The sequence below is a fragment of the Euleptes europaea genome, chromosome 15, assembly GCF_029931775.1.
Source record: "Euleptes europaea isolate rEulEur1 chromosome 15, rEulEur1.hap1, whole genome shotgun sequence".
Taxonomy (NCBI): Eukaryota; Metazoa; Chordata; class Lepidosauria; order Squamata; family Sphaerodactylidae; genus Euleptes; species Euleptes europaea.
Window position 1 is genome coordinate 4247406 of NC_079326.1, and position 72089 is coordinate 4319494.

A 72089-nucleotide genomic window follows, 5' to 3' on the forward strand; every position below is an offset into this window, starting at 1 on the left:
AAACTCCGGGACCAGATGGTATAACTGCTTTATTTTACAGCATTTTTAAACCTCAATTGTTGAAACCTTTTTTGACGCTTTGTAATTCAATAACGGAGACGGGAATAGTACCAGAAACATGGTCAGATGCTTTTATTTCACTAATTCACAAATCTGGAAGATACCCTGAAAAAGTAACTAATTATAGACCTATTTCGTTACTTAATGTGGATTACAAAATCTATGCTTCAGTTTTATCATCCAGAATCAAAAAATTGATTAAGGAATTAATACACGAGGACCAAGCAGGTTTTGTCCCAGGAAGACAAATTTAGGATAATGTAAGGATACTTTTAGATGCTTTGGAGTATTATGAACAGAATCCTCAACAGAAAGCGACCTTTGTCTTCCTAGATGCGGAGAAAGCCTTTGATATGGTATCTTGGGACTATATGAAAAAGACTTTGAAAATGATGGACTTTGGAGAAAAATGTAGAAGAGCTATTGATGCCATATATACTAAACAGCAAGCGAAAATATTGGTTAATGAATCAATGCCAGGAGATTGCATAATACAAAAAGGGACGAGACAAGGATGTCCACTTTCACCTTTGTTGTTTATTTTGGTTTTGGAGTCCCTATGTTGTATGATTCGAGAATCCAAAGATGTAAATGGACTAAAAATAAGTAAACAGGAGTATGAATTGAGGGCGTTTGCTGATGACTTACTATTGATTTTGGATGACCCTAACCGATCTGTAATCAAATTGAAAGAGATATTGGACTCTTACAGTAGAGTTTCAGGATTTAAAATTAATCAGGAGAAAACACAGACGATTTTTAAGAATGTTTCTGGCTTAGAACAACAGCATTTTACTACCTTGACAAATTGGCAGAAAGCAGCTAAAGTGAAATACTTGGGAATATGGATTTCTACTAAAAATGTGGATATGATGTTTAACAATTATATTAAATTATGGGAAGAAATAAAGAGAGATAGGATGATTTGGACCAATAAGAATTTATCCTTACTAGGACGTATCTCGACAGTACAAATGAATATATTACCAAGACTATTGTTTTTGTTTCAGAATCTTCCTATTATATCCCAAGTAAAGTATTTTGATTCCAGGAAAAAGGACTTATTGAATTTTATCTGGCAAGGCAAGAAACCAAGGATTGCATATAAGTATTTGATTGACTCAAAAGAGAGAGGTGGACTTGCCCTTCCAAATTTTAAATTATATGCTGAAGCGGCTGCTTTAGTATGGCTGAAAGACTGGATGGATTTAAGAAATACTCGTTTATTGGATTTAGAAGGGTATGACAATAGAAGTGGATGGCATGGATATTTGTGGTATAATAAAGTTAAAATGCATGCATCATTTCAACAACATATGATTAAATCATCTCTTTATAGAAAATGGACCAGATATAAACAATTGTTAGAAGTAAAAACACCATTATGGATTTCATCACAAGAGATGTTAACTCTACGGCCATTACGACCTGCCCAGTTATTAACTTATCAGGATCTTTTGAAATGGGAAGGCACAACATGTTTACTTAAAGACTATGAAGAAGTTAAAGACTCATTATCTTGGTTCCAGTATTATCAAATACATTCGGTTTCTTTACAAGATTTGAAAACAGGATTTCTTAGAACTAAATCAACTTTACAAAAACTTTTACTGGATACAAATGATCATCTTATATCCGAGATGTATAAATTACTGCTGGAACTTTATTGTGAACAAGAACGGATAAAACCCACTATGATTAGTTGGGCGCAAATGCTGGGACATGATATAATGTTGCAGAAATGGGAAAGGTTATGGACAAAAGATCTGAAACTTATATCCTTGCAAACATTAAAGGAAAATGTATATAAAATCATGTACAAATGGTATCTAACACCGAAGAAATTAGCAAAATCATCTCCTTCAATGTCACCAAACTGTTGGAAATGTAATAAAGACATAGGCTCCTTTTATCATGTTTGGTGGGCCTGTGAAAAAGCTAAGAAGTTTTGGCAGATGATATATAATGAAATACGGAGGATTTTACAACAAAATATTTCTAAAACACCTGAAATGTTGCTATTAAGTATGATTCCAGACACTGTTTTTACTCACCGAACTTTTTTGTTATATGCCACTACAGCTGCACGTGTGATATATGCAGCTAAATGGAAGACTGACGAGTTGCCAACAAAAAATGACTGGATAAATAAGATGTTAGAATTGACAGAGATGGCGAAACTTACAGCTTTGATAAATCAGACTGATAATGCACAATTTTGGGGGGAATGGGAGGCGTTGAGAATTTATTGTGAAAATTATTTTTCAATGCGATCATTTAAAGGATACTTTGTTTTAATCTCTATTATAGATTTGGTAGAGTGATTATACCAAGTTTCAATATTATTATCTATAGTTAAGATAAGATAATCATACATTAATTACTATATTTTAGGGATTAAAATGTGTAATCAAAAGTACATACAAGTCATTATTGGATGGGAGAGAAGTAGGGGGAAGTCATTATATTTTTTTAATCATTACTTTCTTTTTCTCTTGTATTAAATGAAGAAAATAATAAAAAAAATATTCTTTAAAAAAAACTCCCGGCATTTGCCAAGGCCATACTGGAGACTCTAAGTACAGTGATGGCATCACTTTTTCTTGTTTGGCCTCTTATTTAGAAAGCCTGTTGCTTTGTGGACTCATTGCTAACACAAATCCTCCCCTCCTCAAGTCCCCCTCCTCTTTTAGCTACTCTAGATGTTTACTTCAGACATCTCTGCTTCCCTCCAGCCCCACAAAATTCAAACTTTTGTTTCTTTTATTCTTGACCCCTTTCATAAGAACTGTCTTTGACATTCTAATTCATGCTCAGCCTTGGAATCATGTCTGTATACTCCGAAAGGATTCTTCTTGCTTCCTCTCATTCCTATTCCATGTAGGTCAATGATCTTAAAGTCAATGTATGAAACTCTACATGGATTCCCACGTGGCACCCTTGCCAAGCAACCCCCACCCCCGGATGAACTCCTGATCTTCACTTGGGTGTAGAGCCAAGGTCCACTGAGATCTTTAGACCCTGGAATGCTATGTGCCACCGCAGACAACATTCCAGTGCAGAAAGGGATAAATAATGTTTTCTTCCAACTTCCTTAATAATAAATAATAAATAATGCTTTCTTCCAACTTCTTCCCCCGCCCTCCGACATTTTACTTTTTGAAGTTATTGCACAGTGTGTTTTGGTCAATGTGGGTAAGTATTGTATGAGTGCTGACACTGGGCACAGGTATCCATGCGCTCCTTGCCCTGTTTTTGTATTGAAAGTTACTTTGCAGAATTAAAGATACTCCCTCATACTAGGTTTACCATATTTTATTCAGAAATGAAGCTAGTGGAGCTTTTCTTGGAACAGAGAGAAGTGCTGAGAAAAGCTTCAGTAGCTAAATTTCTTTGTGTCAAGCTGCTAATAAAGGCACAGCCAGTTAAAAAAATGGCAACCTTCCAACACATCATATATTTTGTGATGGAAACATATTGGCTGATGCAAATAAAATAAAGATTCTCGTACAGTTTGGACAATGCTCAACTCTAACCCAGTTTGGACAATGTTCAACCCTAGTAGAGAGAGGGAGCAGGCACAGAGCTGGAGGAAGAAGCGTCTGGGGCAGGGGGGGAGGGAGGGAGGGAAGGGGTTTGCCATGCACACTGGAGCCAGGTGCTGGTGGCCCCAGGGGCCAGGAACAGAGCTGGGGGAAGGAGTGGAGAGAAATGTGCCAGGCAGGGTGCACAGCAGACACCCCAGAAGAAAAAAAGAGAGGGAGAGCAGCGGCCAGTACGAGCTGAGGGTGGGCGGGTGGCACGTGCACCAGCTGGGCTGTGGGTGTGCTGCCCCCCCTCTCCTTGCATCCGGGGATACTGCCCCCACCAGACCCCCCCCCAAGATCCGGCCCTAAGAGTGAGCATTCACTTTGCCTCCTCACCCAGTGTTCATTCCCTATTGCCAGCATTTTATGCCCCCTCCATATGAAGTTGCCTAATGTTCAAAGGAGATCAAACCCAGTATACACAGGCTCAATCTTCCTAGTAAAATCTGGGAATCTAGCATACAATCTAGCATACATTGGATTTAGCTATTTTTGAACAGTATTTCATGACATGAATGATGGTGGCATAAGAGCAGGACAGGTGCATTGGGTGAGAGGGGAGAAAGGGCTTGGGTGTCATCCAACACTCCTTTGTGTGCTGAATATTTACCAACAAAGATGTTGACATAGTTTTTCAGACATTATTGGGGACTCCTACATTTTTAAAAAAGATAAAAAAGGACAAGCTGGGAGGAAAAATGCGATCTTGGCTGGGAGCAGATAATTATGAAGCCAAGTCCAGCTCATCAGTTGCAAATTATTTTCTTATCGACATCACTTTGAAGTGTAATTATTTCTTCTCTGCTGGTGAGAGACCTCTTTGATCAAGATGGGCTAGCACACGTTATGGATAGGCAGGATTTTGTTTGATGGGTCACAAACTGTACGGGCGTGGATAGTTCTAAGGAAACCTCCTGTTTGTTTGCAGCATTTATTGACCTGAAAGCTGCATTTGATTCCATCTCTCACCCAAAACTGTGGGCTAAATTGGAGAATTCAACCATTGACAGAAGGCTCTACTTGCTTATTAGTGCCCTTCATGAAGGTACAACGCTCAGGGTTAGGTTTAACAGGAAGGGGCAGTTAACTGAGAACATCAATACCTTTAGAGGGGTCAGACAAGGTTGTTTATTAGCCCCAATATTGTTCATCTTCTACATAAATGATATGGTTGATGAATTAACGGACCTAAATTTTCATCCTCCCAAGATAGCACATCGACATGTCCCGATACTTTTATACGCAAATGATGTGGTTATTCTCTCGAGAACAGCAGTGGGACTCAGAAGGGCACTAGCAAGATTTGCGGCTTATTGTAAAAATCAAGATTTAACTATTAATTATCAGAAAATGAAAATTATGTCATTTGGCAGGGGAAAGGTATCCAGGAAATGGTCAATCAACAGACAGGGCATAGAGCTGGTTAGAAACTTCAAGTACCTTGGCATGATATTACAATCAAACGAATCATGCCACACCCATAGCAATTATGCAGCCGAAGTTGGAAATAGATCAGCGTCAGGTATCTTGAAGTTTTATCGTACTAAGGGGGGATTTAATGTCCCTGCTGCTCTTTAAGTATACCAGGCAAAAACAGTAGCTCAGCTAATATATGGTTTCTTACTGGGGTCAGCCCCTTCTTGCTTTGTACTGCTAGAGCGTATGCAAACTAAATTCTTAAGGGCTCTTCTGCAGGTGCCCAACTGTGTCTCCAACTCCATGGTGAGATTGGAGACTGGACAAATAAGAATAGAGGCCAGGGTTGCTTTATCTTCACTATACTTATGGCTCAAAACGAACCTTATACCTTGTGGATTGCTCCCACTGACTTTAGAGGATACATTTTCGTCCAGGTGGCTTACTGCAGTCAGAAGTAAACTAAAAGTTCTTGGCTTTCTCCCTCATAACCTGCTGGCATTAGGTTACGTAACCTCTAGACAAGCAGTTAAACAAAGAATAATGGATATAGAAAGACAAATGGGTTTAGGGTGTGTGCCATTTTTTAGAGCACCGATTAATACTAGATATCAAGCTTGTCCTGCAGAATATCTTTCACAGTTAGAAGCTATTAACACCAGGAGAGCTTTCACCCTTGCGCGCTGTTCGGCTTTCCCCTCGGCCCTCCTGGAGGGGAAATATCTAAAAATCCCCTACTCACATAGGTATTGCCCATGTGCCTCTGCTGAACTGGAAACAGTGGAGCACGTTTTTTTTTAGGTGCAGTTTTTATAATGAGGAGTGTAGAAAGATATTGGGCCCTCTCTTAGAAAAAAGTACAGGTTTTACTGAGGCAGATAGGGTAAATTTTCTTCTTAATGACGCTTTCCCAGAGAAAACAAAACAAGTGGCCAGGGTTTGTAGACTGGTGTGTAATGCAAGGAAGGCCAAATCGAGTCATATTATATTACTCCAGTTCTCGATGGAGCCCCGTGGCGCAGAGGGTTAAGCTGCAGTACTGCAGTCAAAAGCTCTGCTCACGACCTGAGTTCGATCCCGACGGAAGTTGGTTTCAGGTAGCCGGCTCAAGGTTGACTCAGCCTTCCATCCTTCCGAGGTCGGTCAAATGAGTACCCAGCTTGCTGGGGGTAAAGGGAAGATGACTGGGGAAGGCACTGGCAAACCACCCCGCAAACAAAGTCTGCCTTGGAAACGTCGGGATGTGACGTCACCCCATGGGTCAGGAATGACCCGGTGCTTGCACAGGTGACCTTTACCTTTTCTCGATGGGGAATCATGAGCCTACCAGTTAGTGTATTAAGGATATCACTTGCACTTGTTTAATATTGTATGTGATTGAATTTTTAATCATTTTTATATGCTCTATGGGTTTGTATATTTGATGTGGAGATGCACGGTTGCTGTAGAGCCCTGAATTTTAAATTGGTTTTGGTCTATTGACAGCAAAAAAGGAATTGATTGAATTGATTGATTGATACGGGCGTGGAACAGAGAGGTGGGCAAGGTTGTTAACTTTTTATTGGCTCATTCCTGTATTCTGTTTCTACCCTGGGGATCCTGTACACAGGATGAAAGCACAGGACAGACATGTGCAGTGTAGTGGTTAAAGTGTTGGACTAAGATTTGGAGACCATGGTACAAATTCCTGCTTGCCATGAAACTCACTAATTGACTTGGAACTAGAGTTGTCAAGTCCAGATTGGGAAATTCCTGGAGATTCGGGGTTGCAGTCCAGGGAGGGCAGGGTTTGGGGAGGGAGGGAACCTCAGAGACATATCACCCTATATTGTCCACCTCCAAAGCAGCTATTTTCTCCAAAGGTACTGATATCTCAGTACCCTCAGTATCCAGATATCTCAGGCTCCTACGCATGAGAGGACTCAATCTTTAGGACTCAATTTAGGAAGAGGCGTGTTCTGATAATTGGGGATTCCCTACTGAGAGGGGTAGAGTCTAAAGTGTGCCGACTGGACTTGTTGTCTTGAGAGGTCTGCTGCCTATCAGGTGCATGCATCCAGGATGTGACAGAAAGGGTAGGAAGACTCAACAAGCCCACAGATTATTACCCCTTCTTTCTCATTCATCTGGGAACAAATGATATTGCCCAACACAGCCCAGAACGTATTAAAAGAGACTATGCGTGTCTCTTCAGTGTTACTACTCTGAAGATGCCTGCCACAGTTGCTGGTGAAACGTCAGGAAAGAAAATTCCAAGACCACGGTTACACAGCCCAGATAACCTACAAGAACCAATGAACTCTGACCGTGAAAGCCTTCGACAATATTATGCGGCTATGGTTAAGAAGGTGAAGGACCTGGGGTACAGGTTGAGTTTTCATCAGTTCTGCCTGTCAAAGGTCATGGTTTAGTAAGGGAAAGAAGAATACTACAAATTAATGACTAGCTGCGTAGATGGTGCCATCGATAAAGGTTTGGATTTTTGGACCATGGCTTACACTTTTGAGATGAAGCTCTTCTATCGGGAGATGGTTTGCACCTCACAAGGGTAGGAAAAAATTTGTTTGGTGAGAGCCTTGCCAACCTGATAAGGAGGGCTTTAAACTAAATCTAATGGGGAAGTGAGACAAGAACTTAAAGCCTAGCATGATGACAATAACTGGATATGGGAACAATAAAGATTTGCGGGGAGTGCCATGTATGCAAGGAAACATAAACTTGCGGGTAAGTTCAGAAACGAAAACCTCAGGGCTGTACACTAATGTGCAGAGTATGGGAAACAAGCAGGAAGAACTCGAAGCCCTAATACAGGAAGGGGATTTTGACCTAATAGGCATTACTGAAAATTAGTGGGATGTCACTCATGATTGGAATATAGAGATTGAGGGGTACAGCTTGTTTAGAAGGGATAAACAGATAAGGAAGGGGGAGAGTAGCATTATATGTCAAAGACGTGTACACTTGTGAACAAGTACATGAATCTGAGTATGGTAGTTCAGTTGAGAGTCTATGGGTAAAAATAAAAGGAGTAAGAAATAATCGTGATATTATGGTGGGGGTCTGCTAATCGACCACCAAACCAGGCAGAGGACTTGGATGAGACACTCCTAGACCAGACTACAAAGTTCTCAAAGAGACAGGACATGGTGGTCATGGCAGATTTTAATTACCCGGATATCTGTTGGAAGTCCAACGCTGATAAGAATGCAAGATCCAATAAATTCCTGACTTGTCTTGCTGACAACTTCCTATTCCAGAAAGTGGACAGGGAAACAAAGGGATCTGCATTTAGTTCTGCATTTAGGTAGGAAAAATGAAATGCATAATTATAGGATGGGGGAGACTTGTCTGAGCAGTAGTATGTGCGAAAAGGATCTTGGGGTCTTAGTAGACCAAACACTGAACATGAGTCAGCGGTGCGATGCAGTAGCTAAAAAGGCAAATGTGATCTTGGGCTGTATCAACAGAAGTATGGTGTCCAGATCACTCGAAGTGATGGTATTGGTTTTCTTTGCTCTGGTTAGACCTCACCTAGAGCAGTGATTCCCAAACTTTTCAGGCTACCGCCTCCTTGGTTCCTCAAACTCAACCCCAGCGCCCCCTTACCCTATCCTATAAAAAGCATTATTCAAAATAGGGGCTTGCATGACTCACTAACGAGGATAATAACAATAAAATTTCAAAACAGTAACAGTTAATTGCACATCTATTCAAAATCAAATTTAAACTTTTTAGTTGAAATTTATTCAACAAAACTGATGACCTTGATCCAGCGGCACCAGCTCTTCAAAGTCTGGAAAAAAGTGCTGATAGTTTCCACCCAATGTGCCAGCATGGTGCCATAGCTTGATCTATTGTAAATTAGTGAAGGGGCCCAACTCTAGCGGGTCCCCTGCTGCCCCCTTGCCTCTTAGTGCCCCCCCTAGGTAATCCCCCCCAGGGGGTGGTACTGTCCACTTTGGGAACCACTGACCTAGAGTATTGTGTTCAGTTTTGGGCACTACAATTTAAGAAAGATGTAGACAAACTGGAACGCGTCCAGAGGAGGGCAACAAAGATGGTGAGGGGTCTGGAGACCAAGTCCTATGAGGAAAGGTTGAAGGAGCTGGGTATGTTTAGCCTGAAAAGGAGAAGACTGAGCGCGGATATGATAACCATCTTCAAGTACTTGAAGGGCTGTCATGTAGAGGATGGTGCCGAGTTGTTTTCTGTTGCCCCAGAAGGTCGGACCAGAACCAATGGGTTGAAATTAAATCAAAAGAGTTTCCATCTAGACATTAGGAAGAATTTTCTAACAGTTAGAGCGGTTCCTCAGTGGAGCAGACTTCCTCGAGAGGTGGTAAGTGCTCCTTCCCTGAAGGTTTTTAAGAAGAGGCTAGATGGCCATCTGTCAGCAATGCTGATTCTATGACCTTAGGCAGTTCATGAGAGGGAGGGCATCTTGGCCATCTTCTCGGCATGGAGTAGGGTTCACTGGGGGTGTGGGGGAGGTAGTTGTGAATTTCCTGCATTGTGCAAGGGTTGGACTAGACCCTGGTGGTCCCTTCCAACTATGATTCTATGATTCTTCTATATCTATAGTCTGGAGATCAGTTGTAATTCCAGGAGGCTGGCAGAGTTGTCAGGAAACTAAAATAGAAGAGAGGCAAACCATGTATGCCACACTGAGCTCCTTAGAGGGCAGGTGGGACAAACAGATAATGAATAATGTAATAATAATAATAACAATGACTGAATTTACAATGAGTAAAAAGCCCTTGGCCATTCGGTGTCATCCTTCCAAAAAAATAAGTCTCTGGGGTCATTCTACTATTCAAGCAGCAATAGTACAAGAGAGAATTTAAGACATTAAAGTAGCCAGCATAAAGAGAGTTAATGAAAGGTAGAAAGGGGTTAAATTTTTCAAGCAGCTGGCCCAAAGACTTATCATAGATAAGGGTGCATTCTAGTGGCAAAAGCTATGCAATGCAGGCATATTCAAGACAGATGAAAGACCTGGGGTCCACGCTGAAGGGAAGGGGGAAGTCGCTCCTGGGGAATCTAGCTCAAAAGTGACAGATTGTGTTCAGTCCCCTCCCTTTTTGCTTGAAGGTAACACGGATTGCTTATTGGTTATTTGTGGAAGGAAGAATTTCAGAGTGCTGCAGTTCAAGATGTTCTTCTCTAGCTATGTTTGGGTTTTAGTGTCCTGGGAGGACTGCTGATCAAAGTGTATTCCTGTTTTCACCTATATGGTCAACCTCCCTTTAAAATATAATGTTGTGCAGCATGCAACTATATGTCCTTAACTTCCTAGGGAGGGGGGAAAATCTCCTTTCCAGAACTGGGAAGTTTTCAAATCCTGTTCCAGGTGTGGGTTTAGAAGAGCAATGAGAAGGGTGGCAGATGAAGAATGTTTGCAATTCACGAGGTGCGCTTTACATGACAAAAAGTCATCTTGAAACATAGCTGACTTGTTCTGTACAGTTCTGTTTGGACCCATCATGCCTTTTGGCTGAGTTTGTGCTTTGGATTTAAGCTGTTTGTGTTTGATAGGCAAGCTGCTTTTTGCTAACCGCACAGGCATCAAAGGACACCCTAACTGAACACATTGTATACCTGCGAAGCCATATGGACTATCACTCTGCAGTGACCTGATGTCATGTGTCAATGGGCACCCACCATGCCAGCTGCAGGTATGGTACATAAGGCATGGGGTCTCTAACCCTGCAAATAACTCTTTCCACTGCAGATGCACTAATAGAGCCCTTGCTAAATTGAAATCGAATGTTGCATATGTCTTTGATCCTGTAAACACTCTTTGGCAAAGAACAAACACTGGCAATAAGGTGACAGCAGGGACCCTGACCAGTTGCCAACTGACCAAGAATAATGTCCTGCCATGCTCTTATGCCTTTAACATCAGCATGATGTACAGAACTTAGCAAATGAAACTTTTCACTGCAAGGGGATAAGCATTTAGCACCTGCTAGTGCCCATTCAAGGCAGAGGAGCAAAGGTTGTTTTGTTTTTTTTAAAAAGTTGGCAACACGGCCTGTGCTTCATCCTCAGTATCCAATGAGGCCACCTCCCAAGTAAGCGTGAATAAAATGGTAGTCCCAAGCATTTTAAAAAGTTTTGAAATATTCCCTGCAGTTTACAGCGAGCAGAACTTGATGCCTTCTAATCTTGTCTAAAAGAGAAGAGGGATGCCTTGGGGGTGGCTTGTGTGTGTGTGTGTGTTCTTGTCCCCGCTACAATCATGCTGCTGATCCTTGCCAGGGCTTTGGAAGCCTAGAAGTCAGAGGCTGCGTCCCCCACCCCCACCCCCCACACACACACTGGGAGCGCGCAACGATCTTGCCCTGGCTACTGGCACCCATTCAGGCTGAGGTGTCACTGGGATCTCAGATTGCAGCGAGGGGCTGGCAGGCAGCCAGGGGCAGTCTATTTAAAAGACATGCCTGGCTCGGCATTATTCAGTCTCTTTAGAAACTTCTGCAGGGGGAAAGTGTTGGGAGATCTACGAGGTGGGATTCTTCCCCCCACCCTTTTTTTCTCCCCCTTCTCTCTCTCTCGCCGACTTTGTAAAAATCCTCCAACTTTTCAGGAAACCTCTTTGTCGCTCTTAGCGAATCTAGGAAGACGAGGGGGGCGGGGGGGGGGATCCAGCCAGTCCCGACTGCAGCTCAGCGGCCGCTCGACCAAGCCCAGCTCGACCTGTTGCCAGCCGGGCTCCTCTCGCCGGGTTTCCTTGGCTGCGGATCCTCTCCGGAGCGCCGCGAGAAGCGCCGGCCGCCCCTGCTCGGCGGGCCCTGCTGCTCCTGCAGACCTTGCTCGGCGGCGGGGCGGGGCGGGGGGGGGGGTCTTGTGCACGGCTTTGTGCGGCCTCACCCAAGCTTGTTCTTTTTGCACCCCCTCCCCCGCCTGTTGGGGCAGGGGGGGAAACCCTCCCTCCCACCGGAGGCAGATGCCATTTTTCCCCCCACTGCAGATTTTGACAGCCTGTTGTACATTTTTTTAATTCTTCAGAATCGTTTGGAGGTGGAAAAGCTCTTTTGTTTTGTTGTTGTTGTTGTTGTTTTGACTCTAAGGAAGGAGCAACTTTTCCCGCGCCCCCGTTGGCTTTCCCAAGCCTTGGCGGCCGGCGGCGGGCGCCTGCGAAGATGCTCCTGCGGCCGCTGCTGGCGCTGTGCGCGTGCCTGGGGCTTTCGCAGGGCCTGGGCTCCTGGGTGCACTGCGAGCCTTGCGACGAGAAGGCCCTCTCGCTGTGCCCCGCCAGCCCGGCGGGCTGCGAGCTGGTGAAGGAGCCCGGCTGCGGCTGCTGCCTGACCTGCGCCCTGGCGGAAGGGCGGCCGTGCGGCGTGTACACCGAGCGCTGCGCCCAGGGCCTGCGCTGCCTGCCCCGCCCGGGCGAGGAGAAGCCCTTGCACGCCCTGCTCCACGCCCGGGGCGCCTGCCGCAGCGAGAAGACCTACCGGGAGCAAGCCAAAAGCGGTGAGTCCTCGCCGGGGCCCGCCTGGCGGGCGAGCGGGGCGCGCTCGGGGGCGCCCGCTGTGGCCTGCCCGGCGCTCACCGCACTCGCCTGCTCGGTCCCGCTTTCCGTCCGGCCCCACCAGGCCCGCTGTGCGATCCTTCTTACGTGCAAGGCTTTCTTCCCCTTGCTGCTCGCTTTGCCTTCTCCTTCATTCACCCTGCTGTGCAAAACCCGTGTAACCTCCACAGACATTTTTGCCTTGCATCGGCCTTGCCCACCTTTGCTAGCCTGAGGTCGCTCTTTTCCTTCTCTCCTGTTTCATCATTTGTCCCGTCATTATCGCACACCTGGTTTCACGCTGGAATGAATTTTCCTCACCACCTGTTGGATCCTGACCAGGCTCATCCCTTGGCCTTCAGGAACCACCTCTCCTTCCAAGACACTTCCCTTCCGGTACACCTTCATCTAAATCCTCCCCTCCCACGGTGGTACTGTCACGGTTCCATAGCAAATCTATCTTCTTTGGATCTGGGAGTCAACACTGTGTGATTTGCAGCCATGTGGTCAAAGCCCAGGAGTCCCTCCATCCCCCCTCCACCACCCAGTCCCATGCACGCTAACCTCCAACCTGTGTTTGCAGCCCCACTAGCCCATCCCATTCTGCCCCAAATCCCAGAATGGGATTTTCTTGGGGTGCTATTGGGAGCTGTCATTGGCTAAGTCACTTTGGCAGATGCAACAGAAGAATTAAAAATAATATTGGGGAAAGAAAGAAAGAAAGAAAGAAAGAAAGAAAGAAAGAAAGAAAGAAAGAAAGAAAGAAAGAAAGAAAGAAAGAAAGACAGACCTGACACTGCTTCCCTTGTCCTTTATTCCAGCTGGACCATTTCTTCATCTTTATTCATACCTGGCCTCAAAAACCTAAACCCCCCCCCCAGCAATAATTTCTGTCCTCCCATCTTCATCATTTGCTTCCTGCCAAACTGCTCATTGCATCTATGCAGCAGAGATTTGCATCTACAGTTTCTCTTTCCCAACGCCAATAAATCTTCCTTTTTTTATTTCACCCCTCTTCTGCCGCTTACAGGCATTGGCTCCATTTGGTTGTCATTTCCTCTGGCAGAGGGAAAGCTCCTTTAAAAAACAAACACAAGTTTCAAAATGTCAGGTGCTGCCTTTGGAAGGGACTGAAGGCAAAGACCATTGCTTGGATGATTCTGTATGTGGGATCTATGTGAAGAGGAGGAGGAGGAGGAGGAGGAGGAGGAGATATGACTTGGTTTCCTGTCTCATAACCCAGTAAACTGTAACAATCTGCTTCCCCCAAAGTTCTGTGAAATCTCCCCCTTGCAGAACATCTACAGCATTTCTCCTCCCCTTCCACCAAGTCTGTGTGTGTGTGTGCACGCGCTCACGCGTGCGTGCAGAGAGAGCAAGAGAAAGTTCAGCAGTTTGTTCAGTAATATGAACAATATGACTAGATGCAAATACAGCAGTATGCAAAGGAGCACACTCCACTCCTCATCTGCAGTAACAACAGTGCCACTTACAGACGGATGAGGCCAGCAGCACTTTGACTGAGTCTGAACACGCCTGAACCTTTTCTCTTTTTTTCTCCCCTTCTCCTCCCTTACCCCTTCTGTCATGCTCCAGCTGTACAGCAGGTGCGCAGAGGAGGTCTCTCCGGTCAGGGACAGGCAAATGTTATGCTCATGGGGCCTCTATAGTCTTTAGGCAGCAGCCTTGGGTTGGACGTCTCTTTTGCTGCACAGATCAGCCCCCCCCCCTCACCCCATCTGGTCAGGCTCTGTCATAAAATCTCAGAGTAGCCATTGATGGTCATGTTTCCTACACAGTCTGAAGGATTATGTAGCAAAATGAGGAATCTCTCTTACACAAAAGTTTTGAAAACGATTTTCTTGTCTGTTATGTAAAATGGGGGGAGGAATTAACTGTGCCTTGACTTGAAATTTGGGGGACCTTTTGGAGGTCAGCAGGTGATTTCGCATCGTGGGTCAGATTCTGCTCATATAAGTGACCTTTCCCAATGACCTTCAGTGAAATTGGCTGTATGGTTGAACGGCTCTTCAGGGTTTTTTTTACTTGTGCACATGTATGTTCATTTGACGTCCTCTCAGTTGCACTCCCTCAAAAGAGGAAAGACATATAAATGGACATATGATTATCCCAGTAGATTGGCTATAAGCAGTTTGTGGGTTGCAGGGGCTCTGGAAGTTGTTGTACTGTTTGCCTAAGGCCTGCAAGTCTTGTGAGGACTTTTGGTTTAGAAGGCAAATGCTGAACAAAGACAGGCTCATCTTGATTATCATATTAAAATGACTTGTTGGCGTAATTTAGTCTCTCTCCTGATCTCTAGGGAGAGAAGTTTCAAACTTAATGAATGCTGTGAAAATCCAGCATCCCTTTGAAATATTTCAGACATTTCTGTCATGTTCCAAGGCGCTTTCATGTTCTGGGCAATCCTTCAGAACAAAGGACATCTGGCCAGTCTACTTGGCAGTGGCCCCTCTCACTTCCCAAAGTCTTGCAAGTGAATTTCTGGAAGCATCTTTGCTCCTCACAATAATATAAAAGTAGCTGATGCAAATAATACCTTTCCCTGAAAACAGAAGATGTCCTAAGTGTATTAGGAATAGATGACTCGGGCAGAACTCTATGGCTGCAAGGCTTTAAAAAAATCAGGAATTTCTGAGGGCAAGGCACAGGGAAAATGAAAGCTCTTGGCACCAGAACAGTTGAGTGTGAGAATGGAGAAGTATATTTTCATAGGCATGTTTCTAAGCAACTGCTGAAGGGGAAAAAATGAAGTTTGCCTTGAACTTGAAGGCTTCTGCCAGGTTGGCCAGAAATCCAAGGAATAAGTGCTCAAGGAGTCAGTCCCAGCTGTGATCTATCGATGACCAAAATGGGTCCAGAACAGGAAGCGCAGAGGTAGAGGATCAGTACTGTACAGGGTTGCCAACTGCCAGGTAGTAGCAGGAGATCTCCTGCTAATTCAACTGATCTCCAGCCGATAGAGATCAGATCACCTGGAGAAAAATGGCCTCTTTGGCAATTGAACTCTATGGCATTGAAGCCCCTCCCCTCACCAAACCCCGCCCTCCTCAAAGAGGGACCCGGCAACCCTAGTACTGTATGTATAATAAAGTAAGCATTGCTGGCGAGAGATGGTTATTTCTTCCTACTCTTGAAAATGTGTTTGACCTTACTGAGTTGTAAGAAAGGCCTCCCTCTGGTTTCTAAACAGGATAGGTTACCATCGTTTGGGGCTGTGAATTGTAGATAAATGTTCTGTTTGACACAGGGGTTGGTTTCTTATGCCTCAATGTGTCTGTGCCCTAGGTGAATGTCTGGACTACCACACAGGCAGAATACAACATTTGACAAGTCTAAAATATTTAGTAGCCCCTGTTTGCCCTGCTAGAGTAGATGCTGAGCTCTTATCCAGTCCTGCTTCATCTGCTGCCCAAGGCATTTATTGTCTGTGCCTTCCAGCACCCAGTGACATGCTTAACTTCTGCATATTGCTAAGCAGAACCCACAGCTTCTTTCCACACTGGTGATGTGACTCCTTTAGGCCATTTCCCTGCACACCTTTCAGCCCCTTGCTTTATTTGCAAATACTCTGGTGGTCTGGCTCCACATCAGACTGCAAGTTTTCTTCTTGGGATGCAGACAATTCTTCTGGAAGTGTAGGATTGCAACACTTCCCTCCTGGGACTGAACCATCTCTGAATTGGGCTGGAGGTTATATGATAGAAAGCTTCTCCTTAAAAAAAAAAAGAAAAAAGAAAAAAGAAAAGCTAGAATCCTTCTCAAGGATAAGAGGTTTGACATGGGGAGCATGCAGTCATTTGATTCACTGGCGATACAGTCCCAGAAGAGTTTCCCCACATGATCTAACTGAATATGTTGCTATGTCAGACATTATCCACACCTTCATAACTCTTAACCTGAGAGGAGTGCTTTTTTTCTTAAAGATGTGCGGCAATGGCAGGAGCATCCTCTGGTGGTCACATGCTGTAACAGCAGTTGCAGTGAAGAAACCTTAACCATACTGTCCAGGCGATTTCCTCTGCAACCAAAAAGGCCAGAAACATTCCTGAGCTTATTTTTAATGAAGCACAACTCGTTGGGGAATAGATCCCAATAAATATCCTGCACACTCAGGAAGCTAAGATAGTTTCCAGCAGTATGTTTTGCATGCCTAGCTTGCAGAACTACTCCCAAGTAGTCAAGCACACATACAGCTTCCTGTCAAGTAGATGCACACACATGGCTGCAGTCCTAAGGGCCAAATGTGGGGTCTGGTAGACCGATCCCCATAACCATTCAAAGGAGAAAAATGTTCCTAGAAATCATTTTTTCCTACAAGTTTTCTTTGCCCCCCCCCACGCCCCCCTCTTTTTTTTTTTAAGACGAGACACTTAGCCAACAATAACTGTTGCTAGGAAGGAAGGAGTCTTGAATATAGCTTTAAAAAAATACCGTTTTTGCTGTATCAACTTTCACGAGACAGAAGAAGAAGAGTTGGTTTTCTCTACCACTTAAGGCAGAATCAAACCGGCTTACAATCGCCTTCCCTTCCCCTCCCCACACAGACACCCTGTGAGGTGGGGGAGGCTGAGAGAGCTGTGACTAGCCCAAGGTCACCCAGCTGGCTTCGTGTATAGGAATGGGGAAACAAATCTAGTTCACCAGATTAGCCTCCGCCGCTCATGTGGAGGAGTGGGGAATCAAACCCGGTTCTCCAGATTAGAGTCCACTGCTCCAAACCACTGCTCTTAACTACTGCACCACGGTGGGACTTGAGCTGAAGTTTCCTGCGGCTAGTCGTAGATTTAATATTTTATCATTCCTTTGACAGAGTGTTCCCCCTCGAACTCTGTGCTCAAATGAGTTTTTACGGGAGCCGGATCTAACAGGGCACCCAATAAACAGTTGCAATGGAGTGTCTGGGACTTGGGGGTGGTGGCAGGTGCACAGTGAGGAGTGGAGGCTCAGGGCGAACTGGGGTTAGTCTAGGGTGAGGGTTGGGGCAAGGGTCATGGGAGCAGCGAGCTGTGTGCCTTCTACATTTGCCAAGATGTGCTGGCTGTTCTCCTTGTAACTGGCTACCCTTTGTGCATGGTTCTCACTCCATGTGAAGCTGAGACAGCTTTGAAATTCTCTAGACGTTCAAGCCAAGGGCCAGTCGCTACAGGCCTGTGGCTCTCAGAAACAGGAAAAACTCTATTCTTTTTTTTATCTTACAAGATAAGGAGTGTGTCTGAGCAAGAAAGTTCTGAGCAAGAAAGTTGACTTTATGTCTGTGGGAAGACAGTGGGACTTCTGATGGGAAGGGATGGCACCTGGGTTTTGAAGGAGGAATGGGTTTAAGGAATTGATGTAAAGCAACCTGGTTTACCACAACTTGCTCTAAGGTGGAATTGAGAGAACATGTAAGAGCAACATTACCATGCTGAAGAGTGAAGGGGTGGCTGAAACATTTAACGGCATGGAGGAAAATATCATCACTGGGTAAATAACATCCCATTAAGCCTCTGTTAAAGGGACAGGACATTTTCCCCAAGGCCTGTTGGCAGCCCAAGGTGGTGCATGCCAGAAACTGCTTTTTATAGTGTGTGACAGTTTGTATGAGAAACTGTGGGTCACTTCTTCCACACGCATGTTCATTAAGAGTCTCTCATTACTGGCTTGCTGAACCTTTAACTAGCATCTGATTCCTTTAAAATGGTCAAATGGAAGTTCTTTCTGCAGTGTTTGTACTCATGGTTCAGTCACATAGACAAGCCATCATGTGAGAACTTGGAGGTGGGGCCGGGTATGTGAATCATAGAATCATAGAGTTGGAAGGGACCACCAGGGTCCCTTCCAATCTACTTGAACCTACTTGAAGATGGTTATCATATCCCCTCAGTCTTCTCCTCTTCAGGCTAAACATACCCAGCTCCTTCAACCTTTCCTCATAGGACTTGGTCTCAAGACCCCTCACCATCTTTGTTGCCCTTCTCTGGACACGTTCCAGCTTGTCTACATCTTTCTTAAATTGTGGTGCCCGAAACTGAACACAGTACTCTAGTTGAGGTCTAACCAGAGCGGAGTAAAGCGATACCATCACTTTGAGTGATCTGGACACTATACTTCTGTTGATGCAGCCCAAGACTGCATTTGCCTTTTTAGTTACTGCATCACACTACTGACTCATGTTCAGTGTTTGGTCTACTAGGACCCCAAGATCCTTTTCACACACACTACTGCTCAAACAAGTCTCCCCCATCCTATAATTATGCATTTGATTTTTCCTACATAAATGCAGAACTTTATATTTGTCTTTGTTGAAGTGCATTTTATTAGTTCTAGCCCATTTCTCCAGCCTGTCAAGATCATCCTGCATCTTGGCTCTGTCTTCTACCGTATTTGCTGCCCCTCCCAATTTAGTATCATCTGCAAATTTGATAAGCATCCCCTCTATTCCTTCATCCAAATCATTTATAAAGATGTTGAACAACACAGGGCCCAGCACAGATCCCTGAGGAACTCCACTAGTCACTTCTCTCCAATTGGTGAGGAACCATTAACTAGCACTCTTTGGGTACGATCTGTCAACCAGTTGCAGATCCATCTAACAATAATAGGATCTAACCCACATTTTCCCAATTTGTCAACTAGAATACTATGTGGAACCTTATCAAAAGCCTTACTTAAATCAAGATAAACTCTACAGCATTCCCCTGATCCAGTAACTTTCTCAAAAAAGGAGATGAGATTAGTCTGACATGACTTATTCTTGAGAAACCCATGCTGGCTCTTAGTGATCAGATCCATCCTTTCTAAATGCTCAAGGATGGACTGTTTGATGATTTGTTCGAACACTTTTCCTGGTATAGAAGTCAAGTGAGAGTGAGGACTTTTAATAACTTCATGATAAGGACATTTCAGCAGGCGAAGGTTTTTAGGCAGCATGCAGCTACATCAATCAAGAGAGCTTTACCTGCTGAATTTGTCTATTATGAAACTTTTAAAGGTACAGGAGTGTTGCCCCTTTCCCTAAAATGTAGCCTATCATTTCTACCCTAATCCAACACAAAACATTGAGGAAACCATTTTCTCTGCCCTTATCAGGCATATTCTACTCAGTTTACTGTCACACAGGTCTAAGTTGGCCAGTCTTTTCAACTAGCCACTATAGCTGTGTTTTTAACAGCAATTTCGCCAGCAAACAAGGTAATTCTATAGATTTCCATGCTGTAAGAAGGGACCACTAGCACATGAACAGAACAGGCCAGGCTTTATTTAAGGGTTTTGTTTCTTTTTGATTTAAGGACTAGGCAGACTTTCTCTTTCCTGTGCTTACCTGCCCACTTTTCTGATGGCGCTCTGCCTCCGTTCAATCTGGGAGTCACCTCCTCTCTGTGTGGCCTTGCCTGAGAGCCAGCGTGGCATAATAGTTAAGACAGGAGGACTTTGACTCCTGGGTTTGTTTCCCCACTCCTCCAAATGAAGCCTGCTGGGTGACCTTGGGCTAGTCATAGTTCTCTCTGAACTCTCTCAGCCACACCTACCTCACAAGGTGTCTGTTGTAGGGAGAGGAAGGGAAGGTGATTGTAAGTCATTTTGAGAGTCCTTAAAGGTAGAGAAAATTGCGGTATAAAAAACAACTGTTCTTCACTTGTTCCCTAACAAGCTGCCTGGGGGTTTCCATCATTCGTACTTCCATTACTATGCACTCCTCAGAGACCTTTTTTTCTTAATCTAGGGCATGGCTGTTTCCCCGCCAACTACTCTGGGGCTTTGCTTTGATTATGCTTGCATTTTCTGACTATCAGAAGTCACCTCGCTCTCCCCGCGTGTTTCCGCACGTCTTGGCCTCGTTTTCTGGATTCATGTTGAGCCAGGATCCAGAAAACGTGGGGGAAATGCGCGGGAACGCACATGGAGAGCGAGGTGACCTCTGATGATCAGAAAATGCGAGCGTAATCAAAGCAAAGCCCTAAAGTAGCCCAAGATCCCCCAGCAAGCTTCAGTGGCAGAGTACAGATTTGAACCCGGTTCTGCTGGAACCTGACACCCTAACCACTACATCATACTGGCTCTCAGAAAGCTTTACATCTGTTCACACTTATGCTGTTCCCTAGGATTTTTGTTAAGGGCTGAATTCACATGTGCCACTTAAAGCACTCCGCCCCTCACTTTGGAAGAAAAATGGAAGGTTAGTTTTACATGTGCTTGTGTCAACTTTCAGACGGCCACGCCAGAAGGCTGATTTATAATCCAATTTCAGCCTTTAACAATGCCTATGTGATTTCAGCTACAGTATTTAAACACGTTTGACAGTAGAATAGATTTGTAGGGCATTCATGTCTATGAAATGGATCTAATAGATGGTCCAATCATGGCATATTGACATAGACATTTATTGGCAGCTCAAGGCTAAAAGCTGGCTTGGCAGCTATAACTCTAACTACTATTCCTGTTTTATTTATTGCTAAACACAATATCCTAGGATTTGCATTTTCTCAGGCCATAGTTTCTGTTTACATGTGGCATGATATGTTTGGATGATCCATCTGAATTTGCTTAATTGAATTTACTACTCTTTGTAACCCCAGGACTGGGATTGCCAACAGCCAGGAGAACAGAAATATCATGCCTGATGTTTCTAAGCTCATGGGCTAAGGGGAGATTGTATTTGCTAGGAAAGTTTAAAAGAGCAAGGCAGGCAGAGAAGGCTTAATTCTGAGCCCCTCATATGCCTGTTTATTATGGTAACCTGGGGAGGTTCTGCAGGAGAATGAAGTTCTTGTCCCTGACCTCGCCAGTTTGCATTGTGTCCCTCTGGTTTGTGTACAGAGGCACTCTATAGGATCACATCCCTGCTAAATGCCCATCCTAGGGTTGCCAGGTCCCTCTTCGCCACTGGCAGGAGATTTTAGGGGTGGAGCCTGAGGAGGGCGGGGTTTGGGGAGGGGAGGGACTTCAGTGCCATAGAGTCCAATTGCGAAAGTGGCCATTTTCTCCAGGTGAACTGATCTCTATCTGCTGGAGATCAGTTGTAATAGCAGGAGAACTCCAGCTATTACCTGGAGGTTGGCAGCCCTAGCCCATCTTAAACTGTGTCCCGTACTATACCCTCCCAACTGTAGGTTTGCCAGCTTCCAGGTGGGGCCTGGAAAACTCCCAGAATTATAATGGATCACCAGACTAAAGAGATCAGTTTACCTGGAGGAAATGGTTGCTTTTGAGCAAGCATACTCCTCTGAGGTCCCTTCCTTTCCCAAACCACACCCTCCCTAGGCTCCACCCCAAATTTCTGGAGATTTACAAATTCCCAGAAATTTCCCAAGTTGGAGGTGGCCCAACCTGAGCTCTTGAACGCACAGGAGGGGCTTTAATGAGATGAGGTGTGGCATTTTTTTTAGCCACTGCTCCACCACCAAGAGATGAGCCAGGATCCAAATTCCATCTGAAGTTTACTTATTTATTTCATTTATTCCTCGCATTTCTCCCCAGTGGAAACCCAAACCGGCTTACATAATTTCCTCTCCTCCAATTAATTTCTTATATTGCTTTCATATATTGGAAGGTGCCTTGATTGAAAGGCGCAACATACATCTTTAAAATTAACATATCATGTTAATCTCCAGACTGCAGCATCCTTAGATGCCATCATACTGATGGTGCCTCCTGAAGGTTTGCATAGGATCTTCCTTCCTGGCCTTCTGTACATATTCAAAGGCAGAGGAGACAAGACAGACATTTCTAAGGCCTCACAGGGCAAGTCTCAGGGATAAGAGAGCACCCATTGTAGACTGTAACTTTAACCAGCAGGCCAAATGTCCAGCACCCTTCTGCTGTAATAGCTCTATGGTCAAGCATAGCTGAGTGTGTTTGTGTGTGTGTGTGTGTGTGTGTTAGGGTTGCCAACTGCCAGGTAGTGCAGGAAATGCTGGAAATCAACGGCAACACAATAGTGTAACAAAGTGTATCAAAGTGTATCAAGTGTACAAATTAACATATAACAAACACACAATATTATACAAAACTCTTTCAAAGTCCAAGGTACACAATGCTAGTTTAAGAGCCAAGCATCAAGAATTTCTTCATGTAGAAGTTGCTAGGAAGACGATCGTTTCGGTATTCTTCATCAGTTCCATTTCTATACATGAAAAGATACTTATGTAATTTACTTTAAAACAATTAATATAATAATAACATAATAAATGTTCCTTACAGTTAAGGTTTCTCTTATATGCACATAAGGTTATCCAAATTAAATTCAGTCTCTCTCTCAAACTGATAGGAAATCAAGCTGTGTATGATCTTTTGGATTAGGGTTCCAATACAGGATACAACATTGTCAATACACAGTTGTACAGACAGATTCAACGTTTCAACTGTTCCCAACGGGATACTGCAAGTAACTGCCTCAGCTGCAAAGTGTGTAGCGTTAAATTAGCCACAGGTGGCGTATGCAGTCCCAAGTTTCTTAAAGAGACAGGATTAAATAAAGCATGATAAATCGTCTAAATTCAAACCTTGTGGTTCCAAAGATTGAAATAAATGAATAAAATAAGCTTTCTTTTGTCTAAGTAGTCGTTCTGTATTTCTTTTATCAAATGGTTTACCTTTCAAGCGCCAAAGGACAAAAAAAGGAGGTCATTCTCGTTATGGCGCGCTCTGAGAAAATGTTCCACAACGGGGGCGGAACAGATGCCCGCCCTTATTCTAGATTTATGTTCAAGTATTCTAGTTTTTATGGGGTGTATAGAGGATCCAATATAAATTTTTTAAATTACATAAGTATCTTTTCATGTATAGAAATGGAACTGATGAAGAATACCGAAACGATCGTCTTCCTAGCAATTTCTACATGAAGAAATTCTTGATGCTTGGCTCTTAAACTAGCATTGTGTACCTTGGACTTTGAAAGAGTTTTGTATAATGTTGTGTGTTTGTTATATGTTAATTTGTACACTTGATACACTTTGTTACACTATTGTGTTGTCCGTTTATTTCCAGCATTTCCTGCACTTTTTTCCTTACCGGTGGTATTAGTGCAGTGGTGTTTATTTTGGTTGCTCAACTGCCAGGTAGTAGCAGGAGATCTGCTAATTCAACTGATCTCCAGCCGATACAGATCAGTTCACCTGGAGAAAAATGGCTGCTTTGGCAATTGAACTCTAGGGCATTGAAGTCCCTCCCCTCCCCAAACCCCACCCTGCTCAGGCTCCGCCCCCCAAACCTCCCGCCAGTGGTGAAGAGGGACCTGGCAACCCGTGTGTGTGTGTGTGTGTGTGTGTGTGTGTCAGTACTCACCCATACTGAATACCAGCACCTTTGGGGGGAACTGATGAAAATCAGTGCAACCTTATACATGACTAACAAGCACTGTTTTTAAAAGCAAAAAGAAAGCACTGACCACAGCCATTTGAGCATTCGCACAGTGCATAACATTTTATAGATATGCAAACTGCTGCGCTAACTGGCAGGAGTAATATAACACCTGAAGCTTTTCAAGCATAGAGATCCAATTATTGGGGAAATAATAACCTGCTATTTTCTGTCTGCTGTGCTGCTTCGGAAGTTGTAATGGGGAAGAAAGGAGCAAGACCATCCTTGTCGTCCACTCTGTCACAGTACTTTGAGTTCAACTCCCTTCCTCTTGCTTTCCAGGAATATGGCCGTCAAGTATGAGACCTGCCAGGGTTAAATATTCTAGAGCCTTTTGTGCAGGCCAGTCCAAAAAGGACCAGATAATAGGGAAAGGTTGAACAGTGTGTGTGTGTGTCTTTTTTTAAGTGTGGAATATTTCTGAAAATGCCCACACCATCCAAAGAATATCTGTTCTCTTTGATTTCCAGACAGCATCCCAGCAGAGGTTTTGGGGTTTTCTTAAATGGAGGAGCTACAGTCATTCAGTTCTAATGAGTAATCTAATGAATTAAGCAACTAAAGTATATTTAACCATACTGCTGTTATTTTTCAATTTATATTTCAATTTATATATGCACACATAAATGACAAAATAAGGACGCTTTCACACATGCCGAATAATGCACTTTCGATCCGCTTTCAGAGCACTTTAACAATCATTTGCAAGTGGATTTTGCTGTTCCACACAGTAAAATTCCTGTGCATTATTCAGCATGTGTGAAAGCGCCCTAAGTTACTTCCATTAATATGCACTCTTCAGAGACCTTTCTTCTTAATCTAGGGCATGGCTGTTTCCCCGCCAACTACTCTGGGGCTTTGCTTTGATTATGCTTGCATTTTCTGACTATCAGAAGTCGCCTCACTCTCCCCGCATGTTTCCGCACGTCTTGGCCTCGTTTTCTGGATTCATGTTGAGCCAGGATCCAGAAAACGTGGGGGAAATGCGTGGGAACGCACATGGAGAGCGAGGTGACCTCTGATGGTCAGAAAATGCAAGGGTAATCAAAGCAAAGCCCTAAAGTAGTCAGCAGGGTGACCGCGAGGAAACTGCCATGCATAAATGGCCTAGGAGAAACTTTGGCCAACTTTACATTTAGCCATCTATTACATGTTTTGAAAGCAGTCATTTATAGAGAAAATTTGAAATAATAGAGTAATAGTATAATGCCCTAAAGCTTAGGTTGTCAAGCTATGGGGTCAACCTTACTTCTTTTAAACAGAGAGATACCACAGTCTGAAGTTGGGATCATCTATATACAAACCAAATACTCTTCCACTGAACCACAGTCTTTCCTGCTAGGGAAGGGAGGTACAAAGATCCATAGAGAAAGAGGAATTTGAAGAGTTGTTGCAAGTATCTAGTATAATACCCTGCTCCTCTCATACCAGTGGTGGACTCATGCCTCCAATTCAAAGTTCCTTGCAAGCAGGGGGTAGGTTGCAAACATGATCTCAAAAAAGTAGAATGAGCTTAGGAGACCTGAGTTCAAAATGTTCTAAGGAGAAGTGTTCTACAATCTACACCCACCCCCATCCTCTGCTGAGAATTCCTGCTAGACACACCTTAGGGAGCCATGCTGGAATGGCAAAATGACCAGATGGTCAGCACTGGCAAATCCAACCACTGCTTTTAATTAAATGCCACTGAGCCTTTGATAGGTTAATTGTGCTGATTAATCAAGTAATGCTTTTAGCCCTAGCAATTTCTGATTGAATTAATGGCTTGAAAAACTTGGCTTGCGCCTATCTACTCCCTTCTACCCTTGGTAAATCAACAATCCTTCAGTTTTCAAGTGGCCAGAACTGAAGAAACAATACTCTGATTCCCTAGAGAGCAGTTTATGCTTTCTAAGGCGCTCATTTTTTCAAGTCCCCACCTATCACTCAACTTTTGCTTCCCCCCCCCCCCCATTCCTTTCCAGTATCTGCCTTTCACTGGTCTTGTTGAAATCCCCCTTTCAGACAAAAATGGGAACAGAAATACATTGTGTAAACAAACAGAACAAATACTCTGTGAATGGGTTTCTCCAAGTCACCAGGTGTGTATCTTCCAAGCAGCAGCCCGGGGGGGGGGGGTCAATCCTGCCAGCCACTGAGAATCCATTTCCAGAAGAGGGGAAGGAGCTCAGAAATCTTTTGTGATTGGGAATTTGTTACTTGGATCTGTTTGTTGAGTTTGTTTTAACTGTCCAGTGGCTGGTGACAGCCAGTCTGGGTTTGCCACAGAAAGTGGAGAATGAAACTTAGGTAGCAGTTACTAAGGGAAGCAGCTGAGTTAAAATAGGTTTTAAAGCTGTGTTTTCTGCTTGGAATAAGAGATGTATAAAAACAACAGACATGGTTGTCATATTTACAAAATAAGTAAAAGAGTTAGGCTGGGTTTTTTTAAGGAAACGTTTGGTGAATTTCACAGTCTGACCTTAGGCACAATTTTTCAAAAGAAAGTTCCATTGGTTCAAAGGGATTTATTCCCTAGTATTAAATTCCAAACAGGCAGCCTTATGAGTCTGCTGCAGCCAAAACAACAAAGCATCTTGTGCTAACATACAAATGAATCAGTGTGTTGTGGCAGAAGCAGTCATGAGCCGGAGCGGTCTTCCCCAAAGGCCCTTCTAATGATGCTTGCAGCCTTCATAGTAACTTCAGTACTGTAGCATAACTCTTAATACATGAAAGCCGGAAAGAAGAACAATGAACAAACAATTGCATAATCCCATTTCATCTAAGAGCTTGTGAATTGGTGCCTATCATTTGGGTGGGTTGCCTTAATCACCGGTGACTTGACTGATAGGCCATAATATTCTCCACTTGTTGCATGTGGTACAGCTTTATTGCTTTATTATTATTTTGTACTATGACATTGCTTCATCACATAGCATTGTGTTTATTTTCTATGGGTTTTGGTCAGCTAGTTTACATATGACTTCAATTTTGAAATACAGGGTTCTTTGTTAGGATATGATCTATGAGTGACTATATTTCATCCAGGCTGCCATGTTTTGGGACATAAAAAAATGTATCTTTAGATGTGTATCAGAAATTCAGCAAAAGAAACTTTTCTTGATAACCCAAGAGGCAATGGTAGTAGAAGCTTTATCTGCTTCTTCTGCCTGTCACAAAGCTGTTAACATCACAGGCAGCCTGCAAAAAGAGAGAGGGAGAGAGAAGTTGGCAACCCTACACTTCACACACTGCATTCTTCACAACAGACAGAAATGACTCAGCATAATCCAAGCAGTTGCTTCAGAGCCTAAATTAGAATGCCAGGAATGCTTTTGGTCCTCAGTATAGCATGGCGGACAGGCAGTGAAATGCATTCTGGGATTTGTTGAACTGACTTTGATTTATCCTAATTGGGTCACCATTTCCCCCTCCCCCAGAGAAGTTCTGTTCTTTGAACAGCTGTAGTAGCTGAGCGTGGGGGGAATCAATGGCTACCACTTTCCCCATTGCCGCATCTCCTTGCTGAGGGAGCCACACCTATTTGACAATTGCTTGACAAGCAGAAATTCAAGACATAGAAAACAAAGTTTCCCTAAGGCAAGTTATTTTCTTTTCTTCTGTAGAATGAAAGTTTAAACAAATGTATGATAGATCACGATGGGTAGCCATGTTAGTCTGTCACCAGTAGTAGAAAACAGTAGGAGTTCAGTAGCACTTTAAAGACTAACAAAATTTCAGAAAGAATTTTGTTAGTCTTTAAGGTGCTACTAGACTCCTACTCTTTTCAAATACATGATGAATTTAACTTTATATTCCCCACCTCCTAGGGCCAGAAATATCTCATGTACATACTTTGCTTGATCTCTGATCCTGATGTAAATAGGTTCAGAGGGTAGCCCTGTTGGTCTGCAGAAAAACAGTTAGAGTCCAGTAGCACCTTAGAGAGATGTTTTCCAGAGTAAAACCTCACTTCATCAGATATGAGTAGGCTTGTTTGACCTTGAAATAATGCTGGTCTATAAGGTTCTACTAGACTCAAATATAACTGTTCCTTATTTAAGTTTAGAGTGAACAAGATTAGAAATCTCCAGTTAAAGTTTGCATGAAGTCCCTTCTGCATTAGTTAGTGTGATAATTATTACAAGTACCTACAGGAAGATAAAGTTTGTACAAGCATTCAGCTACATTTCCTAACTTTAAGAGCAACTTTGCAGCAGAGTTACCTTTCTAAAAAGGCTGCTGACTCTTACTACTTGGAGGTTTTAAGGAAAGGGTGGTGATATAACAGGTAAAGGTGCTTTCAAAGACTGAATGGATGCTTTCCAACCAGGTACTTCTAGGTAACTGTTATTATGTTCAAGCCCTCCCAAAAAGAAGGATATTGGCCTTCCAGCTTCAGAGTCAGATATCAGCCATCACTAAGCTGCATGTCTACTTATCTGTATAATAGATCCTCATACCACTGCATGCCTTTGTAAAGCTTCAGCTCATTCTCTTCTGTCCCTCACATATGCCTTTTCTCTTTTGCAGCTTAATTATGTCTTTACGTTGTTCTGCTGGATTCTGTGGGCTGGATGAAGGCAACTGTAATGTTGCCAACATTTCCACCACCTTCTGTGGCTAGGGTTACACACCTCCGGAAAGGACCTGGAGTTCTCCTGGAATTACAACTGATGTTCAGATAACAAAGATTCTCCAGATCCCCTGGAGAAAATGGCAGCTTTGGAGGGCAGATGTCTATGGCATCACATCCCTCTCCAAACTCTGCTTTTCCCAGGCAACACCTCCAAACATCTAGGAATGCACAGAGCCACAGCTGGCAACCCTAGCTGTGGTGCTCTGCATTTTAACAGTGGCTTGACCTTAAGCAGTTTGCAAGCTTTTCATAGTACACAGAGATGGGCATTATTGCCTGCTAATTTCTGTAGATCAAACACCTGATAAAGGCAGGGATGCAAATTGAAAGCTTGGCAAACCTTGACCAATGTCCAAGAATCTTCTAAGCTGAAATATGTCTGAAGGAGAGTTTTGCCCTCTCGAGGATTGTATTACTGAGGCATTAGAGGCAGCAGGGGGAGCGGGATATAATTTTTTCCCATGTGCACTGCTCTAGTTGTACTGACACTATGATGAGGATTACTTGCCACTTTCAAGGCTGGCTTCAGTTTGGGGGGGCCAAAATGCAATCCAGTGCCCCCCATTAAGTAAGCCACACCAAATCACCTTTAACTCTGTCCCCCACCCCTATATACACACAACTTACCAGTTGATACCAGAATGCCTAAAAAAAGTAAAACAATATCCTGATCAGGATTGCCAACTCCAGGTAGAAAAATTCTTGAAGATTTGGGGTTAGAGTTTAGGTATGTCAGGGTTTGGTAAGGGGAGGGATCTCAGGAGGGTATAATGCCATAGAGTTGATCCTCCAAAGCTGCCATTTTCTCCAGGGGAACTGATCTCTGTAGTCAGGAGATATAATTCTGGGAGATATCCAGGTAGGGATGCCAGCCTCCAGGTGGGACCTGGGGATCCCCCGGAATTACACCTCATCTCTGGATTACAGAGATCAGTTCCCCTGGAGAAAATGGATGCTTTGGAGGGTGGACTCTATGGCATTGCACTCCCTGTCCTCCCGAGGCTCTATCCCCAAATCTCCAGGAGTTTCCCAACCTGGATCTAGCAACCCTACCCCCAATCCCCTGCTGGTGGCCAGAGGGGATCTGGCAACCCTATCTCCAGGCCCCACCTGGAAGTTGGTAACTGAAGTCCTAATTATACTTCGCTCCTTATGGTGTTTCAGGGGCATCTATGGTGATATTCCATTGCCTGCTGGAAGGACCATTGGAGAAAAAGTACAGCGCTCTTTAGTTGTCTTTTTAGTCCTGACAGTGTTTAAAGAACTGTGAAATGTCCTTTTTTCCTGGTAGACGAGCAAAGGCACCTGGAGAAGGCAGCAGAGTACAATTCCAGAGAGGAAAACAGGGAAGTGACCAGTGGATTGTTGCAAAAGGTGTCTGAAGGCCATTTTTCATGCAAGGCCTTCCGACACAGGTATTATTTCTACACAAACATTGTCAGCTTACTAGTTGCCTTAGGGTTGCCAGGTCCCTCTTTGCCACCGGAGGGAGTTTTTGGGGTGGACCCTGAGGAGGGAGGAGTTTGGGGAGGGACTTCAATGCCATAGAGTCCAATGGCCAAAGCAGCAATTTTCTCCAGGTAAACTGATCTCTATCTGCTGGAGATCAGTTATAATAGATTTCCAGCTACTATCTGGAGGTTGGCGACCCTAAGTTGCCTGTTTCTGGCAGGAGGGCTCTGTTGGTGGGCCCACCATCCTATCTACTGCCCCTAAAGCTCCTGGGAATGCCAGCCACTGCCATGTATTTTCCATGAATACATGGATTGGAAGCTGTGTCCAATTGCCTCTTTCTGCTGAATGGACACATGGTAAAATAGACATAGGCACTTGCCACCAGTGATGAAGTACATATGATTTTCCTGCATAGAAATGATATCTGCAGAGGAAACCATCATGTGTGAAGTGGCCGTTTCATTGGAGGACAGGGGATCCCAGAGGCCCTATGGCAACATCCCATCTCTTGATGAGGGCAGATGAGCCAAGTCTGTTGCCTGCCAGCCTGATGAGAGCCTGCAGGGGAATGTGTGTGTTTTTTAAGTGGCGCCGCACCAATGGTGAGCACGATGTCACTTCCCTCCATACCCAACCCTCAGTCTCCCTCTGGTTGCCTAGCTAAGTGATAGTGCACCCTCTGCTTGGCCATCAGCCTTGAAACATACACACTTGCCTACTCAAGACACTGGTTATGGCCACATTCTTCTGTGCCTTTAACAGCTGAGTGAAGGAATCCAACAGGAGCAGATTTTCCTCACTTATGTACAGAGCTACTGACAGGAAGAAAAAATATGGTACCTCTACTCTTGACTGGGGGAACCAGATCTTGTGCTATATTCCCACCAACGCTGGACAGGGCAGTTAGAGGGATTTGGCATCACACACAGCTTCCAGCATGAAACCAGAAGTGATGTCATTGCATTGGGGTGATGCTCAAGGATTGACTCAAAACTCTGTGGTTTAAGCATAGAGTTTTTGGTGAATCCTAGAGCATCACCCAAACATAAGATCTCTTCTGGTTTCACAACAGAAGTGATGGTGTGATGCTGAAGAGCTTTCTTAAGCCTCTAAAATTATTGTGCTGGGGTGCCATCTATGACCGGCAGTTACCCTGGTCTGCAACTAGGAGCTGTCCAGGCTGTGCAAAGCTTCTCTATTCAGTAGAATTCAGAAATTCTCTATAGCATACTGGGATCAGGTACACAAAACAAGTACATCAGATCCTCAGGGTCAGAAAAAGTGCCAGGCCTATCGCAAGTGTTTTGCCTTCACCCCTTTTGCACTTCTCCATTAATTAAGAGATAAATGTTCTTAAGATAGTATCCCTGTCTCCAAGGATCTTTCAGTCTGCAGCCTTTCTGACAAGGGACAGACCTAAAATGCATTAGCTGTGGTGTGGTTTGTTTCACAGACACTTGACCTCTAGGAACTGAACTGTGATGAATTCTCATAGTCTTCCCCCACCCCCAACTGAGCACCAAACAGCTGTCGGATGATAACAGCTTTCACTCACCACTCACATGGCCAGGTGCCCAGTTCAGAGCTTCAAAAGCGAAAGATCAAGTTACCATCCTTCAGAGATTATCCCAGACATGTATGTCTGCTGCCACACTGGACACCATGTTTACCTGGGAGGTGGGCATTTCTAGTGGGAAACCCATGCTGTGGAATCCCCACTTAAACTCTAGACAAATGTTGACAATCCAAAGTGTCTCTTGCATTAAAGTATGTAGACTGGTGGAAGGGGAGAGAAACTTTGTGGCAGCAATGGAACAGATAATAAGGAAGGGTAGAGATAAGGAAGGGTATAATTGGGTATGGCCCAGGCTGCTGAGGGCCACCATGGGCCCACAGTTGAAGTACCTTCTGGGTTCCCCCTCATGTCATCCAAACCTAACTCAAACACAGGGGGATCCCAGCTTCTTGAATTTTGTCCCCCAGTCCTCCCCCATTCTTAGGGAGGGTTAAGTGATATAGTCTTGGTAAATGACTGGCACATTGTTACTGAATTAATGTTGTTTTATGATGTGGTTACAGACCATTTTGAGTCCTGAATGTATCTATTGCAGTGTACTGGTTGTCTTCTTCAGCTTTATCTTCACAACGACATTGATTGGCCCAAGATAGTTATGGCGTGGTTTTGGCAGAGCACGGTACTGAATTTGGGTCTCCCCAAGCAAAGTCCAGCATACTAGCCACTACACCATATTGGTTCTCAGTAGCTTAAGCACTGTTTTTGACATCTTGCACCAGGGCCACTTCCAGTTTTGGGGAGTCCCTGGACAGAGAGTGCCCAAGGCCTCCTCCCCTCCTCTGCCCATGCCCCTGCTCATGCCACCAATCCACACATCTGTGCATCCTTCCCCCAGCCTTCACATGCCCTCTTACTGAGCACGTTCACAGATACCTGTACCACCTGCATGCCCTTTCCCTGACTATGCAGGGCAGTGTGTATAGTTGGGAGCCAGATTTGACTGTAAACCTGGGTCAAGTGAAAACAGCACTTTCCTATAGCTGTTGTATGTTGGCTGCTGCTCTTTCCCCAAAGGCGAATGTCCCTTGCACTTGACTGCAACTCATTCTCTGGCATGATGAGTTATCGTTTGGTGGTGAGTTCACCCTTGGCATGGGGAGCTGGAAGCTAACACTGATGCTCTTTCAAAAATGCAGAGGCATTGACATCACCAGCTGACATCATCAGGGTGTGGATCCCAAGCACTGATCTGAAGGCGTAAGATGTGATGGTCCGTCATGTTCCAGCTTATCCATACTCAGCCACCTCTATCTGTCCTTCTGGCTTTCTCTCTCCACTAGTTGAGTGACAACTGGGATCCTTGCTTCACACCCGGGCCACCTTTAAGGGCTTCTTCTTCCCAAGTTTTCTAGAATGGGACCTTTTGTTCAAAGGTGTTGTTATCTGGCTGTAAAAACTCTTTTTCTTGGCATCCAAAAGGACTGCAAATTCCATCACTCATTCTGCATTCCAGTTAACTCAAGAACAAAGGTGTTTTTAAAAAAATATCTGACACTTCCCTCACAGGCAAAATGGTGCATGTTACGGAGGATAAACTGGCTGGGGAGTTGGTAATGGGGTGAAGGATCTTTTACTGGAATGTCATAGTTGGTAAACCAGTTTGAATTGGCTTTAGCTGATGACTTCTGCCCATCCAAGAAAAACAAGTCACATCTCCATTACCTTAGTATTGGAACAGACTGTGTGATATTTTGCATCAACTCCAGGGTGCTTGAAGCGATTTTTGTGTGTGGATGCATGCAGAAAAATATCTCCTAATATTTATAAATTAACAGTTATAAATAATCCTGTTGACCACAAGAAAGCAAACCTCATTTTAAAGGATATCTTTGAGCTGGTGAAACTGATGATAAGAGGCATGGTATGTATGAATACAAAACTTCAGAAAGTCTTAAATCAGCAGTTCCATCAGCAGGAAAATCATAGTTTTTAAAAAATTTATCTAATCGCAACTATCATTTCTGTCAAGGCAGAGGTGAATGTACAGTGTGACTTCAGCATTCAGTTCACTCATACCCTTTTGGATTATTAACAGCACTACTGCCAGAAATTATGAATTATGGATACCCAGGAGAGAAGGGGAGAGGATCTATATGGGGGAAATTATTGGTTAGTTATCTAGTTAGCCATTCCTTTCAGTTAGCTCTGGGTTTTGTTCTTAAAATGCTTTTTTTTGCGGCAATTGGGTTGGGGGGATTTTTTCTCACTACAGCCAATTACAAAGCAGCATTCAAGGGGCAGGGACTCAAATACTTCTTGATTTGAGCTTGGAGACTGCTGGTGCATAGATTCCCAATAGGAAAGTGTGGGTCCAGTGAACAATGAACCTCAGGTAAAACTCCCGTGCATAAACAACCATTGTCTCCATGCGTCCAAACCTACATTATTTCCATTGTTTATTTTTGGAATATGGCCCTTATTTTTCTGAGCCTCTTGAATTGAATTCTTTGGAATAAGCGGCTTCTGAAACATATACGCATGGGAGGATTTAACATGTTCATGTTTAATAGAAAGCCATGATTGGACAAAGGTTGCTCATGCATAGCAAAATAAGCCATTCATACATGGCAGTATACACAGATATGGGAATAAGATCTCTGTAGGAAGCCACTGCATGAGAAATGCAGATACCCTTCTACAACAATCCCAGTGCAACCTCCCTAATTACCTTAATTGACAGAGCCAGGAAAGCCTCTTGGAGGCTGTGCATGCATTTGCATGTACCAGCCACATTGCTTTTAGCTAGAGCTGTTTCCAGATATGGCATCATAAATACCTATGAGCACCTCGGGCATTCTTTGTGCACAAAACCTATGAGTATAATTCACAGTGGGTAGCCGTGTTAGTCTGTCTGCAGTAGTAGAAAAGAGCAAGAGTCCAGTAGCACCTTAAAGACTAACAAAAATATTTTCTGGCAGGGTATGAGCTTTCATGAGCCACTTCTGAAGAAGTGAGCTGTGGCTCACGAAAGCTCATAACCTGCCAGAAAATATTTTTGTTAGTCTTTAAGGTGCTACTGGACTCTTGCTCTTTTCTATAACCTATGAGTATGTTGGTAATACCTATTGAGATAACATGCAGACACTGTCATGTGCAAATGTGACATGGACATTGGGGTGGTGGACAGTGCCATCAAGTCACAACCGTCTAATGGCGACCCCATAGGTTTTTCTAGGCAAGAAATGGACAGAGGTGGTTTGTCATTGCCTTCCTCTGTGTAGCAGCTGTGGGCTTCCCCGGAGGTCTCCCATCAATGTACTAACCAGGGCCGACCCTGCTTAGCTTCTGGGATCTGACATAATCAGTCTAGCTTGTGCCATCCAGGTCAGGGTTATATGGACATTACAGTCATAAGAATGTAAGAAAAGCCCTGCTGGATCAGACCCAGGCCCATCAAGTCCAGCAGTCTGTTCACAAAGTGGCCAACCAGGTGGCTCTAGGAAGCCCACAAACAAGATGATTGCAGCAGCAGCAGCATCCTGCCTGTGTCCAATAAAGGGCAAGGAATTTTTGTCACAAGGGCCTGAAATTGACAACCAGCCCCAGATGACTAAAAACTGGAGTAGAATTTGTGAATGAAGGAAATTCAGCTCTCGAGAGGTTGTTTGTGTAGCAGAAGAGCTGGAGCAACATTTTTCTGGAGAGGGAGAACCTTTTCCCATATATTATATATATGACCTTAGGCAGATGATGAGAGGGAGGGCATCTTGGGCATCTTCTGGTCACTAGGGGTGTGGATGGGGGAGGTAGTTGTGAATTTCCTGCATTGTGCAGGGGGTTGGACTTGATGGCCCTGGTGGTCCCTTCCAACTCTATGATTCTATAAGGGTCCAGGCTTCCTTGGAGGGAAGGAAGTTGTATCTGGAGGCTGGGTTTGGGGACTCTTTTTTTTTTTTTTTTTGCCCTGGATCACCCCTGTAGTTTTTCTGGAAAGCATAATATCAGCAGGGCCAGGATGGTTGCCAGTTGGGAACAGGCTTGTGCTGTTTCCCTGTTGCTGGTGCAGCTGGAGATACAGCGCAGCGGCAACATGGCTTCCATGTGGCAAGTTTCCCTGTCATTTCCCTGCCCCAATCCCCTAGCCATCCCCCTCTGTCCAGCCCTCTGGCACTTTTTCAATTTAAAAAAATTTGCAGCTGCATATCATTATATCAATATAACATTATAACAATATGTGTAACAGGTTTTCTGACTTCACAGCTTTCATTTTTTAAAGCATTTAATGTAATCCATTTCAGCATTCTTGGCACATGGAGCTGTTAAATGATGTAAGATGCTTCAGGTCCCCTTTGGGAAGAAAGGCAGTGTACAAACAAACAAATAAATAACCAACCAGGAGTTGAAATAAAGCAATTACCTTTTCTTATGGAGGCAGGCAGTGGCAAAAACCCTTGTATTGGTCTGTTGTCTTGACAACCATATGGGATGGTCATCATTTGGCTGCAGGGTTGCCTGCTCTGGGTTGCAAAATACCTGGAGATTTTGGGGGTGGAGCCTGAGGAAGGCGGGGTTTGGGGAAGGGGAGGGACTTCAGTGGGGTATAATGCCATTAAGTCCAACTTCCAAAGTAGCCATTTTATCCAGGTGAATTGATCTCTATCCCTGAAGATCTGTTGTAATCCCAGGAGATGTCCAGACACCCCCTGGAAGTTGGCACCCCTAGTTGGCTGTGACTTAATAACACTTTACTTACACACAGAGAGAAAGACTGAAAGTTTGACTCCTGTTCAGGTAGGGTTGCCAACCTCCAGGTGGTGACTGGAGATCTCCTGCTATTACAACTGATCTCCAGGCGACAGAGATCAGTTCCCCTGGAGAAAATGGCCACTTTGGCAATTGGACTCTACGGCATTGAAGTTCCTCCCTTCCCCAAATCCTGCCATCCTCAGTCTTCCCCCCCCCCAAATCTCCAGGTGTTTCCCAGCCAGGATTCAGGACTGTGGTCAAGATGGGGTAAAGCAGCTGCATGGCCCCAGCTGGAACACTGTTCTGCCCCACTTAAGACTTAAAAAAGGGTTTTATTTTTGTGAACTAAAACAGAACTCCATGGCATTTTAAAGACCAACAATACTAATTCCAGCATGAGCTTTCATGAGTTAGAGCTCCCTTTTCCATTTAAACTATAAGCCCTTGGCCTGGATCCTATGGCATTGCTCACCTTGTGCTTCCTCCAGCCCCTGCCGAGGCTTTCCTCCCTTACAGCACTTCCTTCATCTGCCGCTAAGCGCATCTGCTTGAATGAGGGGCCCCTTGGAAAACACTCATCTTGCAATGATCAGCTATGAGCAGAGGAAGGAAGTTCTGCAGCAGGGGAAAGCTTTCACTTTTTTAAAAAACAAAAACAAAACCCTTTTCACTACTATAAGTGTGGGCAAGACAAGGTACTTAAAGGAGGTAGGTTTGGGTGGGCTGGCCATTTAACATCCATGGAAATTCCCCCGGGAGCCTGTTGGCCAGGAGCAAGCAGAGCCAAGTCGTGGAGGCCACTTGCCCCAGACCCTTCAACAGCAGTGATGACGGGGGTCAGCTCACCAATTGCCTCTTTGCAGGAGAAAGCCATGCATGAGTGAATGCCTGTGGTTAGTGCTGCTTAGCTGAGTTTTCTGTCAGCACTGTCTTGTAGCACTACTCTGCTTGGCTTTTGCCAGGGCCATTTTAGCTTCCCAGTCTGCAATTGAAAGATGGCTGTTTGAAACTGGAGCAAAATGTCCACATGCACACCCCGGAAATGATCAGGGGACAGTCTGGCTTCACCTGGAAATGTTCCTAGTGTGGAAGGCTGGCTGTGGTCCTAATCCAACTGTGCAGATGAAACAGTAAGTCTTTGATGGTGGTGTGGACAAGCTAGGAGAGATGAGGAGTCAGCCTCTAGATCAGGGGTGGGGAACGTCAGGCCCGGGGGCCGTTTAAGGCCCAAAAAATCATTTGATCTGGCCCTTTGTGGGTCCCGGCGGATCTCTAGCTCAGAAGGATCTAAGACTGGCGATCCGCCCCCTCCCGCGGACAGGAATAGCCTCTATTCAAGGCAGATGTTTGTCTTCCCCCTTGCAGAAGAATCCTTAGGTATGGAGCTGCTAAGACTGCCCAACAAACTGTGTTAACCCTTTCCCACCTGGGCCGTGGAGAAACGTATTCCCTCTGTACTACAAGAGGGCTGGGGGTGGAAGTGGCGACAATTGAGGGGTTAAAGGGGGCAGGGCCAGAATGTGGGGGGGTGGGTTCTTAGCCAGTGTGTCCTCATTTCATCCCTGCAGGCGGAGGAAGCAGGAGCCTGCTATAGAATCCGGCCCCGATCATGCGGAGCAGGAGCAACTCCGGAGTGTGGCCAGACGGCTACGCCCAGCTGGTGCAACAGACCATCCTGTGTCACCAGGTGGGCGAGTATGCCAACAGTTGGATGCCTGCCTGCTTGCCCATGCAGGGGGGAGGTCATCTGGGGCAGCTGCCTGCTTGGGGCTTGGTCGGCTAATTTTTAAGTTGATAATTTTGTATGGCCCGCAAATGATGTTATAAATATCCAAATGGCTCTTGGCAGAAAAAAAGTTCCCCACACCTGCACTAATGTCTGGTTGATGTAGGTCGTGGCTCCTGATTGCATCAAGCAAGCAGAGAGTAAAGCCCAGCCTGGCAGTCAGCTCAGGTTCAAGTTGTTTTGGTCTCAAGAACCAGCTGGTGGATCAGGTCGCAGTGCAATGCGGTATCAGTAACAGGGGCCAGGCTGAGTGTGTGCGCCCCACCGGATGCAGCCCGCTCCTCTGCATTCTACCCCGAGGACACCTGATCCCTGCATAATCCCACCAAGCTTCTGTGCAGGGAGTGGAAAGCAGGAGAGACCTCTGCCCTTCAAAATTCCAGCCCTCCCCACCCTGTTCCTTCAACTTGAAAGCAGCCGTTGATATCAGGATCTCCCTTTCCCTCCCCATTCGCACCACGAAAGACAGAAATTAAGCTGGATATGTTTGGGGTGTTTTTTTTTTTTTTTTTTTTTTTTTGCAGATGCAGACCACCAAGGTTTGCTACCTGGTAACAGTTGAACCAGTCTGACCAGTTTGCCAGCTAAGACTGTCACCTGGCTGGGTTTGCTTTCTCCCCCCACCCCCCGCCCAAAACCAGTTTAAGAATCTAAGAATATGCATACAGCTTCAGAGTTCAGCCCAAAACACCTAGAGATCATCTTTTGCTTGAATTCCTCTTATTTTTCTTCTCCCCACCAGCAATATGGGCAAATCACAACAGTGCTTTTCTGCAGGATACAGGAACAAGATCAGAACTGATTGGAGATGGATGCATGTACTCACCAGCCTATAGCAGTGGCAAATGTTCAGTGTTCTAATGCAGGCCCAAAGTCAGTTTGATCAGATCGTTGCAAACTGTTGCTTTCCATTCTCTAGTGCGATAGAGCAGCCAGACCAATTCACAGTAAGGTTGCAACTTTCCCAAAGAATGTTGGGGGTTGAAATTTAGCTGGAATGACAAGTTCCTCCCTTGTGTTTACCAGAATGCTAGGAAGAGCGAAAGGCAATTTTCTGTCCCATTTTAGGATCGTATTGTGGTTATGTCCATTTAAAGATATTGAGCATCGGCAATATTTGTTAGGGACAGTTTTGCTGTTTCATCCTTCTTTTGATGAGTAGCTTCAGACTATTTATGCAGTGGTGGAATGGGCCTTTAAAACAGCCTTGGAACTGGTTGATTCAAGGGGTGCATGCGGGGGCTGCCTTTCGGGGGGCCCTTGGCTCAGCCTGCTTCTGGCCATCTGTGGCAGTTACAGTCATGGCCAACGCATAAGCTTCACAGGGCTGCCTGACTAGTCAGTCTGATTCAGAATGTGGCCTAAATTAGACTTTTGCTTCAATCCAACTGAGCCCTTCCTTTGTTCATGGTCACTTTACCATGTGCTGGACTCTGTTTGGATCCATTTGACATTGAATCCCAACAATTTGCCAGTTTACTTGAGTAAGCTGCCTTAAAATGTAAGAAGTCATGTAGGGACAGTGCAGGATTCTGCTTTAACCCCCTTCCCAATCTAGACATTTTTAAAAAAAATTGATAGCTGCTAGCATTTCCATTCTGATTAGCAAGAGGAATAAGAATTTGGCCAGCACTTTCCTGCCTTGGTTTGCTGACAAATTCCACGTTCAAGGAATTGTTTATGCTTTCTGTAATTTATAACCTGTCTAGTGTTTATATGCCCAGACTATATTTGCCTGGTTGTAATGCAGGTCACTGGAGCCATCTTCAGGGCATACTGTAATATTGCACCCAAGATGAAGAAATTTTTAGAAACTAGAAACGTACTTCATTAATTCATAAGGTCGCCATAAGTCAGAGGTGATTTGATGGCATTTTAACACACACAGAGAGAAAATTACTTCTGGAAGGAGTGGGGCATTTAATGCCCTGCTTTTGCATGAAAACATTGTTTCTTGTATCTAACTTTATTGGGGTTTTTTGTTTTTTTACAGAAGCACTACCTAGGACAAAAAAAATTACAGGAAACAAATGTGGTGTAGTGGTTAGAACATTGGTTTAGGGAGATTGAGGTTCAAGTGTCCACTCAACCAGGAAGCTAACGGGTGGACCTTGGGCCACTCATTTTCTCTCCGCCTAAACTACTTCACAAGGTTGTTGTGAGGTGAATTAAGGGGACCATCCTGACCTACTTGGAGTGAGCATGGGATAAACATTCCATAAACATTCATCATCTTTCAGGGAAGACATGAGTCAATGTTTGGGCTCTGAAAATAGGGTTGCCAGGTCCTCCCTGGCCACCAGCGGGGGATGGGTGATAAGGTTGCCAGATCCAGGTTGGGAAAGTCCTTAAGATTGGGGGATGGAGCCTATGGAGGACAGGGACCTCAGTGGGATACAATACCATAGAGTCCACCCTCCAAAGCATCAGTTTTCTCCAAGAGAACTGTAGTCTAGAGACAAGGTGAAATTCCAGAGGATCCCCAGGTCCCTCCTGGAGGTTGGCATCCCTACTTGAAAAGCATTTGTTTCTGTGGAGGAAAGCTGAATAATAATGGTAAGGTGTGCTCTGAGTTCATAAGGGCTGTCCACCTCAGTGTAGGTTGGTCACTGAGCATTGTGCAAGGATTTTGATACATTATAGAATTAAGCAAAATAAAGTCCGAAATGCATACCATTTTGCTAAAGTGGGATACATCTGTTGTGATTTAGCAAACCTGCTGACAACTCTTTTGATCATGAGGCTTCAATGGGTGTTGTTTTGTTTTGATTTTTAACCTGTGCTCCCAGATTCCTTTGCAGCTGTGCTGCCCATCTAATGTGTTGGGAAAGGGTTGCATCATTTTACCAACACACTTCTGACATTATACCTGTTCCGCAGTAAACCCGAAGCACTACAGTTGCAAGCCTATGTGTCTGTACTTGGAATAAACTTTTATTGAATTAAGTGGGAGGGGTAGGGCCATGGCATGGTGGTAGAACATCTGTTTTCATGCAGAAGGTCACAGGTTCAATCCCTGGCACTTCCAGTTAAAAGCATCAGAGAGTAACTGATGTAAAATGCCTCTATCTGAGACCCTGGGGAACTGCTGCCGGTCAAAGTAGACAATACAGACCTTGACAAACCATAGAATAAGACAGATTCGTGAGATTGCAGAGGGTCAAACTGACCTCCACTGACCTAAAGCAGTGTTAACAGTTATGGTAATATTCATGGGGAACATACAGAAGAAGCTGGGAGTAAAGAAGACAGAAGCAAGGTCAGCACTTGTTCTAGCCTTTTCATTTCAAGTTGAAAAGGAGCTCTGTGATATGAGTCCAGTAAGAGAAACCTGTTTACCTTGCTGTATGACACTATGACAAACTAACAGCTAGTCTGTCAGCTGTAGAGATCAAACCACTCAGCACTACTCATTCCAAAGCACTTCTATTGCTGGAAAGTATTGGGGGAAGGAGTGAAGGTAATTGCTCAAGTTAGGAACAGGACTTCACACAATCAGACAAATAATAGCATTTAAATATTTTTATGCGCAATAATGACAATGTGAACTTTTTGCATGCGATCACTAATCACCATCAGAAGAATCCAGTGTGGTGCTATTCTGGGCACTGTGGAGCCTGCACACCAGGGTCCTTTTGTGGCCCAACTGTCCCCTTCAGGTTGCACAGAACTGCCAGCTTTTGGCTGTTTCAGCTCCTGTGCTTTTAACTGCAGTGTGATACCCAGTAACCTAGCAAGTGAATCATTTCCCAAAACTTTATTTTACATCTAGAACAGCTTTGCTTGCTATATTTCTGTGTGTGAAGTTGGTGTTAAAGGTAGAAGAAGAGTTGGTTTTTATATGCCGACTTTCTCTACCACTTAAGGGAGACTCAAACTGGCCTACAATCACCTTCCCTTCCCCTCCCCACAACAGACAACCTGTGAGGTAGGTGAGGCTGAGAGAGCTGTGACTAGCCCTAGGTCACCCAGCTGGCTTCCAACCTTCCAAATTCTTGTATACAGGATAGTAGCTCAGCATACTTTACTCATCCTGTCCTCAAGGTTTTCCTCCATCCTCAGGGTTCTTATTGGCACAAGGTGTGTATGTGTTTGTTTTGGCCACTCGTCCCTTGCATTTTTATGTGTCCCGGTGCTCTGAAGCTCCATGAGTAGCCGTGAAAATAGATCTGTACATGATAATTATCTACCTGAAATAATCCAGTTTAAGAGAACATGACCTTACTCTCATTTTGGAAGAGGTGATCAGAACATCTTTTAAATTCTGGGGGACAGAGTATATAACCGTGTTGGCGAACCTATGGCACGCGTGCCACTTCCGGCACGCGTAGCCCTCTCTGCCGGCACGCGCGGTTCCTCCAAGCCGCTGGCCTTTCCGGCTCTGCCCCTCCCCGGACGGGGGAGGCTGTAGCCCAGGGGTGGGGAACCTCCGACATCACTGGCGGTGGCCCCCGGACTCTCCCACAGAAGCCGCCGCCATTGCCGCCGCTGGAGGGAGCGTGCGCGGCCGGCCAGGCGGGTGGGAGAGCGGGGAACAGAAGCCGGGCGCCCACACTCGGCATGGCCGGCGGCCTCTCCGGCGCCCTCTGGGCCTGTGCGGGCGGAGGGGCGTGGCTGGCCGGTGGGCGCGAAGGAGGCGCCCTCTGCCCCACTTTGCTCGCCTCTCGCCGCATCCCCCCCTTGGGGCAGGCAGGCCGGGTGGGAGATCCCCTCCGGGCGGGGGGCTTGAGCAAGGCAGGCAGGCAGAGAGGGGCGCTGAGCTAGGCTGGGCTCCCTCCCTCCTTCCTTCCCTCTGCGCCAGACGGGCCTCCTTTCCACCGGAGCTCCACTCTGAAAGGGGTGGGCGGAGGCGGCGAGGCCCAGCCGGGCGGGGGATCCTCCTCCTGCTGCTGCTCCACCCGGGCACGTGGGAGGCGGCCGGGGGGGCCCCGTGCACAGGCGAAGGGCGCGGTGGCAGGGCTGGTGGCTGGTGAGCCGTGGGGCGGGAAGTCAGGCGGAGGCTCTGGGGCGCCTCCTTCCCCTCCCTCGCTGGCGGTGGGCCCAGCTGGGCGGGGACAGCTGTCAGCGGGGCAGGGCACCAAGCCTCTGCGGGAAGGGAAGGGTCTCCCGGCGCCCGTGCGCTGCGGGCTGTTCTGCGCGCAAGCCCCCCTTCTCTGCTGCGGGCTGAGGGAGGAGGGGTGTGTGTGTGTGTGTGAGAGAGAGAGAGAGAGAAGCGGGAAGGCTTTCCTGTCTCTGGCCATTCATGCATGGGATGTTTTGCCTTGGATTTGCCGCTCTGTAGATGCACATTTTCCCCATCCAAATTCTCAAAACTCATCAGTAAGTCCCCGTGCAGAGTTTTGAGAATCCGGATGGGGAAAATGTGCATCTGGAGAGTGGCAAATCCAAGGCAAAACCTCCCATGCATAAATGGCCTCTTTCTTTCTCTGTCTCCCTCTGTCCTTTTCTTTCCCTACTTTTCTTTCTCTCCCTCGCTCCATTTCTTTCTCCCTTTCTCTCTCTTTTTCTTTCTTTCTTTTTCTCCCTCCCTCCCTTCCCTTCTTTCCTTCCTTCCTTCTTTCCCTCCAGAGGCTTCTCCTGCGCCCTCTGGGTCGGTGCGGGCGGAGGGGCGTGCAGTCCTTTTCCACCTTTGAAGTGCCCACAAGCCATCCTCCAAACACCTTTCCATTTGTCTTGATATGTAGAGAGAAAACACTAAGGAACTAGTTGCCAATCTCCAGGTACTATATGAGAAGGCAACACGTGGCTCAAAATTAAAAAATTACAACATAAACTACCAATGGAGAATTGTAAGCATATATTATAAAGTCAAACACTAACAAAACAACAACAAAACCAAACGTTTTAGAGGCCTCGCAGGGCTTAAGGCTAATTAGCTTACAAATTCAACTCAAATGTAGCCAGCCAGCTTAAAGGTAACATATAATCACAACTCAAAAGTAGCCAACCGGCTTGAAATGTTTCTGAGCCTCGCAGGGCTTAAGGCTGAGCTAATTAGCTTCTATTCAACTCAAATTATAGCCAACAGGCTTAATAATAATCACAAAGAGTAGCGAAATAGTAATAATGAGAGAGGTCCATAATAGGGTCTGTCGCAAAGATAGGGTCAGGTACTAGCTGGAGATCTCCTGCTATTACAAGTGATCTCCAGCCAATAGACATCAGTTCCCCTGGAGAAAATGGCCACTTTGGCAATTGGACTCTATGGCACTGAAGTCCCTCCCCAAACCCCGTCCTCCTCAGGCGCCATCCCAAAAACCTCCCACTCATGGCGAAGAGGAACTTGGCAACCCTAGCCTCTTCCTCTGGGGGTGGTATTCAGGTTATATTGCCGCATTGGCACTCGGCGATAAATAAGTGGGTTTTCGGTTGCAGTTTGTCACTCGGTCTCTAAAAGGTTCACCATCACTGGTATATAAGTATACAAAGCAAAGTGCAATTAACAAGCCCTTGGGGTTAAATTGGATTTTTTAATGTATGTATTTATTTAGTACTTTTAGCCTGCTCTTTCTTCAAAGAGCTCAGTGTGGTATATAACATTCTTCTCTCCTGCATTTTATCCTCACAACCCTGTGAAGTAGATTAGACTGAGATAGAATGACGGGTGCAAACTCCATGGCAGAGTGGGGGATTTGAACCTGGGTCTTCCAGATCATAGTCTGACTCCCTAACCACTATACCACTCTGACTGACTAGATTGCATCCAGGAGAACATGTCTGTGCCTTTATATTCTCAGGTGCAACAAGAGGTCAGACAGCTGTGGCTCCTTCACTGATCCTGCTCATTCGACTTGTGCAGGCATCTCCTCTACCTCCTTTCACTAGCAGGACTCCAGCGAGATGGAAGGGGCTGATGACAGGTCTAGTTTTGTAGATGTGCATATGCAGCTGTCTCCCACTGTATCAGGGAATTTTGGCCAGAGAACTACCCCAGGAAGAGAGAGAGAAAGATTCAAAATCAAATGGAGAAAAGGTCTTCGTGGAACTGAGCAAAAATAGATTATCCTCTCCAGTAAGCTTTTCCAACACATGCTTAGTGCAAACTGGGTCAGCTGTGACTGCTCGGATTCCGGGGGGATTTGACGAACGGAGAGTGGGAACGAGGCCCCGGGCTTCCCATCCATAGCACTCTTCAAGATTTCCCTCCAACGTAGAGCTCTCAGCTGCCCAAGCGCCGGCAGTGAAGCCTGGTGGTGGTGCTGGATTCCAAAGCCACCGGGGCAGGGGCTAGAACCTATTTTAAATCTAGAACCAAAAATAACCCTCTTTTGCTCTGAGGGATGCATTAAAGGTCACAAGTAAGCTAAGTATAGGCTGTCACCAAGTTGCTCCTATATATAAACCTTTCTGAAAACCACCATCTGTTAATAAGATCATGTTGGTCCGGATCAGACGATATGAATATAGAAGCAAAGAGCTTCGGAAACAGTGTGTCAGTTTTCCTTGGAGGAATTCAGCACAGCAAGAAGGAGAACAAGGGCCTCTAGAATCATTAACACAATGGGCAAGCTTTGGAGTTCTCCAGAACACTTCATCAGGCTGGGTGTTAAGGGGGGGGGTCAGGCCATGATCCTGAGTGCTCCTGTTAGAGAGTCAAGCAGCCTCGGGAAGCGCTGGCACATGTGGCAGAGCCGCTTTAGCCTTGAGGGAAGGAGAGAAGGGGAGCAGTGAGCACCTCTACTGTCAATATAAAAACCAACGGCCTCAAGATTGCAGCCTGAAACTATTTTTCCCTCCCCCTTTAAACATCCAACTGCATGAAAAGTTCTGGAGCACTCAAAAGCTTGCACTTTATTTGTGTCATTTGGAATTAACAAGAATTAATCAACTACAGTAAACGAATTAAACAGTTACATTAAACAACTATAAGCAACTACCAGCCAGGATATCTAGAAAGATATACCCTTGGTGATCAATCTCTGTGGACAAAGTAGATAGATGCTGACATTTTGCCTGTTTGTGAAGATCCTGAATGCATGTTTCTTAAAACTCTTGATAAGGCTGGCCATATATTACCAACATTTGGATCAATTGCAGCATTGCAGGAAAATTAACAGTATTGTGAATTCATAAACTGGGGATTTTGCTGCATTTTTATCCCATCCTTCCTCCAAGGAGCTCAAGGTGGCACAAATGGTTCTTCCCCGTTTTATCTTTGCATCAGTTCTGTGATATAGGTAAAATGAGCGAATGACTAGACTAAGGGCACCCAGTGACTAGGTCTGAGCCTAGGTCTCCCCAAGGTAGGATTGCCAGGTCCCTCTTTGCCACTGGCAGGAGGTTTTTGGGGGCAGAGACTGAGAAGGACGGGGTTTGGAGAGGGGAGGGACTTCAATGTCATAGAGTTCAATTGCCAAAGCAGCCATTTTCTCCAGGGGAACTGATCTCTGTCAGCTGGAGATAAGTTGTAATATCAGGAGTTCTCCAGCTAGTACCTGGAGGTTGACAACCCTACCCCAAGGGTAGTCTGATACTCTAAAATACTATACCAAACTGACTAACTTTGCACAAAGATCTCAAAATGCTGGTGGAATTCAAGTGCCTGTGTAGTGGCAGCCATTTCATTATCTGATGTAATTTGTCTTTGGTTTCGGGAGGTTTCTTTCTCCCCCTTGCCCCCTTCCAGGGGAATCTATTTAATATGTCTGTGTATAAGGAGACTGCCCTGACCTGGATGGCCCAGGCTAGCCTGATCTCGTCAGATCTCAGAAGCTAAGCAGGGTCAGCCCTGGTTAGTATTTGGATGGGAGACCACCAAGGAATACCAGGGTTGCTGTGCAGAGGAAGGCACTGGCAAACCACCTCTGTTGGTCTCTTGCCATGAAAACCCCAAAAAGGGGTCACCATAAGTCGGCTGCGACTTGACGGCACTTTACACACACACACATAAGGAGACTACAAAAACTGATGTTTGACAACCACCTGATTAACTTCATTGTATGTGGCAGTGCCAAATGTGAACAATTAAATTGTTGTTTCTAGAACACATTGTCCTCTTCACACCGTACAGCTTTGCTGTACAAGTCACTGATGAATTAATCTGCTGCTGGAGAAACAGTTGAATATACAAAGCTGATTTCTACAGAAGCCAAGAGCCATTGGCCTGTCTCACGCGGGGCTGTCTGCGCTGTCTAGCAGCTGTTCTCCAGGGTCTCAAGCACTGAAAGGTCCTTCCCACCACCTGCTGCCTGATATCCTTTAACTGGAGATGCCAGGGATTGAACCTTGGACCTTCTGAATGCAAACCATGTCCTCTACCACTAAGATATGGCCCCTTCCCAACTGACAGACTTCCAGCCTGTGGCTTGAAAGGGCAACCTGGAGTCCTTCCCTGGCCGCAAATCTGCCGCCACTCTTCACTGAGAGCACTTCCCAAGCATCAAAGGCAGCCCATTGTCCCTCGCAATGTCTGCTTTGACATTTTATGACCTATTACAAGAACCTCTTTGATGGCAGAATCACTTTCCCACAATGATACCCAGGTGCAAACCATTGTGAGTGACTTCCAGACAGGATGTGGTGCATGTAGCACCTACTGTTCTCAGGACATAGTCCAGTAAAGCCAGTGTTGTGGCTATATAATATATATAATCCACTAGATCATATATAATCCAGTAGATTTACTCTACTGACAGATGGGTGTTTCCATACAAAATCAATATTAAAAAAGATAACAGATAGAAGCCACTAAAAACACTTTGAAGTGCCAGGGGAGATAAATTAATGGGAAAGGCCTTCTGGAATGAGAAAGTTTTCAACTAGCTCCAGAAAGCCTCTAGAGAAGGAAGCATTCACGATGCAGATGGGGGAGGGGTGAGTTCCATAAAGCAGGGACAGTCAATGAGAAATCTCTAGTACAGGTTAAAAAGGTAAAGGTCCCCTGTGCAAGCACCCATGGGGTGACGTCACATCCCGACGTTTCCAAGGCAGACTTTGTTTGCGGGGTGGTTTGCCAGTGCCTTCCCCAGTCATCTTCCCTTTACCCCCAGCAAGCTGGGTACTCATTTGACCGACCTCGGAAGGATGGAAGGCTGAGTCAACCTTGAGCCGGCTACCTGAACCTGACTTCCGTCGGGATCGAACTCAGGTCGTGAGCAGAGCTTTTGACTGCAGTACTGCAGTTTAACACTCTGCGCCACGGGGCTCTAGTACAGGTTACCATTGATCTAATTTTGCCAGCCAGAGGTTATCACATGGATTCCCTTGGCCAACCTGAGAGCACAAGCTGGAAGATGGAGGTGGTCCGCTGGATACTTGGACCCGAGCTGTTTAGGGCTTAAAAGATTATCAACACACTGAATAGATAACATTTACCAACTCTAGGACATGATGAGCCCAGTTGTTTCTTATTGATGACCTATTTATTTTCTGATTCTGCTGGAAAATTTTGGTTTCAATAGATATGGGCCGTATTGACTGAAGAAGAAAATGAAACAGGAACTATCAGCTGGCATTCCTGTCTTGTAATTTTGCTGTGTGACTTTGTTAAGAATTATTACTTATTATGAATGCAGTTTTTGATGTGTGACTTCGTAAATAGTTTTTTCACACATTTGATACTGATGTAAAGATGAATTGTCTGTCATAGTGTGACACAAATTTAATTATTTTTGTATTTCACTTTTCATAATTTTTACACACATTTTTTGCAAAACCCTTTTTCTTTGAATTCTTGTTGTTGACCTTGGGTACTGTGTACCTTTGCCTCTCTGATGTTTTGAGGTCTTCCTTTACCCCTTTCTACTTGCTTAAAAGGTAGAGTTGCCAACCTCCAGGTACTAGCTGGAGATCTCCTGCTATTACAACTGATCTCCAGCCAATAGAGATCAGTTTACCTGGAGAAAATGGCTGGTTTGGCAATTGGTCTCTATGGCATTGAAGTCCCTCCCCAAACCCAGCCCCCCTTAGGCTCCGCCCCATAAACCTCCCGCCAGTGGCGAAGACCTGGCAACCCAATTTAATTGGGACCTGGCAACCCAATTAAAAGGTTATCAACAGTACTTTGTACTGGAGTCAGAAGCAAGCTGATAGCCGCTGTAATTGGCTGAGAATAGGCATGATATGCTGACACTGTGGCCTGCTGCTCCCATAGGTGATCACCATAGCTCAGTGCATTTTCAGCACTTAGCAATCATTTGGGAAGGAATGGTGCAGCTTGGGAGTCTTCGGTGCTAACACAGTTCTGCTCTCTGAAGCCATTAGGGAGCCGCTGGGCCCAGTGTCATCTGACGCCCCCGTTGAAGCATCAGGACCAAGCAATAATGCCCTAACTTGGTATCATGGTAAATTCCATTCACTACCATCCCAGAAAAAAACACCACTGTGTTGCACCTTTCTATCATTCCTAGCAGGGATGGTATATCTTTAATGTTGATTTAATCTCAAGCTGAGCTGAAAACATTCCATTGACTGCAGATATTCACGTGAACATGCTTAGAATGTGGGCTTATATTTCCATACTTACAGATCCAGAATACATCTGGATGGATCTCAGGCGTGTTACCCAAAAAAATAGAAGTAGGTTATGGATCAAAACATTCACAAATGATGTGAAAATGCATTTTGAAAATTTATTTTTGTTACTTCCTCCCATGCAGAAAGGGAATCCCGAGAACATGAGGAGCCAACCACATCAGAGATGGCAGAGGAGACCTACTCATCTAAAATGTACAGGAGCAAGTCCCATGGGCGCCTCTCTGATCTGAAGGTTGAAGCCCTGAAGAAGGATCGCAGGAAGAAGCTAACTTTATCCAAGTTTGTTGGTGGGGCAGAAAACACAGCACACCCTCGGGCTACCGCCCCTGAGCTGAGACCAGAATTTGAACTGGTAAGTTGGCTCTTCTCAGCGCTAAACAGTAGGTTGCCTTCTTTCCCATCAGTCCCTGGTGCCCTCTCATGTGTTTTTGTCTTCTTCCCCCTTGATCATTGTCATGCCACTGAAAGTTACAGAATGAGGGGAGGAGAAGAGTATGCACTGTTACATGACTTGCAGGCAGTACCCATATCACAACTGCTTTAAACCCGTCTTCATGGTGATGGTTGGCATGTAGAAATCTCCTTGCATTTAGCAGCTCACCAAGTTCCTCCACGCCACTACAAGTAGTCAAAATACCAGCTGGAAGGGGGAGGGACTGCCTCATTGCATGGTATACAGAAGGCCCTCTGCATGGTGACTTACAGGGTCCTCCACATGGTGTGAATTAGTTCTGAGTATATGTCTACACAGATTTAAATAAGCTTAAATGTGATTTTCTTGCCCTAAGAAACTGTATTGTTCTTTGAGACTAGGGATTTTGAACAGAATTCTCAGCAACTGTAATAGTTATTAGGAGTCTTTGGTGAAGGGGAGTCATGACAGATAAACCAGTGAAATAAGCCAGTACATGTCTGTAGGGTGTACTTGTCCATAGATAAGTGCAACTCATACAATCAGAACAAAAGAAAATAAACTAGAAAGATTGCTTTATAGGAGCGTGTTCATCTGTTGGTACTCCTGGGATAGATGGCTGAATAACATCTTCTAGACTGTGAAGGCTTTGCATCTGTGTAAATGAGTGCAGACCCATAATCCAAAATCAGGTTTACACTGGAGACAATGCTATGATGGCCAAAAGTCTCTCACACTTAGTAGTGCTAGTTTGAGTGACCAGGTATTGACATAGCCAGACATGTGAATAAATGATTTTTTTATTATGGCAATAGCCAGATAAACTATAAACCTTATCAGTTAAAATCGATTACATTATTAGATAATTAAATTAAAATCTCTCTACAAAATACTGATAAAGTATCAATTAAAAATCACCATATTCACAAGGCATATAACGATTAAAATCAATTAAAATCACTAATATTCTTCTCCAAACAAATTTTAATAGCTACAGAGCAATACTTGGCTACTTGCAAGGATCGTTGAGAATTTAATTTTCTCTTCCTCTGAACTAGTCTCCATCATGTCAATAAGAGGTAGAATTAGTTTCTGATGAATTCCCTCATTAAAAATCCATCTAAATAGAACATGACTAGTGCTTTCCATTTCACCTGATCCACAAGGACATGCCCACTCAGATCTTGCTAACTTCTTGTACTTTCCCTCCAGAATTGCTGAGGGCAAGGCTGACCCTCTAGCCAGGGTTAAAGCCAGACATGTGAAAGTGAAGCTAAACATGGCCCATTAGTCATATATTATGGCTTGGCTGGTGCATCACAAACTCCACTATTCTGGGAACAGGCAGGAGCAAAGGAGGTTTATTGAGCCCTCAGTGGTTACCACAATGGGCGACGGATTATATATGGTAGTCAGAAAGAAGAAGGATTCAATAAACCAAAGGACAAAGATGGTGCACAGTGCTTTGTTGTAAGACGAAGCCTCAATCTTATACTGTATATAGATATATTGTATTTTAAATCATGAAGATTGTCGTTTTTTCTGCTTCTTTCAGTTGCTGGTATCGTTTATTGTTATTTTTATTGTTGCTCTCCATTAAATTTTTTAAATTAAAAAAAAAATAAGACGAAGCCTCAAGTGAAAAACTCAGAAGTCGTTCTGAACTTTCAGGAGCATTTCTGAACTAGTCTGTCCGGGAATGTCATGAGAGCCCCACCATAAAGTTTTTATTTAGAAAAATTATATGCTGCCTCGCCAGACCTGCTTGAGGCAGCACGCAACAATAAGACAAACTGAAGCAGACAGTAAAAACAACAAAAACAAGTAGTAACAATAAAAACAGCAATAAAAGAAACATCAATAAAAAAGCTAATAGAAACGGCCAATAAAAGCATCCCAGTACATAAAAGCTCATAAAGCAAAGCATTCTAAAATGGTATGGATAAGACAGTCCCCAGGCTAGGAATAGACCCATAAAACATCTATAAAGTATCGTTCTGCCCACTTACCTTGAAGAAGGCCTAAAGAAGCAGTCCTAGAGATGCACAGATGAAAGCTGATGTCCTCTGCCCGTTATACTAATCTTAAAGGTAAAGGTCCTTTGTGCAAGCACCAGGTCATTCTTGACCCATGGGGTGACGTCACATCCCGACATTTTCTAGGCAGACTTTGTTTTATGGGGTGGTTTGCCAGTGCCTTCCCCAGTCATCTTCCCTTTCCCCCCAGCAAGCTGGGTACTCATTTGACCGACCTCAGAAGGATGGAAGGCTGAGTCAACCTTGAGCTGGGTACCTGAAACTGATTTCCGTCGGGATCGAACTCAGGTCGTGAGCAGAGCTTTGGACTGCATTACTGCAGCTTAACACTCTGTGCCACGGGGCTCCTACTAATCTTACAATTGAAATATCTTGGCTTATATAGAACAGAGACATTTTGCATGTCATGGTGATAGGAAGACTACCAATATTTTAACATTTCTTCACAGGTCTGAAACATGACTGCTTCTTCCCTGTCATGTGACTAACTGTGAGAAATTTTAGAAATTTCTCAGGCTAGGCGCACTTTACTGTCTCAGGTAAATCAGGACATTCCCAGTTGGCTGTGCCCTGCTCAATAGTATATTAACATTCTGCTTCACCTGACCTTATTGGGAAGTTTGTCTTTCATCTTACTCATTACAGGTTCTCTGGGTACCATCTGCTTACATTACCTGTCTGGTTTTCTCTCTTCTCTCTTTCTGCTCCTTATTTTCAGGGCCCTTGCCGTAGACAGATGGAGGCATCCCTGCAGGAGCTTAAATCTAGCCAGCGAATGATCCCCCGGGCTGTCCACCTTCCCAACTGTGACAGGAAAGGATTCTACAAAAGGAAACAGGTATAAGCTGCTTCTCAAATCAAGATATACATGACCATCTGAGGGCAAGTAATTGGGGAGTCTTTTCTTTCATTAACTTAGGAATTAATGAGCCCAGCCATCTAGGCTTACCAGATCTCGTAGATCCACCAGCTGGAGCCTTTTTTTGGCGTGTGATATGCATGCACGCCTGGTGCAATGTGCCCACGCACCTGGCACGATGCGTGCATGCGGCGCAACATGCCTACGTTAGCGCTGTTGGGGGGAAAACAGGAAAATTTGGATTCGGCAAAATTCGTCCCGTTTTTATTCGGGAAATGCCAAATTCCGAACTCCCCCTATTCGGATTCGTGGAATTCGTCTTAGAATTTTGCGTTCCCAAATAAATTCAGCCGAATAAAGCTGGCAGTGGGGATCCCTTTAAAGAGCTACCCGCCCACCTTCTCGGGAGCCCGGAGAAGGCGGACAGGTGGCTCTTTAAACAGATCCGCGCTACCAAGACCCACCAGCCCGCCTTCTCGGGGCTCCCAGGAAAGCGGGCAGGTGGCTCTTTAAACTGATTCGTGCTGCCAAGGCTGGCAGGGCGGATCAACTTAAAGAGCCACATATCCTCCTTCTCAGGGCTCCCGAGAACGGGGACGGGTGGGTCTTTAAACTGATCCGTGCTGCCAGCCTTGGCAGCACGGATCAGTTTAAAGAGCCAACCCCCCCTTCTCAGGGCTCCCGAGAAGGGGGGCAGGTGGGTCTTTAAACTGATCCGTGCTGCCAGCTTTGATAGCACGAATCAGTTTAAACAGCCACCCGCCCACTTTCCTGGTAGCCCCGAAAAGGCTGGCAGTTGGGGGGCTTTAAACTGCTCCGCGGAGATTGGGGGGGAGATTGGGGGGAAGGGAAGGCGATCCCAGGGCCAGAATCGCCCGGGGGATTGGGGGGGAGATTGAGGGGGAAAGGGAAGGCAATCCTGTTGCGCGCTGGGTTGAGCTCTAGAGAGCTCTTTAAAGGTGGGAAAAGACAGGTTCGGCTCCATCCGAACCGCAAAACCACCAAACCAGGGGAAGTTTGGCGATTTTGCGGTTCGGATGGAACCGAATTGACAGCCCTAGCCTACGTCACTTCCGATTTTACCCAGAAGCGATGTGGACGCTCTATCATTCTCTGCCAAAATTCTGTGGTTTCCATAGAGTTTCGGCGGAGGCTGCTAGAGCATCCACATCACTTCTGGGTAAAACAGAAAAGGACGTGGACGCGTCACGCGGGCACATGCACGCATTGTCCACCAGCCCTCAGGTGGTCAGCGGGCAGCCTGGTGGATTAGGGGGATTTTACCCGACACCACCGGGCACTTGGCAACCCTACAGCCATCTAATAGTTATTTGTTGATCAAACTTAAATAAAGACTGGCTTCTATCCTACTACTCTGCTCAGCAAAGCTGGAAAGCCTCTTCTAGTCTAAGAAATCTTCTGCTGATGGAAGAGCCACTTCCATTACAGGAAGGCCCTAAAACTGGAGGAAGGCTTCAGACACAACCAAGCGGCCTGTGCTTTTGTTGTACTTGTCTAGAGGGCTTTAAAATAAGACTATATGACCCATACAACACTATGAAGCAACCAGGTATGGTGTTCGGAGCATATTCTGTGATTTTATAACAAGTCTGATTTTATAACAGTCTTGCCACAAGTGCGGAAAAGCAACAGTGCTCACAATGGTCCAAGTTCTTTAAGAATTTTAAATTTATACAAGTGGATTTTAGGGTATAAAGTGTTTTACGGTGGTAGGGTGTCTCTAGAAACAGCCAAGATCATTTTAGGAGTGTGACGTATGAACAATCCCACAATTTGAGGTCCTCCAGCCATTTTCTCGGAAGTAATCCCACAGGAAATCCCTTTAGAGACAATAGAATTACTCTGAGGTCGAAAACGCATGGCTGTTTTGTCTTGTGATTCTCCTGCGAATGTAGCAAATCTCTGTTGTCATAACGCATGGTCGTCTACTGCCTGCGGGTCCAACCCACTTCTGTTGTGAAACTTCCCCTGGTTTTCCAATCCCAGTTTTGTCCCAAAAGTAAATAAAGAATCACGGCAATTGCGAGTGCTTGCTGGTGCGTGTGGCGTGTGGGTTGACTCCTCTTCTTGACGGTATGTCGGTATACCAATTAATTGGATTGGTGGGCGGGTGGTGCTTCAGTTTTTGAGAAAACACAGCAGTTACAAGAAACACAGAGGTGGAGTAGTGTGGCTGGGAGCTTTGCCATTGCTCCCCTATACACTCTCTCACACACACATACACCCCTCTACTGCAGCTAGCTCTGTTGCAAAGGGGCACACAATGCGGGTAGGAATGAGAGTAGGGTCCCTCCCCCCCCCACCAAGAACAAAGAGGCAGCCCTCCTCCAAGGTCTTTGGGAAGGCTCCCCTCCGCCATCGGATCCTTTTCACTGCCCAGGGGAACCAGCACCTGCCCGCCCACCTCACTGTTTTTATTTTGCAAAGGCAGAGAGTAAAAACAGATCTCAGAGGAGGGGGGAGGTCTAAAACCAAGGAAGTTTAATGCTGATACAATGGTATACTGGCATGCCAGTATTAAAAAAAAATTACCTCAATGTTAGGTCAACCCTTAACTGGCATCAGCCAATCACAAAGCGGTTATGAAAATGATGACCACTCCCCTACTATCCTGCGGAGTTGCACATGGGAACATTCCTCCCTGATCTTTTGCGGGATTTATGCAGGTTCAACATGTGTTCAGTTTTTTTTATCTTGGGATAGAAAAGTGTGAGACATGAGAGGGACAAACCAATGACATCCTAGCCATGCATTAATGGCCTGAGTTTGCTTTGGTTAAAACCTGCTGCCTGAATGTGAGAGTCAGAAAGAGTTGTTACCCTTGTTTATAAGTAAGGGAGTAACCATATAATCCTAAACAGAGTTAGTCCCTTTTAAATACATTGAACCCAAAGGGAATAAAAGGGCATAACTCTGCTGAGGTTTCCATGAAATCTAGGCCATTTCTGGTCTTTAGGCCACCTGAGCCAGAAGGCAAATCCTGCTCATTATGGATAGGGGTTTATTTAGTGACATATCCTCTAGGTCTATAGATGTCCCAGGTTAATTTCTTCTGAAGTATATGTCTTCTCCCAAGGGGGAGAGAGATTCTCCCAAGGGAGATTGCCCATCACCACCTTTCCCAGCTCAGGTTTATGCTGTCCTTTTCTCACTGTTGACACTTTCATTCCCTTTCTAGTGCAAACCATCCAAAGGTCGAAAACGTGGGCTCTGCTGGTGTGTGGACAAGTATGGACTGAAGCTGCCAGGAAGTGATTATGTAACCGGAGACCTCCAATGTCACAGCTTTGACAGCGGCAACACTGAATGAATGTCCCTCTTGCCTCTCTCTGCCAGAGCCTTTCTCTATCCCCAACCTACACCTCACAACGGCCCAGGAGACTGATTCCTTTAATCTCATTTAAGAATCTGAGGACCTCGGAATCGACAACACATTATCTACTCCTCTTAATAGCAAAAAAGACTAAAAAAGAAAAGGCAACATGTTAAGCCAAAAAAAGAAGAAGATAAAGACAAGGATGACAAGCCAGCCAGCTCCCTTAGGAGAAGGCACTCAGGAGTCCCACAGGCCACCTTACTTGCAAGCAACCCCAAGGTCTCCATGACAGCACCCATGTAGGAAGCTCTCAGATGCACTTGAATTATGTTTTATTCTTCCTTTAATGTTGAGGGTATAAAACCTTCACATATCACTTCACATGAGGTAGTTTTACAAGCAGAATCCGAGGACTATTCAGTCCTTTTTGGTATTCTGGTTTGTTGAGGGGAGGGGTTGAATTACACATTCATTTTTAGTTCCCTCTCTCCCATCACAGACTGAACTTTACTCTCTCTTTCTTTCTCTCATACACACACACACACACTCATTTTTATTTAATAAAAAGCAAGTGGGTCAAAGCACAAAAGAATGTACAGCCATCAGGACAAATTGAAGCAAAGGCCATTTATGCAGGGGTATTTACTTCACAGTCCCTGCTGAACTGCTTCGAGGCTTCCTTTTCATTATTCATGATTTTACCGACCTCCAGACATGACTTCGCTCTGGCCTCGTTCTTCCCCCGCAGTTCTAGGATCCAGTTTTAGAACAAATTTAAATACTGCTTCGAGGCAAGAGTGACGCAAATTCCCCCTATTTCCATGCATAGCTCTTAACTTCGGGTTTCTCTCCCCACGCCCATTTTGGCTTCTCCCTCCCACGTGTCTGTCCCTCCCATCCAACCCCTTCCCTCAAAGCAAAACACAAAAGAGGGAGTTAAACCATCATGAATTGTGCAGGAAGACACAGAAGAGAGGCTGCAAAGGTTGGAAGGCAAGAAAGGTGGGGAGGAATAACCAGCAAAAGCACACATAGTCCCTTTAAGAGCTGACCCACCCCCTCCAAGTAAAGTGCAACATACTGCGTTTTCAAGGGGAGGGTCTCAGAAGCTCTGTGATCCACTGGGGATGCCTAATTAATCACAAGGTACTCCTGGAATTGGCGGGGGGAAGAGCTCATGCATATGATGTTTGAGAATTCAGAGCAGAAAACTGCAGCAAACGGAACGCAAATTTCCCCTCCATAAATGACCAAAGAGTTAGGAATCAAAAGCTTTCCGTTCCCAATAGGACTTTTCCCTGGGCAGTAGGTAAGAGTATTTGAGTATTTAAGGTGCATCCTTGATCTGTATAAGACTTGAGTATTTAAGGTGCATCCTTGATCTGTATAAATACAGATCTATATGCATTTACTTTTTGTTGAACAAGGCTCTGTTCATACAATCAGAGCCATTTGACTTTAATTCTACAAGAAACCCCTCAGACCTCTTTGCATTAATTAGTATAAGTAGAAGGTGGTCAAAATCACACATTTGCAGGATTGGGACCCTAGCTGAAACAACAATGAGTCATACCCCCTGCAAATATGTGAAGCATCATTGCTTTTGAAAATGAACTAGTAGACTTCCACACTCAAGTGGGTTAGAAATTTCTGTCCCATCTACCTTTTACTGCAAGAATGAGAATGAAAAACACTAACCATATTTCATTCTCAGGTATCTGAAATAATTATCCTGCACTAGGACAATTTGAAGTAGATAGCTCATAATTATATATACCCCTGAAAAATAAATGTAAAACTTGTCCCACAAAAAACTACCTGATATCTAAAAAATATCTGAGAGTCTCTGAAGAGAGAGGCCTCTACCCTTTCAGAGCAAACTTGAGTAACTGACTGCAAGTAGAGTTGTCGGGCTAGATTTTTCCTGACAGAGGATCTGAGTCTTCAACAGCTGTATGGCGTACAGAAATTCTGCATGTGTGCTTCTCATCACTGTGCTGTGGAAAAACAATTACCTGTTGAATTTCTGGCTGTTGTGCCAATGTTATAGGCACAGAATCTCTGTCAGGGGAAAAAAACCCTGTGGTAACTTTAGCTATGAGAATAAACAGGTGGCAATAAAGGTTGGCCAAAACCATTAATTTGGCAATTTTCACGTTCAAACCTGGGCAGACCACAAAAGCCATTTTTAAGTTAATGTTTTTAATTCCTTGATGTATTGTCATGGATACTCTCATGACAAGGGTCTTTCCTATGCCCATAACAACGAATGAGAAAGCAAGAAAACAAACCAAGAAAGGAATGTTGTCCATCAAAGTCCCTTGAGTTGGAGGAAATGATGAAATAGTAGCCATGAAGCAATCTGCAATCTACCTATGGGTGAAAAAGAAATGAAACCCTTGGTGATCATTTCCTCCTGGAGAAGGACTCTGAAGGACTCAAGAACACTGGTGTGGTTGGCTACAAGCACACTCCCAGACAACATGCTGATCAGAAGCATCGAGAGAGAGAGAGAGACGATTTCTTCACTGTGGACGGACAGAGAAGGCTTGCTGCCTGCTGAGCATGCGGAAAGACAGGAGAACCGGAAGGATAATCACAACACACAACGCCACAGCATAGTTAAATGGGAAATAAGGAATCTTTCTGACAGTATGGTTGCTGCGTATGAAAGTGGGTTTTGCTCCTACCCATACTACCCTACTAGTAATGTCCAACTGGGCCTCAGAATGAGGTTTAAAAACAGCAGTACCTGGACTTCCCAGTGAGGGGTTCATGGCTGGAAATCTGGATATTTGTATCAAAATATAGAAGGGAAAAGATTTTGCCATATTTGGGTATGCAAATGCCATCCTTTTGTGAAGAAACCAGGAAAATTTGGGAGGGAAACTAAAATTTCACCCCAAATAAACACTTTTCAAATTATAATAATTTGGGTAGATTGAACCCAAACTTCAGCAATCCAAACCAAACCTATTCTGTCATTTGATTTGTCATTTAGATGTTGAATCAATAATATCTGTTTGCTTTTGGATGTCAAGACATTTCGTACATCACTATTCAATATTCCATCACCACTGGGACTTTGGCAGCAGTGATGAACATTTATCTTTTCTCCATTCTGTTCAGGATACACAATTTTGTGTCCAAAGCCAGGACTATGCTTTGAGTGAGACATCTGATACCAAAACAGTTGGATTTTCTCCCAGTCCTATTTAGGACATGGCAAGGTGAAAAGCCCTTTGTTTACTTCAGGCATTTGGGTGCGGGTTGGTTGGTTGGTTTGATTATTTGGCAGTGCCTTTTCAAGCCTCTGGGAAAAGCCCTGGAGAAACTGTGCTCCTCATATAATCAGAATAACAACCTTTGCCAAGTTGAGCCTCCCCCACTCATGCCTAGCAGGTCTTCTAAACTGGCAATAATGACCATTTATGAAGAAGAAGAAGAACAAGAAGAAGAGTTGGTTTTTATAGGCTGACTTTCTCTATCACTTAAGGCAGAATCAAACCGGCTTACAATCGCCTTCCCTTCCCCTCCCCACACAGACACCCTGTGAGGTGGGGGAGGCTGAGAGAGCTGTGACTAGCCCAAGGTCACCCAGCTGGCTTCGTGTATAGGAATGGGGAAACAAATCTAGTTCACCAGATTAGCCTCCGCCGCTCATGTGGAGGAGTGGGGAATCAAACCTGGTTCTCCAGATCAGAGTCCACCGCTCCAAACCACCACTCTTATCCACTACACCAAGCTGGCACTACATTTTATGCCAGTCAAAAATTTGGTTAAGACAGGAATGTGTATCACTGTCCCTTTTAGGGGTTCTGTACTACAAAGGTTTCTGAATGGGATTCTCTGCCACTAAAAGGTGGAGGAAAGGTACTGATGGAAGAAAAGGATTTTGCTGTTGGGGATGCGTTTTTGCCACAATCCTGACATCTATGTAAAAGACCCGTGTCCAGTGTTTGGGCTATCCATGCAATCTTCCAAAGGGAAAGAAATCATTTAAGGATTTCATCTCTGGTGACAACTTTCAACACAGCTAATATCTGTGAGTGGACAAATCACTTGACCAGAAATTGATACAGGGAAAATCCTAAATACTTCTTTCCTTCCCTGTGGAAGATCATGGGGACAGCTCTAACAGCATTCATAGGTCTCTTATATTCTGGGATAGTGGCCAGTAGTCAGGAGAGACTTACAGTGGCGCCAAAATTGCTACTCTAACTTTTGCTAGAGTACCTTGGGCATCCCAAAATGAACTATCCTAATAACCAGAACCTATTAGCCAAGCTAAGCTCCCTGGAACAGGTGGCACACAATGAGAGGGGACTCCGCACCACCAGAATGCGATCTGTTTCCCCAAAAGACAGATTGGAACCATTTTGCTTATTCACAGGCAGGCATTGTGCTTTGTCTAGACCAGTGGTTCCCAAACGTTTTGGGCCACCACCCCCTTGGTTCCACAAACTCAACCCCAGCGTCCCCTACCCTATCCAACAACACAGATGAAGGGGCCCACCTCTAGTGCCCCCTGCTGCCCCCTTGCCTCTTAGTGCCCCCCTAGGTAATCCCACCGCCCCCTAGGGGGTGGTACTGCCCACTTTGGGAACCACTGGTGTAGATCATGGGTGTCAAACATAAGGCCCGAGCTCTGGATCCGGCCCCTTGAGAGCTCTTATCCGGCCTGCGAGCGGGCCGAGGCAGCCACACACACACACACACACCCCACTCTTGGTCTGGCCTGGCGAGGCATGGCCCGACACAACCAAGTGACATTTTTGTCATATTCGGCTCTCGTAACAATTGAGTTTGACACCCCTGGTCTAGAGCCAGTGTGATGGAGTGGTTAGGAGCAGTGGATTCTAATCTGGAGAACTGGGTTTGATTCCCTACTTCTCCACATGAGCTGCGGACTCTAAGCTGGTGAACCGGGTTGTTTTCCCCACTCCTAATGAAACCAGCTGGGTGACCTTGGGCTAGTCACAGTTCTCTGAACTCTCTCAGCCACACCTACCTCACAGCATGTCTGTTGTGGGGAGAGGAAGGGAAGGAGATTGTAAGCCGGTTTGATTCTCCTTAAAAGGTAGAGAAGGTCGGCATATAAAAACCAACTCTTCTTTTTCTTCTAGAGGATATGTGGGAAGTTTTCAAGACAGAATAATTTGGGACTGGGGAAAGGCAGAGGAATTTCACAGCTTGTGATTTCAGAAACAAAAACATGCCTGCGCACACTCCAATTGTCCAAAGTAGATTGAAAAGGAGGGAGCGGGGTGAGGTGCACATAAATCCCATATAGCATACAAAGGGGCAGGAGCTGTGCTGGGCATATAGGGCAAATTTTACACCACAAGGTAAATAATTTGTAGTAGTTTAATTGTCATGGCTTTCTCCCCAAAAAATCGGGTGTTATATTTTGGTGAGATGCTGAGGATTCTGTAGTAGACACCCCTAGGTCCCCTCAAAGAACTACAGTTCCCAGGGTTCCTGGAAAGAGGAAACGACTATTAAATCATTATTAGTTTGTGCTGTAGATATGCCCTGTATTGCATAAAATGAAAGGTTTCCGCTAAAAATCCCCCTTCCTCCATAAATGGTAGAGGTAGTCCCTTGGTACTGTTGGACTGGTTTCACTGAAAACCATCTTGAATTCATTTCTTTCCTTTTTTACAAAACATTTTTTCTTTATTCTTAATGTTTTTTTTCTTATGTGTCTTTTTTGTTGTTTCCTGAAACTTGAAAACCTTTCCCTGCATAAAAAGTTAACAGACCTTCAGGCCAGGGAGAGCCCTTTGACTTCCCATCGCCTGTGGTGCACATGGAGTATAGGTATTGTAATCAGGAGGAATGGCTGCAAAGGATTGGTAACATCTAGCAGCCCCCTTGCTGGCTGGCTTGCAAGGGTTTTCTCAAAAACTCAAGGCCTCAGGGGACAATGCAGATACAGACTTTGGCCATTAGAAAGTCAACTCATCTAGATTACTTTCAACAACACTTAAAAGTTTCACCTGAAAGGCAGGACTCTTGTCCTACCTAAACCTCCTCCTGAAAAACTGCCACTATTCCAGGGATTTTTTTAAGCCCCTTGTCAAGAAGATGGTTCTTGCACAGTTCACCTGGAAAGAGTATGCAATCTTTCAAAGACTGAGAGTTGTTTGCTTCAAGTAGAGAGTTCTGTAGGGACCATGCCGGCAGCAAGGTTGTTAAACAGGATAGCAACCTGTGCCATTCAGAAGATTCAAGCTGACCATTGGCATGACCTGTGCAGAGTGTGATGATCACAGTTAGACTGCTTAGAAATAAGGCTTATGGAAATCCTGGGAGCAAAGGCTGCAGAAGAAGCAAATCACAGCTAGAACTCAGGCTAAGAACCAGGGTTGGGCAAGTTGGGGAGGGGCTCAGTGGCTCAGTAGAGGAGCCTCTGCTTTGTACGCAGATGGTCCCAGGTTCAATTCCCTGGAGAGCCACTGGCAGCCAGGAATATGCAGAACCAAGACCCAGTGGTTCTACTGGGCCATTTTAACTTCCCACTGCCCTGCTAAAGAGAACTTGAGCTGCTGCTCTGATCACAATAATCCATAATTAATAACAGATCTTGATGACTACATGAATATCAAAGACAGAGAGGCCCTTTTCCTATCCTGTAGTCTAAGCAGTAATGCAAGATTCTAAACATGTTTAAATGGAAGCTAGGTTTAAATGCAAGTTCTCAAACTTCTTATATGAGGGAATCTAACATTAGAATGACTCTTTTGCTCTTTACCTACCTACCAGTACTTCATCGCCAAGTCCATTAGTGTCTTCTGATACATTGTGTGTGTGTGTAAAGTGCCTTCAAGTCGCAGCCAACTTATGGTGACCCCTTTTGGGGTTTTCATGGCAAGAGACTAACAGAGGTGGTTTGCCAGTGCCTTCCTCTGCACAGCAACCCTGGTATTCCTTGGTGGTCTCCCATCCAAATACTACACAGGGCTGACCTTGCTTAGCTTCTGAGATCTGACGAGATCAGACTAGCCTGGGCCATTCAGGTCAGGGCTTCTGATACATTAGCATCTAGCAATCCATTCTTAAAGATATCAATATTAGCCTCTGTTAGGTCACACAATCCTGCCTCTAAAAATTGTGTTGCACCTCAAAGCCATCAATATTTTAAATGTGCTGTCATTCAAACAGCCTTCCCTCCTGGCCTCTGGTTGGCCAATAGATACTTAAAACTCCTTCTGCATCACCATTCTCCCCAAGAAAACCTACATTACCTAAGTGCAAAAGTGCTCAGGAGAGTCTCTCCTTTGTTGCCAAAAGGTTCACTAGATGAATGTGATTTGCTTCCAGTCAAGCACCTTTCTGCCTGAGTAGTAAATCAGGATGAGAGAGCCAGCGTGGTGTAGTGGTTAAGAGCGGTGGACTTTAATCCAATGAACTGGGTTGGTTTCCCCACTCCTCCACATAAAGCCTGCTGGGTGACCTTGGGCTAGTCAGTTCTCTCCAAACTCTCTCAGCCCCACCTTCCTCACAAGGGGTCTGTTGTGGGAGAGGAAGGGAAGGCAATTGTAAGCCGATTTGAGTCTCCTTAAAAGTAGAGAAAATTGGGGGTATAAAAACCAACTCTTCTTCTAATGAGGAAAACAAATTGAAGACAAAGCAGTGGCAGAAGCTCCCTTCAGAGACAGGGCACGACGCAGAGAGAGGAGGGTTTCAGAGGCAATTTTTCAAAAGGAAAATGTTGAAGAAAGCATTGATAAGCTCTGGTCTCTATCCCAGCTGTCACTTTTCAAAATTTTGAGACATGGGTGAGAATCAAGAGTATATAAAGATATCAAGGGGGCCTCGCTGTGGCTTATATTCCCTATGAAAATAGTATCCCGGGAAGCAAAGACCTCCTTTCAGGCTGATATATTCCTTGGCAGTGCTGCAGTGGGTAGTTTTGTTTTGAAACCACTAGTACAAGAGCATATTGCACTATTTCTCCACTTCATCTCCTGCCTCTTTCTCTCTCCCTTTCCCCCCTCCTCTCTCTCTCTTTTAGCAGAGCATCTGTATTTAAGCAGTTGACAGGTCACTGCTGTCCCAGGCTACCCTTCTTCGTATGAGCATCTTGGCTAATGGCCGGGAAGCCTCGCATCACTCCACTTTCAACTCCACCCACTCTAAGCCCTGCCCACACCACCACTGGGACCGCTCTTCTACCATGGAGCGATCACCCACATTAGCACAGCTAACAACAGACGAGATTCCGAGTTTCCTACCTGGTTTTTATCATTACGCAAAATACAACACATTTTACGGTAGCTTTTAATAGCTTTACATACACACAGTAGCTCTGTGGATATTTTTTTTCCCTTTTTGCAGTAAACAAGAATATTCGTACTCTAACCGGTGGGGGGGGGGGAGCAGTTTGTGAAAAACTGACAATGGATGAGGAGTGTGATGCTCTGTTTAGCCTTTTGTACTTTATGAAGAAGAAAAAAGAATCTCACATTTTATTAAAAAGTGAAGATTGCTGTATACTATTTATTCAACTTATAATTTATGTTACTCTTTGATCTTTGTCTTTTCTCATGACAAAGCATTTATTTAATAAAGTTATGCATTCAGTTAGCCTGTGTGCATGGCTTGGAGAATGTCTATGTACTGCATGTATGCCGGGTGACTGATTTCCTAAAGGTGTTCATGGGAAAGCCTTTAGTCTGTCTTTTGAACTAAGAAAAATACCCAGCATTATGACAGGCAAAATGTGTGTGGACAGGGGGCTTGTACATTGCAGACACCCAAAAGACACAGCCCTACAATATCCCTTTCATGGAGAACCAGGACAGTTAGATCCTGATTGCAACAGTGTCTGACTGCAACTGTCCCCCAGGGATAGCATTTTACTTTCCTCCTGAGAGTCAATGCCAATCATGTGAAGGACAGGGGATGCTATGGGGGAGGGCTCCCTAGTGATACCAAACAAGGAGAATTGAGCCTGTTCCTATCTATGTAGCCCCACCCAGTTCTCCTTTCTTGGTCACACTAGAATGTAGGGTTGCCAGCCTCCAGGTGGTGGTTGGAGATCTCCCGCTATTACATTGATCTCCAGGCAATAGAGATCAGTGCACCTAGAGAAAATGGCTGCTTTGGAAGGTGGATTCTATGTCATTATACCCCATTGAAGTCCTTCCCCAAACCCCACCCTCCTCAGGCTCCACCACCAAAGTCTCCAAGTATTTCTCAACTCGGAGCTGGCAACCCTACTAGAATGTGACAAAATGTTGAGGAGTGGGACAGACAGTAGGGAATTCATCAGGGGTAGAGTTTCCACCTTGGGAAATTCTTGCAGATTTGAAGGTAGAACTTGTGGGACGGCACAGTTTAGGAGATGAGTGAGCCCAGCAGGGATGTGATATCATACAGTTAGGGTTACTAACTCTTGGTTGGGAAATTCCTGGAGATTTGGGCATGGAGGCTGGGAAGTGTGGGGTTTGAGGAGGGAAGGGGCCTAAGTAAGGTATATTGCAAAAAAGACCCACCTCCAAAACTGCCATTTTCTCCAGAGGAACAAATCTCTATAGTCTGGAGATCAACAGTAATTCTGGGAAAACTCCAGGCCTCACCTGGAGGTTGGTAACCCTAGATAGATTAAGATATAGTGAGACCTTCAACTGAGACAGCATAGCATTATCCCCAAAAATAGTAATTTTACCATTTTAGTCATTTTTTGTCTTTACAGGGCCCTCATAATCTGAGGCCCTAATCTGTAGTCAGCCCTTCTCTGAGAGGTCCCTTCTAGTTTTTGAGGCCCCTAGCCATAACAAAAGTTTAAAAAATGGCAACACAAGAAAACATAAAAACAAGATGCAAAACTTATCAAATGCCAAAAAATAAACAAGAGTAAATCTGACCCCCCCCCCCTTGAATTGAGCCCCAGGCCAAATGCTCCCCAAATGATATGAACATTTTGGAAAGATCCAAATTTGCTGGTAGCTCCAGTTCTGAAATTCCAATGCTGATTTTCACAAGGTCATAGTCAACTGATGAAATTCAAGTGAAAGGCACAATCTCAAGTGTGTGGCTGCTGACACCCATTTGCAAAGGTGGGCCCTGGCAGGTTGCCAACTCTGGGTTCAGAAATTCTTGGAGATTTGGGGGTAGAGCCTGGGGGCAGGCTTTGGGAATGGGAAGGACCTCGGTGGGGACGTAACTGATTTCTGCAGTCTGGAAATCAATTGTCATTCCAGGAGATCTCCCGGTCCCACCTGGGATTGGCAACCCCCGGTTGTAGTTTCCTTTTGCATAAATCCAGCTGTGGAGCTGGTTTAAATCTATGCTTAGATTCCGGTTTCTTATTCCTCCTCTTAATGACTCTTTCTGAGCTAGGTTTAATCTGAACATCTGGGAGAGTTCCAAATATGTCAGTAGTTCCAATTCTGAATATATATGTTCCAACCCTGAATACCTTCTGCAAGCTACCAATCAACTGATGACATTCAAGTTCCTCAGTGGAACAGGCTTCCTGAGGAGCTCTCCTTCCCTGGAGGTTTTTAAGAAGAGGTTAGATGGCCATCTGTCAGCAATGCTGATTCTGTGACCTTAGGCAGATGATGAGAGGGAGGGCATCTTGGCCATCTTCTGGTCACTCGGGGTGTGGAGGGGGGAGGTAGTTGTGAATTTCCTGCATTGTGCAGGGGGTTGGACTTGATGGCCCTGGTGGTCCCTTCCAACTCTATGGTTCTATGATTCCAAGTGGCACAGTCTCAAGTTGTTGACACCCATTTGCAAAGGTGGGGCTGACAGCACAGGGCCTTGTTTCATGTTATGGCTCCAGCGCAGAGCATTGTGAACGAACTTCAACCTCACACGCTAAGTAGAGGGAAAGCAGGGCTCCAGGGCAAAGACCTTCATTTCTCAAGCGACCCCCCACTTGCTCAGCAGCTGGTTGGGGTTACGAAAATCTTCACTCAAGATGCGTTTTCCAGAAGATTTATTCCAGGGCAATAATGGCCCAGTTGTTTGTCAGCTGTTCTGTGGGATTAGGGCTGCCAGGTCCCTTTTCTCAACCGGCAGGAGATTTTGGGGGCAGAGCCTGAAGAGGGCAGGGTTTGGGGAGGGGAGGGACTTCAATGCCATAGAGTTCAATTGCCAAAGTGGCCATTTTTCTCCAGGTGATCTGATCTCTATCGGCTGGTGATCAGTTGAATTAGCAGGAGATCTCCTGCTACTACCTGGCAGTTGGCAACCCTATGTGGGATCCAGGTGTCTTTTGTCAAAGATGAAAGCACTTCTGTTGGTTTCCCATTTGTCCTGCAAGAAACTTAATGGTTCAGTTGGAGGACAGAGTTATTCCAATCAAAGCTCACTGAAATCAGTGGACTGGCCTTGTGTGTGTGTGTGTGTGTGTGTGTGTGTGTGTGCGCGCGCGTGTGCATGTGCGCGCGCTGTCAAGTCACAGCTGACTTATGGTGACCCCGTCGGGTTTTCAAGACAAGAGATGTTCAGAGGTGGTTTGCCATTGTCTGCCTCTGTGTGGGCTGAGAGTCCTGAGAGAAATGTGACTGGCCCAAGGTCACCCAGCCGGTTTCATGTGGAAGAATGGGGAATCGAACCCGGTTCTCCAGATTAGAGTCCACAGCTCTTAACCACTACGCCACACTGTGTCAGTATCAGGCGTCTGTCCCTAGCATTCCATAAGCAAACTCATCCAGGCAGGTAGCTCTGAAGCAGTAATACTTTATTAGAAGCAAAAAGACAGATTAAAGGACTGACTGCCTACAGGCAGATGAGGCTGGTAATGGCGAAACATGGGCAGGTTACATGTTTAAAAGCACTACAGGCTGTGAAGGTAAACATGGCTAAGCAACCCCGAGATAAGCGATTCCCAGGAAGGAAGACTAAACATTAGCGCAGTTGTGGAAAACAGGACGAGCGAAGCTGTACACAGAGTTTACAGACATGAGAACCAAGGACTTGACGTGTAGCCAGAAACTGGCCTACTCATGTCAAGAGCCTTTACTCCTGCTAACAGCAAAGGCCTGACACACTGGCTCTCACACCACACTGGCCTTACACCAGGATAACTCTGCATCAGACTGAACTGTCAGAGTAGCATTTCAGCCTCAAAACAACCTGGAGAGGGTGAAGCGGGTCGTGCTGTTGAAGTGACTGGGCTCTTAGAAAGGACCACTTCCTAAGAAGTGATATGTTATGTTATTCAGCCAGCCACCAAAGCAGGACTCAACGACTTTACCTACTTTATGAAAAGCAAGTCTTTTTATTGATATACGTCTAGTAAAAATGTGTAAATGCAAATTACAAAGTCTTAACACTCTGTTACAATGTATGCAGTGACAATATATTCAGTTACAATGTATGCAGTAAAAGCAAGCAAGTATTACATACTGTTCAGCTTTAAAATCCAACTTTAAAATATAATAGTCAAATAAATCTGATTCAGTTTAAAGTATCTAATTCACAATATCTAGAATAATAAGTCAAAACCATACATACCAGTATCTTCTGAGAGACTCTGAGCTCTGAAAATCTAGTCTTACTGTGCCTGTATATATACTGTTTCAAACTCCTTGAAAAGGAGGTAGAAAAGAACTGCACATCTATTATCTAGAAGGGTGCTATAACCCTGTAGCAGGCATATACTAAATTGCATCACTTAGTGCGCTAAGTTGTTCCACTTATATGACCATATTTGGACATCCATATCCTCTTTGTCATTTTACTTAACTATAAACTATTATTTTTAAGCTTTGTAATAACTCTATATTCCTCAAATTTAACACCATTTTCCTTACTAGCACAAGACGCATTTAATACATTCATTTGTAAATCAATAGTATAATGTTAACACATTTAAATCATAAAACACAATTATATGCTTACATTGCATAAGTTAGCCTTGGCTAGCCTTGTAGTTTAGAGTTTAAAAATCATGTCTTGTAACCTTGTAGGGTGAAAATATCCCCTATAGCCTTGTGAGGGAAGAACATCCCTTATAGCCTTGTGGGGGGAGAGAGACAATCTATAACTGATAAGATATGAAGACAGCTATTAAAGTAGTGGTGGTCTCCACCTAAGAGATTATCTTGAAGGGCATCCTTGAAAAGGGTACAATCCTTCTACTGTAAGGCCTTGAAAGGGGTAGAAAGTTCCACACTGAAAAACCTTAAAAGTGTAAAGAAAGAATCCTCCTGACAGATGGCAGGAGTATTTTGGAAACCAGCTAAATGAAACCAGAGGCTTTTGTTTTTCCTTTAGTTTGAAAATAGCTAAACCTTCAGTTATATAACTGTCTGTATATATAGTGTTAGTTTTATAATGTTACAATGAATAATTCTGCACATGTACAACAAATTTATGTGCTGTAACATGTCAGAGACTATGACAAGGGTCTTGTGAGGTTCTTCAGCTGCCCTCAGCAATCCCAAAAAGTCACTTGCTCAGACAGGTAGATCTTAAGCAGGTAAACGTTTATTCAGGAGCACGCAGGTACAGCATGAGCAATCCACAAGTTCAAAGCTGCTAATGACCACTCAACCTACAAAGCATAACTTTAAGCACAAAGCACAAAGCAAGCGGCCTGGGAATCGGGAGATAACGAGCCTGGAGAGAAACAGGGAGTAAAGGGAGGGAAGGGAAGCAGGGAATGAGCTCAGCCATAATACCGGAGTTGCCCGCTGAAAGCTCAAGGACGCGCAGGGGGGTGAGCGGGGACCATCTGGGCAGCGTAAGAAAACGAAACCAAATATACACTGAAACAGACCTGGGCCTAACTCATGTCAAGAGCCTGCCTGAACAGCACAGCTCCTGACAGGTCTTTGTTCCAGTATAGTTTCTGGGCTCTTTCCCTCCTTGGCTTGCCCAAGAGTTTGTGATTTGGGAGTACACTAGAGCCAGTGGGAACGATGAAGCAATGGTGCCTTAATGGCATTACCCTCAGGGATAGCAGGAATCCATGCAGGCATCACTTGCTTCATCCAAAGTGATGCTTCATCCAAAGCCCTCCATTGTGCTGGATAAAAGAGAATGGCAGCCATGGAAGACTGAGGTAAGGAAAATGGTACCCATGTGGGCAGGACCTTTGAAAGTGCACATCTTCCCATCCACACAGGCTGCAAGGGTGCACTGCAATTTTTCCAGAAAGATTGTACTGAACCAAGTTTGGGAAATATTGCAGCATAGCTGGGGAATATCTGGCAAGTGGATAATTATGGGACAATATCATGTGGATGCTTTAAAAAAATCATGCTATTTAGATGCCAGACCAGAGCAAAACCTCCATGTGGAATCAACCTTGAATGCAACTATTTTAAAGAAATAATTGTACTGATGCCATCTCTCCTGTGGACTTGTTCTGCTGAGACCTTGATCACGGCCAACGGGAAGGGTAAGGATCACAAACCTTCAAGAACAGAGTAGAAGAGTTGCTCAGAACTCTTCTAGAAGTAGGTAGATACAAGAAGATTGTAGAATCATAGAGTTGGAAGGGACCACCAGTGTCATCTAGTCCAACCCCCTGCACAAAGCAGGAAATTTACAACTACCTCCCCCACACACACCCAGTGATCCCTACTCCATGCCCAGAAGATGGCCAAGGTGCCCTCCCTCTCATGATCTGCCTAAGGTCATAGAATCAGCATTGCTGACAGATGGACATCTAGCCTCTGCTTAAAAACCTCCAGGGAAGGAGAGCTTACCACCTCCCGAGGAAGCCTGTTCCACTAAGGAACTGGTCTAACTGTTAGAAAATTCTTCCTAATGTCTAGGTGGAAACTCTTTTGATTTAATTTCAACCTGTTGGTTCTGATCCGACCTTCTGAGGCAGCAGGAAACAACTCGGCACCATCCTCTATATGACAGCCCTTTAAGTACTTGAAGATGTTTATCATATCACCCCCTCAGTCTTCTCCTCTGCAGGCTAAACATACCCAGCTCCTTCAACCTTTCCTCATAGGACTTGGTCTCCAGACCCCTCACCATCTTTGTTGCTCTCCTCTGTACACTTTCCAGCTTGTTTGAAAGTTTGAAAATCCCTGATATGACACATTATTTATCCTGTGCCCTTTCCAACAAACTTGGCAGCCATTGTTGTAACAATAGACAATAGGCACACATACACATGTTTCATTGAAACCGTCATGCTCATTATAAGGACTGCCAGCTCTCAGCATTTCTTAACGCAAGGCTCCGACTCACCCACAGAGCCCAGTCTGCCGGCCTATGCAGGCAGGGGGTTGTGAGCAAGTCCACACTGGGTGTGAAGCAGGGTCATCGGGGCAGTGGCGGAACCCGCCACTGGGAAATGCGCTCCGGGCTCTGGCGCTGCGTGCTTCATCATGTGGGCAGCTGTCGGGAAGGGCTGGCTGATTCGAATGGGCCAATCAGGCCCCAGCTCATCCAGAGGGGCGGGCCTGCCTGAGAGCCAGACCAAGTGGACAGTTACATGCGAGAACAGGGGCATACCTTTCCCACAGAAGACAGCCGAGTAAGGTTCGTTTCCTCACTTTTGGCTGGAAAGGCTGCAGAATGGATGGTCCTCCAGTTTGATACACGGGCCCGCTCCATACGGTCGCTTAATGAATTCATGCGAGCGTTAAGGAGACGTTTCGAGGATCCGTTTCAAGGGGAGAAGGCCAAAGCGGCCCTCCTACAGCTCCGTCAAGGATCCTCCTCAGTCCGAGAGTTTGCGGATGAGTTCCAAAGACTCGCTAATAAAATAGTGGATTGGACGGAAGCTACCAGAGTGCATTACTTCCGAGCAGCGTTGCATCCTGAGATTCTAAACTGGGCATATATGCAGCGAGACCCAGCCACCTTGGAAGAATGGATTTTGCTTGTGGAGGAAGTGGAAAGCCGCCACCAGTTTATTTCCCTCGCCCGACGGCAGGCCAGGGAAGGGGGAAGCCAGAGAAACCCTCCCAAACCTGCCGC

The 72089-nt window shown here is 45.0% G+C and overlaps 1 protein-coding gene across 1 annotated transcript; it reads left to right on the forward strand.

Annotated features, from left to right (window-relative positions):
- The first annotated feature begins 12208 nt into the window (after positions 1–12208).
- On the forward strand, positions 12209–56337 carry IGFBP5 (insulin like growth factor binding protein 5). The gene is made up of 4 exons (XM_056861375.1): positions 12209–12539; positions 49656–49885; positions 52700–52819; positions 56040–56337. Exons 1-4 carry the CDS (start codon positions 12209–12211, stop codon positions 56169–56171), a joined length of 813 nt encoding a protein of 270 aa, XP_056717353.1. The 3' UTR covers positions 56172–56337.
- Positions 56338–72089: the final 15752 nt, after the last annotated feature.

Excerpts from the sequence above, each read along its gene's own strand:
- IGFBP5 (XM_056861375.1), top strand. The coding sequence starts at position 12,209 with ATGCTCCTGCGGCCGCTGCTGGCGCTGTGCGCGTGCCTGGGGCTTTCG. Across the intron at positions 12,540-49,655 it reads CCGGGAGCAAGCCAAAAGCG|AAAGGGAATCCCGAGAACAT; the intron begins GTGAGTCCTCGC and ends CCTCCCATGCAG. Across the intron at positions 52,820-56,039 it reads GATTCTACAAAAGGAAACAG|TGCAAACCATCCAAAGGTCG; the intron begins GTATAAGCTGCT and ends TTCCCTTTCTAG.